Here is a 72,089-nt window from a genome sequence, read left to right as displayed (position 1 = left end):
TTTTTGTACCAATCTGTTAAAATAAAAATCGCAAAATTTGAACAAGTTATCTGCATTAAATCATTACTTTTACTGTATTGCTGTTAAGCTAATGATTAGAATACGTTTGCCAAAAAATAGTTTTCTTTTAAAGTAGTACATGATACGATAAAACGAACTATCATAAAATTATCTAATTACAAAAAAGACATACAACAGCACAAAAATACAAATAAATGTATGTTTTACAATCGATTTCAAAAATATTTATATAAAAAAATGTTCCACTTATTAAAAACCTCATTTTTGATACGTTTTGAAGCTATGAAAAAGCGGTCTGAAGCTCTGGAATTGTTCTGAAGACATTAATTCATACTCCAGTCTCTGTAACCAAAATGCATCAGAATATACTTATAGATAGATTCTTATACAACTTGAAGTAAAATGCCTATATATATATCCAAGTAAAGGAATTTAGTATTTATATTTTGATGAAAAAAGAAATGCTGAAGAAATTTCTCACAATTCATAGCTGGCTCCACTCCACTCCACTAAAAATGAAGATGAATATAGGTGTTTCAGTTGGTATTGATGCTCTTTAAAAAAATAGATTTGTTCCATAGAGCAACGAAATTTGGCACATATATCCTTTTCAAAGTGGGAATGCGCATTTTAAAGCTAGTTTGTTTTTGAAAGTTGGGTTAGAATTTTAATCAATTAAAAGTTAAATAAAATTTTGATGCTGCACCTTTATATTTTACATCATATACAAACATTCTTAGATCATCTTGAAAGTTAATAAATATCTCTTTAAAGATTACGAATTTCTTAGTTTCTATATTACTCGTTTTCAATTTTTAATATTAAAAAATATTTTAAGCGCATTATTTTGCAGTAATATGTTTATTGAAGTGAAATTCAAATTGTTTTTATTGCTGATATTAATATTTTATATGGATTTTCTCCCATTGTTGATGATTAAGATATGAAAAAATGCGGCTTATTTTTCTATTTTGAGTAGGTTTAGTGTAAGGCATACTTTTAACAAAAGTTTTAATTTTTTTGTACTTATAATTAAAATTTAATTTCATGTTTTAGAAATGGGAAAAATTATGTCTTAGAAATGGGAAATTGTACTTTAACATGCTTCTAAAACACTGTAAGTTATATGCTTATCAAAATTCGAAGTTTAAAAATACTTTTCTGATCAAATCACTTAGACTAAATTACAGAAAATATTTAATTGAAAGTTTTAGCAGTCATTCATCCCAACGAATAATTAGGCAGATAATTTTTTAAAAAAAATGCTTCGTGTAAAAAAAATGAAATAATGGTAAATCTGATATCAAAATACAGTACACTCCCGATTATCCGCGGAATTGGGTGGAGCGGCCGCCGCGGATAACAAAAATCGCGGATAATCCGAAAAAAGCTAAAAACGGGTATAACAAAAAAGAAAACAGTCATTCCAACTTTGAAACATCGTTTTATGTACAATAAAACGTAAAATAAACAGCAGGAAGCGTTTAACTAACGCTTAATATTTTAGTATATCACTCAAAACTTACCTAAAATGCATTTTGTTAATGAAAACCGAAAAGTGCTTAGTATTTACGAGAGGCGTCAAGGATACGCAGAAAAATTAATACATATGTACTGTTTTAATACTGTAATGTATTATGTAATTACAAAAGCATCTGTAAAACTGCACCTTTTTGAAAAAAATCAGTCAAAAAAAAAAAAAAAACTCTGTGCGGCAGGCGCGGATAATCCGCACCGCGGATAACCCGCACGCGGATAATCGGGAGTCTACTGTACTCTCTATTTATAGTTAAGAAATCATTTTTTTTCTTTGCCTAAGAAAGTTTTTCAATTTATGAATGTTTTCACACTGAAGATAAATTTATTTAGATATTTACGATGCTGATTTCTATAATCTCTGTATAAGCGTGTTATCACAAAATTTTGAAATGAATAAAAATAATGAAAAGTTTTCAACTCGTTCAATTCACCCTTTATTTAGACTTTAAATTGCACAAGGATAAAAAAATATGCAGTTATTCAATCAGACCATAATTTCAGATATATTGTGCAGAAACTCTTAATATCTTATGATATACATGTATAATTAATAATTGATTTATTAAAATTAATAGATTTATTAACATTGCATTTTATTAACATTACATTTTATTTTTATTTATTTGAAACTTTAAACACCCTTCTTTAAATCTATGGTATGCCTCATATTTAGAGCGATAAGGTATCTATTCTGAAATAGTCCTTTTCTAAGTGGTATCAATACGAGATTTTAATCTAATTCGGGTGAATAAAAGCTCATAAATAAAGTAAAATTCTGCGATTGTTAATACTTATTCTATGCAGACAGAATATTTCAGCTGAAAGTTGAGTATCAAAAGTTACTAGATTCAAAAACTGTTTTTTACAGTGATTTATAAAATTGTATTTAAAAAAATTACAATGTAATATATTTAATCATAATCTGAGTAAATTAATAATTATTTAAAAATATTTATTCATGTAAGAATGCTATGTTTACGGAGGGTATTGAATTTTCATTCAAGAAGAATCTTTAATTTAGAAAAGGTATAGCTTGTAAATAATTTCATGTTAAAATTTTGATAAAATATTCGTGACAAACTTGGTAAAATTCTTTGTTATCAGACGAAATTCATTTCACAAATTTCAAAACCATCATATTTCCAATAACATGTCGCGGATTTCCGAGTTAAAACTTACACGAGAGTTCAAATAGCAATTTTTATTCCGTGGATCTCGAATAAAAGTTTGAATAGAGAATTTCTTTTGTATTAGCCGCTGTGCTGAGGGCTGCGCTTAAGTTTATTTGTTAGATATGCAGGTAAAAAAATAAAATAATTTTTTTATTATATCGTATTCTATTTTGAATTTTTATATTCAGCCTTTAGGGTATTTTAGAAATCTGAACCCTGATAAGAATAGTAGGTTCGATAATATGATACTAATGGATTACAGGAAATAATATTGAATAATACAAAATCAAAATGAGGCCGCAAATCTGTAATTTTGAGAGGTAGTAAAAAGTGTCCATTTACCTATTTTTTTAAAAAAAATGTGACTTTAAAATTGGTGCTGAAAATTTATCAAGTGTAATACAATTTTATTCATTCAACTGAAGTTGAAAAAACAAAATAGACATGAAGAGGCATATCTTAACCCATACGAGTTAATTTGAAAGCACAAAAATATAAACCAAAATTGAACCAAATTGCATTAGTTTTAGAAAGCAGTATTTAGAGTAAGAGAGATTTAATACTGCAATAAGTAAAGAGGTTTAATATTGCAATGAAAAAAAAAAGAATTGTAATGAATTGTGCTTAAAATAATTTTGGAAAAACTAGAAGTAGTTGTTTAAAAATGAAATTTGTATTACTGAAGACTAATTTTTTGTGCTTCACGATGGTGTAAAATCAATTTTTGCATTATATTTATAAGTATATTTTGCATTATATTTATATTATATTAATTTATATTTATAAACATATTTCTATATTAGAATGATTAATTACAAATTCAACAAAAACTTTTAAACATTAAATATGATGTAAAATTAATACGATTCTAAGACGATGATAGTATAAAAAAAGTTGATACTGTTATCGGACTTGTAGAATAAACGATTTTGAATAAACATTAACGTGAATCTGCAAGCGACTGAAATATATAATGTCTAAGTTCAATATAACAGCAATATAAAAATAGTTATATTTGTTTGATTTTGTTATTTAAAAACAGTTTATTGAACTTATGGTAGCGACAAATATGCTTTCTCCTTTTTTTTCATTCTGTGAAATTCTTTGACAGCTGTTATAGACACGCAGCTTACATTCTTCTTTTAATGTCAATAGTGATATATATAGTACCATATCTTTAGAATGAGAAATAAGGAAGTTGCTGACAAGAGGTGGCAGTGAAATAGTTGTTTCTGTCCACTGAATTTATCTTAATATTACACGGTTTTTAGAGTTTTAGTTGTGATTCTTACCAAATTTCTTTACTGGACACTAGGATTCAGGACATTTTGAATTTGATGCAAATTGTTTTGAAAATATTTTTACCTGTAATATCCTGTAAATATTTTTACATGCACAAAACAAATGTTGGAAATAGATATGTAAAGCATATATTTTGATTATTTAAAACTAATATCAGCTAAATATTTTTAAGAAATGGAAGAATAATTGAAAAAGTTAAAAAGAAACAAGAAAAATAATAATAGCTATAAAATAATAAACATAAAAATTCAAATAGCTATTTGAATTTTTATGTTATACTTTTCAACAAATGCATGTTTACTAATAATTACGAAGAATTTGCCTTTGTTGAAGCAGTTTGACCTAAAGCTACCAAGCTTTACAACTACATAATTTGGAGGGTAGAAATGTATAAATCAGAGCAGTTCTGAAAAATTTTAATTAATTTAAAATTAAGCAAAATGTTGGCATTTTTTTCAGTAAAATAATCCAAAAATATTACAGCAAAATTATGAATTCTTCAAACCTTTAAAATTCAAAAGTTATCTTTCTCATAATAACAAATTTTGTCATTATATTTTTCTATATATCAAAAAAAAAAATATTAAAAATATTTTATGCATATTTTACAATAATATATTTTGTTCGCGAAGAGAAATTAAAACTCAATTCCATATTCAGCAAAAATGAAACTGAAATCGCTTTCATTTGCGCTGCTAATATTTCCTATAAATGATAAAAACATTGATATTCGTCTTATTTTTACGTGGTGAATACATTTTTGTATTAGGCACGTTTTTAATAAAATTTTTGAAATTTTCTTTTTTTTTCTTCCTTTAATATTGGTCTTCAGAACCAAACAATGATGAAACTGTTTGAACTGAATGTATTTTTTAGTGTCACATCTCTATCATCTGCTTCAATTGAATGTATAAAATATATGCATAAAATTATCGAAATACACACCACTATGAACAGAGCAGTATAAGGAGTTCCAAATATGTGTCTTGCAAGTTTAAAGAAATTTTATTATTATTACAAAATATTTATTTGAATGTTTTAGCAATTATTAATTATGATGAGCCAACTGATTGCCTAAGAATGTAAGTATAATAATAAGAATAAATATATTATTTAAATAAATCCCCTAAGATTGTATAGAAAGATTTAAATTTGAAAGACTTTTTTCTTATGATTGCAGCTAACCATATTTATAACCATTTGGTTTACTGGATATATAGACAATTTTTTAATCAATTTTATATCTTGCGTATAATCTCTTAATGGTTCTTTCAATAAAAATTCTTTAAGCATAAAACTGCGTAAGACGGTAAAGCTATGTAATTTTAATAATCTTGCATCGCTTCTGTTTGTTGAGTTAATAAGCTTCCAACGGAGTGGAATTAAATGCCATTAAAATGTCAATAGAAACATAACTGAATTATATCCTAATTGCATGCTTTCTTTCACGACTTCTTTCTAATACTTTCCCTCATTTTCTTATTCCTTATTCGAAATATATAGATAATAAAGAATTTTTTTTTCTTGAGTTCCCAATGTGGACAGAAAAAACATATGATGAAATATTCGATGTAAAATTTTTTAATGTTGTAAATTTTATTATAGATGTTGAATAAAATTGAGCAAAAAAAATACTTAAAAAGATTTAACTGAATTAAAAAAAAACTGCACAGCAATTTATTTGAGGTTATTAAAAAGACTTAAAAATTATAAGTTTTAAAAATCAGCTTTGTATATTAATGAGTATTTTTATATATTGTATTTTGAGAAATATAACTGAAAAAACCAGTAATTTCACTTATTTTTTTAAATCAAAATTTTAATAAAAATTTCAAAAAATTATTTTTAGCGAACTTATACTCCTGTCCTTCAAAGTATATGTATATCCGACAAATATTATATTTTAGGTGAAACGATCTGGCATTATGACAAAACATACACGCACACTCAAACATACGCCTTTATTATTTGTATAGATACTATCATAAAATTTAAGGCAAGAAACAGAATACAAAAAAAATATTTAATTATATCCAAGACAGTTTGAGCATAAGACCCTTTTCCAATGTTAAAAATATTTTCCAACATAGAAAATATATATATATATACCTTTACTCTTGACCGTTGGACTTTCAATCAAGTGTTCAGAATATTTTTGAATCTTTTTTAAAAAATATATTTAGAATATTTTTGTAATACTCTTATATAAATAAAACAATTAAAATATGATAATATGTTATAAAATATCGAAGTTTAAAGCTTAATAGATTGGATTTTCTAGAACTGCAAAGTGTAAAGTCTTTCTTAAGAATTGTATTTTATGATTTCCGGAAAATGAGATAATCAGAATTTTCTTTTCTTCTGTATTTTCAATAAAAATGTTCTGTTTGCAAATTATCACTTCACTTTGTCAAAGCTAAAACTTACAAACGACTTAGGATTTCTCTTTATAATTGTTTATCTAAAAATAGCGAAAAGAATTTTGTACTTCAAATAGTCACAGACTTCTCCATCTTTTTCTCTGTCCCTAAAGAAATCGCAAGCATATGTTCCATACGAGTGACCTATATCTCTCTTCTAATGTCAATAGCGATATATATTTTCTGCTCCGTATTTTTCGAATGAGATTAAATTTCTGACAACTGCTGTCAGTGAAATGCTTGTTTCTGTTCATAGCATGCATTTTTCTCTGAATGTGTCTGAAGATTTTTTTAACAATTCCTTGACTGAATTTCTTCCACTGACATCTAGTTTGAAGAATTTTCTGAATTTGATATTTGGCGTTATAAGGCGGTTTTACATTTCTTCAAAAAGGAATCAAAGTAGTTTTTTAAAAAAAATAGAAAATAAAATTAATGAAATGTTAAATATAAATTTATTACATAGGATTTGTTTTGATGTGAATTTCGTTAACAGTGACAAGTGATAATAATTATAAAAAAGTGATGAAGAAGTCCATATCATAATATTAATCATTAAGTTAAAATTTAATATTAAGTACTGAAACTTTAAAAAAATATTTTATGATATTGTGAATAATTATTAATGATAGTTATTATAGTTATTATTAATAAACTTATTTGCAAATTTTATAATTTATAGGTCCCAAATTTGATACTTTGCGGATGTCATTTTTTAACGTTACCGAGATTGAAGGGTTGATAAATTCTTTATTTCAAAACTTTGAATGTATAGTAATGAATAATTGTTAATTTAAATGAATTTATTTGTATATATTGGAATACATCAGTTCGGAGTCAGATGATTTTGATGATATAATATGAATACTAACATCGCGATCATATTAAGCTATATCCATGGTAATGAGTCAGAAAGCAAAGTTAAGTTACAACAAAGCACAAAGTGCAATTTGAAATAGATTACCGAGATAGTTTTTAAAGGCGCTGTTGTGTCATGATTGGGAAGATCCATGCACACGATAAACAGCAAGATGTAAAACTTTTACAAACGTTTTTCTTTTATGCTTTTCCCAATTTGATATTTAGAAATAAAATTGTGGGCATCATAAACGTACAATTATGCATACTATATATTAAATATAAACAATACTCATAACGATGGTCCCCAAATGTGGCTAGAACTCCATACAATGAAAAGCAAAGTGTGGTTACAAAAATATGAATGTTATTTTACTATTATACAAAGAAATTATACATTTCCAATCCATAATACATCAGTTCAGATGGAATGGAAATATAACCATTATGTTTAAAACCAGGATTAGATATAAAACAAATATTACATTTAAAAAAAGAGAGAGAAGAGATTTTCTGAATTATTAAAATTATTTAGACTTATCTCAATCAATACTTGAATCATTGTTATTAGGTTCGATTCTTCGATTATTTAATACTGCCACTACATCAGATTCTACGTAAAATTCTTTTAGTGAGATGAATTATAACTCGTTTGGTTCTTATTATTCTTTCCAAGATTTGCCTGGGAAAAAAAAGACAGAATGACGAATAAAAAGCAATTATATTTAAGGGAAAAAAGAGGAAGAGCATATTTGAGAAATGAGAATAAGTAACGTTCTCTGGTTTCTATTTAAATTATAATTATTAGTCGTTTTCCTTCAATTCCTGATAACAACTAATGACACGTGATTCACATTTTTGCTATGTTCCTCTAGTGAAGCAAGAATTTACTTTCTCGCTCTTATTATTTTTCACATGCTAAATATATTCCTCGAGAAATCCATAAAATACTTGAATAATTATTGTGATAATACATTTTTGTTTATTTTATAGATTTGGTATCCTTTATAAATCTGTACTAGTTAGATTTAGACTAACACGTTGTCTTTTCCAAAAAGTGCATTTAACCATTTCCTTGAAGATCTTAAATATGTAATTACATGTTGGAAATAAATCAAAACAGAATAAGTTTCACAAAATTAATTATTGAGCATTCTTAAAGAAAAGACATTTTAGCATATTACTAGGAAAAAGTATAACGGTTTCTAAGAAAATGGCTTAGAAAAAGATTCTTAGTAAATAATTCTAAGTTACTCGCCCCCTTTTACGTTCCGCTAATGAAGTGAAGCATTATTCAATTTGTTTTCTCATAATTTTTCAAAATCTAGAATAATTCGCCTGGAAATTCCTGAAAATAAAATTATTGTGATAATACTCATTTATCTTTATTTTTATTTAAGTTTTCCGTTCGATTGTTTCATGGAAAATTTGTGTGAACAATTTAGCTTACAGATTCTTTTTCGTATCAAAAAGTCAATGCTGTAACCATATGTGTTAGAGTTCTTAAATAAGTAATTACAACCAGGTATATAATTACAGTAGAATAATTTTAAAGCATCATTTATTGATTGGTAAATCATTTGGAAAATATATTAGCATTTAAGTGTAATTTTCAATAAAAAAAAAGATTATAATAAACTGTATCTCGAAAAAAAAAATTAGGTACTCAAAAACTTAAAAATAAATAGTACTCACAAATTATTAACAAGAAAAATTTAAAACAAAAAGAATCTGCTATATACTATTACTGTCTGCACTAACTATTGAAATTAAGAATCATTTTATCTGATTTGTTAAATCTAACAACTAATTTACTAAATATTTTTTTATAAATGAGTTTAGATCAAATCATATTTCTTCATTTGTATATCATTAAACGCACTGAGATACAAATGAAAATTCGCTATCATTATAAATGATTTAGCTATCTATTTTGAAACATTTATGTAATAATGTCTATTGCGATTGAAATATAGAAAAGAATCGCTTATACATTTTTCATTTATGTGTCGTTTACATTTGTCATTTATACATCTCATTACTAAGTCATTGCTAGCTTTTTTAAAGATAAAGTGCTTCTTTTTTATGGCCTATATGTTGTAAAGCTACAGTTAAAGGTCATTCCTAGAATTTCGTCTAAGGTTATACGTTTTGAGATAATTTCCTGGAGTATGTGAATCATATCAAAAATTTATATTTCAGGAACTGATGAGTTAAGTGAAAACAGACTTTCTGGTGCCAATTTTATCGATAGTAAGAAGATAAAAAGTTTAATCCAATTATTTAAACTAAAACGCAATAACTCAATTGAAAATGTACGAATATATTTTATTTGTAGAAATGCTAGTCTTCAATTTCATAGTTCTTCAAATTTTCAGTTAATTTATGTCGATGCACAATGATATTCTTAATATTCATAGACAAGAGAACATTTAATTAAAATTAATTAAAAAATTAAAACATTTACCTCCATATGTATAAATTGAATAAAATAAGAACGTTTTAATTAATATTCAAGTTATTCAAAGTCAGTTTAATTATTTTTCAATCTATATGATTAATAATTAATTTAAAACATTTATATAATATGTTAGAACTATTTTAAAATGCTTAAATGAATTTGCATTAGTATTATTAAATTAATAATAATTAACTTCGTTTATTAAATCATTGATTATATATTATTTATTTTTTTAATTCATGAAAAGACGTACGAAAGTTAGTTTATTTAGTAAATTCATTGGAAATGTTCGATTCATTCATATCGAGTTTTTTAAATTATTCTCGGTGAAAGATAAATTTAGCTTAAATTAAAAATAAATTTAGTTTAAATCTGTTAGAACCATATTTATATAAATGTAGCCTTATTTTGAAAAACCCAGTCACTGCTGTAAATGATCTAAGATGTATATTTATACATTGTTTTGGTTTTTGAGCTTTTAAATTCTGCTCGCAGTTCTACAAAAGCGAATAACTATTCTCAATATTCAATTGGTTTGAAATTAAATTTTTATTTATGACGTCATCTTAAAAAGGATAATGCGATGAAATAATAACAGAAAATTGAAAAACAAGATGTTGTTTTCTACCTTGCATGTAATATATGTTGAACGGCATTAGTAGCATATCCTTTACTCTACAGCGGATGCAGAAATTGAAATTAAATTAAAAGGGTTTATTTTTATTTACTTATTTCACAATAGCAATTATTATTTTAGCAACTTACATGCTGCATTAGATTTCCTTAGTCTGTTTAATAACTACTAAGTTACTTTGCATAGATTATCACTTCCCTTCCGGCCTTTCCATTAGTAACTTTATAGCAGAAAGCAAATTATTGTGTTAATTCCTTTCTGCCATAGAAACGCCAATAGGCTCGTGTTCTTAATCAGCAGATTCTACCTTAATAGGAGCTTATTTCATTACCCTGTGATCGAAGAACACCCTTGGGAGTAGTAAGCATTCAAAGGAGCATTTTGCTGCCTTCTACATTGCTTCCCTATTGTCAAACATTTATTGTAAGACAATAAAAAAATGAGGAAGGGCTAAGACGCATGATTATTTTTCTAACTATGTACCACATTTAGAAATCCGAAAAATGGTTTTATATTCTCTTATTTATTTTCAGTATTACTATTTTGTACTGTAATTATAAGAAGCAAATAAATGACAGAGTTAAATTTTTATATTATATCGAGAAAGATCTTACCACAGTTTTTAGCTATAATTGAATACCAAAAAGAATATGCATCGCCTATAGGTTGAATATTTCTTTTTGAATTAGATTTTCATTATTCCATGTGAACGTTTCTAATTTTTTTTAACATATTCTTTTTTATTGTAATAATCTTTGAAAAATTGCTTTTATATATTTAGATTCAAAATTCCCATCTTTAAATATTATTATATTTTTGGTGAAATAACAATAAATTAATAGATTATTAACTTATTTTATATCAGTATGTTGTTTTTAAATTCAATCCATTCTACGTCATAGCCAAGTATAAATCGTACGGTCAGCATCATGTTAATAACACTGAATTATGATGTCCCATCATTTTCTTTTGCTCCTGCAATAATGTTTAACATATTTTATAATTATTTCTTTGCTTATTACACAAGTTTGAAAATATGCGATCCATATTTATATATTTTCTTTTAACTGTATGTAAGCCACTTCCCTTTTGCTGCAAGAGCAGTTCTGAAAATTGGATAAGCTTGGATGCAAGAGGAGTTCTGAAAATTTATATAAAAAGTGAAAACATTATTTAACATCTATTAATGATTTTTTACAATAACGTTTAGTTTAAAAAGTTCTAAGCAATTTTTTAAAATTAATATTGCGTCAGGAGTTTATTATTTTTAGCAACTGATTTTTTTATCAAAAGCAAGCAATTATTAAAATTGAAAAATTATTCAATTAATGCAAGAATTATTAAAATTTTGAAGCACTATTATATTTCTTAATTCAAAAGATTTCTATGACTATTTGTTCCTAAACATATTTGAAAATTTGTAACTTTAAAAACCCATAGATTATTATTTGGCACATAATTCGAGAAATTCAAATTTGTAAAAGCGTAGCATGAGTTTTTTAAATTTGGAAACATTTCGCGTTCATTAATTTTATCAGATTGCTTGAATCATTTTATGCATTTAAGAAAAGATGCGCTTTTCTTATCATGATAATAATCAAACATTCGAAAACTACAAATTTGAGCCAACTGTTCTATTTTTTTAAAATTTACAAGGATTTATGCTACTAAAGTAATCGAATAATAAATTAGGCATTTCGGATACATTTGATTTCACTATTGCAATTTTATGTAAATTTTTCTCGTAGATCTGTATCGATCAACTTTGTTAAACGAAAGAATTTTCATGATGGATAAGATTTGGCCTTCAACATCAAAGAGAAAATCTTTATTAGTTTTTCTTCATTGCGATTAAAATTTTTGTTTGTTGAATCGGAATGTTAAAAAAATTTATCACTATATTTTTGATAAATTTATTTATTATATATTCCTCGTTTGATAAAATAATCGATTTATTTATTTAGAAATTATTTTACATTGCTTCAGTTTTGTAAATAAATTCTAACGTATTTTTCTTTCATTTATTAATATATATATATATATACATACCACAGCTAATTATATTCCTTTATTGTCAAGCAAACAATTTCAATTATGTGATAACAAAGGTCTGAATAGCAACCTCTGAGTATTGATTTTAAATTGGAAAAAGTGAAAGTGAAAACATTTTTAAATATTCGAGATGAAACTTACTAGGAAGGAAACTAAGCTAGCCGCTATTTTTAGTTTGTGATTTTTTGACTGATACACCGACAAAGTTTAGATATTTAAATTTACAGTAATTAGTTAAAGTTACTATAATTAGATCCCATGAAGGATGAGAAAAACAGGAAATATCATACTCATATAATTTAAATAAAAGTGAGATTTAAGTTTGAGTTTAAATGTTGTATAAATAATTATTTCTAACTGAATATAATACTTATACCTGTCTCTATTTTCTAATAGATTTCTACCAATTTCACTTAAGAAAGTTCCTAAACTCCACATCTGAAAACCATTTATTTACAGTAAACAATAGCATTTAAGTTTATTGCGGACTCAGAAATTCGTATTATGAGGCTCCACTTTTAATAAATGATCAGTTTAGAAAATGAAAATTTTTGTCACTCCGAAAATATATATTCGTTATTCTTTTTTAAAACTTAAAAAGGACAAATAGCAATAATTTTCGAAATGGCTACAACTATCAAAATTTCAGTTTGAAATTAAAGTATCCATATTATTATCAAGTCCCTTATATAATTATTATTAACAAACTCTTTACATTTTACAGTTTCAGTATTTGACGAATAAATTATTTATTTTATTTTAGGTTTCCTTTTTGAAATTAAAAAGGATATTGAATATATATTTTAAACTACCAAAAATTATATTCGTGACATAAATAAATGGCTCTTAGGCTTTGAAATGTAACAATCTCTGATATTTCTCTATCATTTATCAGATATTTACTGACAATGAAGTAACTTCATTATCTTCCAAATATATCAGAATGATAGATTTCAGAGCACTCTCCATGATTTTGATAGAGAAATGAATTGCTGTTAGATTTAGCGATGCAATTATCTCAGATATGTTTCTGTGCCTTCTCATTTACCTGGTATTAGTTGCAATGAAATAACTTCATTATCTTCCAAATATGTCAGGATGACTAATTTGATAATGCACATTATAATTTGAAACAAAGCACTCACATGAAAGCATAATGGTTAATTACCTTTTGTATATTCTGTAATGTACTTAATTATACTACACAATATATAAAAGGGAAATTATACTGAAATAATCCTGCGTCTTTAAGTTAATTACGATTTATAAGTAGAGATTCTTTGAATTTTAAATAAAGGAACAATTTTATTAGTTTATGAAGGAAAAAAATATACAAATAGGATTTTTAATAAAAAAAATAATTATTTAGTTTTACAAATTACCATATAGTAAATTGACAAATTAGCGATGTCTAATTTTTTATCCTATCTTAATTATTTCCTTCAGCTTAAGTTTTCATTTCGCTTAACATTTCCACATCTTTCTGTTATAGAAAAAAAATTAATCAGCGCTTAATTTATTGAAAGAAGTATTAATTATGTTGTTGAATATATATATATGACCATTAGATATAACTCTAAAATTTTCATCAAAAAATAAGATTAATTCTTTGCAATAGGAGAAGAATAGCAATTCTAGTAGGAAACTTAATACATTTATTTTCTTGGAAATTCTATCCATGTTTATTTTCTTGCAATAATATCTTTTTTTAGCAATTATGACTTTCAAAACATTGACTTTATGATAAATACTTCTGTTTTTAAATTTACATTCTTTCATAAATGCAAAAATCTAATAGCGTCTCGGATTGTACTTTCAAACATCAGAATCATTTCATGTCGAAAAATTTCAAAACAATCGAGAAAATGTATATAAAATTTAAAACCTGCTATTGCTCAGAAACATAAGTGTTCCTGTTTGCATAGCATTGAGGACCGATAAAAAGTATTTGTATATTTAAATTGAAAGATCAGAAGAAAAATCGATTAAATTTAGTTCGATTAAAAAAAAACTTTTAAATCTTGTTTGAAATTTTGTTTTTGCTTTAAATTCTTCAAAGTTTTCTTAAGCTTTTTTAATAACTGCTGGACATGGGAAATTTTAATGAATCATGCTAAAATCATTGTTTTGTTTCTTGCATTGATCATGCTTTAAAAATAATGAATGTAGGTAGAAAACTTTCTCAGTTCCTGGTCTGTTTACTTAAAGTGTGTACGATATAAAGGCAGGCAGCAATTTCACTCTATAATTTCTTGAAAACCTCATGGAAGTATGAACGTTAATAATGATATTTGAAAATGTCACATATTTTGAAAAGAATACTTTACGCAAGGACACATTCTCCTCTTCTTTTACGTGCATCTCAACAAAAGGAATTCAAAATAGAACTTTTCATTTAATATAACAAAAAAGATATTGAATTCAAATTTTAGACATGTTCACCCCAAAGCATTTCATTTTGTATATACTTTGCAATGAATATTAGCAAAAATAATCGCCAATATCTCTATGATATTCGATATTCTGATTGCCACAGTATATTGTTACGGAAAATCTGAATTCACTTGTAAGATGCATTGAGAAATGTCGAACAGGATAGATAACGGATGAAAAGCTTAATTTTAAATGAATGCACTGATGAAACATATAAAATAACATCATTTTCAGTAAATAGCAGTAAATATATTCGCCAGAGTTGAGAGGAACAGTGAAGAGATTCTTTCTCTCGACTCTGCTGATTCCGTTCTAAGATTTCTGTAACATCTCTACCAGGATATCAAATATTCTAGACAACATTCGAACTCTGGCCCTGTCACCAAGATTTTCGAATATTTGGAATCAAGTTACTGAATCGTGATTCGTTCCTCAAGATTTACAAAGACAAGGGTCATCATCTCTGCAAACATTCAGCAACCTTTATTATATCTGTAAATTTATCTATCGTACCAGGTACCTCCTTCTTAGGGGACAGTGTTGCAATTTCGTTAGAATATTGCAATAATATCCTAGCGATATCATAGAGAGTCTTTTAAAGTCGTGTTTTAATTTTTTTAAAAATACCTATGCGATTTAATAATTTAAAAAAATGAAAAGTTCGCCCTATTAGCATCAAAAGCATCATAAGTGACTAAAAGCTTGCGTGTTCAAAAAATTGAAAATTGTTCAAACAGACTATTTTAGTAACTTTTGTATAATACATTATTCAGCTCCATGAAATATCGAAAATCAAGCTTAAAATCAAAAGATTACCTTTGAATCCTTTTTAAGAAATATGATTATAACAATCCTGATATTAATTATATTGTTCATTTACTTGATGTAAAATGCTACTGACGCAATGGCAATAAAATCTCTTCGTTTTGCTTTCTTCAGATATCAGTCCTTATAATTAGCGAAGGAATTTCTAGAAGAATCCGTTTCATACGAAAATAATAATAATACTAATAATAAAAACCAAATTGCCTTCGTCTTTAATTCTCTAATTTAATCAATTATTTGACTCAACGGATTTAATTTCTTCGTCATTGTAATGTTTCGAGACAGCTTCTGTTGGCTAAACGTATCATCATTAGTTCTGGAATGTTTAACAATTAAAGTATTCTTTTAACAATCAATATAGAAAGTGGCAGGCTATAACTTTTATTTATTTGAGGTCTCTTTAAAGCAAATTTTAAATTTGGAACTGTCAAGAAATAGTGCGCAAACTATTCATTAGTTCTTTATAAGTCTAATTAAGCTGAAGAAACGAAGCAGTTTAATACATGATTTCATTAAAACAATTGTAATATCATATTCATTGAAAATGAAGCAATTGACAATAATATAACAATTGATAATAATGACAATTGTGCTGAAAAATCATGAGCAATTTAAAATTTATTCTAGCTACAAAATAGAAAGTCAAATTTCTAACTATGATACTTTATTCTACTCGAATTCTTCGATTGAAATCAAAATGAAATACACGTGTAATATAAGAATATTTATTTTGAATCTTTTATTAAAAATTGACAAATATAAAATTTCACTATGTAATTTATCACTGTCATAATTAAGCACACAAAAATTTATTATGGTAATTTCTGCAATTGTTATATGATATTTCCAATAATTTTTCACAATTTATCTCGTATTTCCATACATTCCTGTTAAGTCCCACACAAATATACGTGTCGGTAAGAATAACTTGAAAAAGTGAAATGCGAACAGAAGACATTTGTTTTCAATATATAAAAGAGAAAAAATTCAAATTAATATGTGATTTTATGATTACAATTACAACCTTGTGTTAAAATTTTATTTCAGCTTATTGAAATAAAACTGCCGAAATTACATTTTCGGTTTTCTTGTGTTTGTGTATTAACTTCATCCCAAAGATTATTCGCCGTAGATTGCAAGCCAATATTCTTTTTCGTAAGTATTGTCAGCAATAGCAAGCAGTTAATAATATACAAGTGTATTTATAAGATCATATGTCAGAAAGTTTCAGGGATACCACTCGCATTGGGTTTTTAAATTATCATTCTCTAAATCAGACTTAAATAGTAGAAAAAAAATAATTATGTTTATGTTTGTTTATCTATAAGCAGAAAAAAGATTTTACACTCTCAGTAGTACTTGGCACTTTATACGTCATTTCACTATCCCTATAGAAATCGTAAGCAGATGTTTCAATGGAACCTCAGTTAAGCTGCGATGTATATATATATATATATATTTATGGTGCCATATTTTATCTGTATCGTATCTTTGGAATGAGATTAAATTTTTGACAACTGCTGTCAGTGAAATACTTGTTCTTGTTCGCTGCATTTATTTTTCCTTCAAACTGTCTGACGGGTTTCAGCAGTTCTATGACTGAAATTCTTTCTCTGATATCCAGTGTGAAGACGCTTTAAATTTAATACATGACGTTATAAATTTTTTGCTGCTTTGACTTCCTTCAATAAGTGGAAGAAATTTTTAAAAAAGATGCTTTAAAATATGAATATTGATTGCGATTTCATTTAAAGTAAGTTTTGTTAAAAATGGTGGCATACATTTATTTAAGAAATAATGTTGATGATGCCCACATCTAAATTTTAATTCTTTAGTTAGGATTTATTATTAGGTTCTGAAGTGAATATTTTATAATATTACTCTGAGAATTATATTTATGCATAATATTATTAAAATAATACTATTTTATATATGTCTCAAATTCGTTATATATATATATATATATATATATATATATATATATATATATATATATATTAATATATATTAATTTATATATATATTAATTTTTCAATTTAACTGATTGTTTTCAAACATGGTTTGAAAAAACAAAATAATATAAAGAAACGTCTATTTGGTAGGTGCAGCTTCAAAACTTGTTCCTTTTAATTTTCATTTTTATCCCTATTTCGCAATACAAATTGGCGGAAACTTTTATAATGCTATTATTTCGATTGAGGAATCAAACAGAAAACGCCTTCTAACCGTTTGGATTAACAATATTGTGACGGTAATGTCCTAGTACATTATATTTCTTAATGGGTACAGTATTATGTCGATATCGGTAGCTAATAACGCTAAAAATATTGTAAGATTATAATCACGTGCAATAATAATTAACCTAGAACATTTAGAATTATTTACTCAAAGGAAACTTATATTTACAGGTCGACCTTTTTAAGTAAACGAAAAAGCAATAATGGATACAACAATTAAAAGTTGAAGTTCTTAATGCATAAAAATATTTATAATGCATATAATGGGGAAAAAAATCTTTTTATAAACAATAGTAATACCGTTTAACATCTATAAAATGAAATGACATTTTTAATCAGTAAATGACATTTATTACATGAAATTGTAAATCATTAAACATAAAGCAGTCGTTCTATTTAATAATAGAGACGAAATATATTTTTTAATAATAAAAGTATATAATATTATCTGGTATTTAACGAAACAAGGTCATAGTAATCCCTAAAAAGAGAAAGTCCTTCGTTCATTTTCCCTATACTATAGGGAATTCAGATAGTTATGGAAATCCATAAATGACCGATTTAAAATAATATGGAACTCTTTTATGTTTACGATGTCTTTATATATTAAATCCGTTCTATTTTATATTGGTAAAATATTGGTGATATTGCTATGAAAGACAGTAAACATCCAGTATTCCATTAGTTGTGAAATTTTAAACTCTTAGTTTTTGCTGGTTTAAAATTTCCTATTTTTTTCTCCATCAGATGACAGCAGAACTGATGATTTCAATATTTTCATTTAATGTACGAGGATGATATGTGCATTTCCTTTCTCATATGCATATTATTAGCATAATCTAATATTCATTACCTAGTGATAGTATTTCTTAGACCCATTGTAAATTTTTTATGAAGATGCGATATTTTGTGTAGTTTACGACGAAATACAGGTTGCAACGATACAATATATAAACTCTTTGCTTACTGCATCAAACAAAACAAGTTTACTTCAAGTATTGTTATTTTCTTGTAAACAAGCAGCAATGGCGGTTTAACTGGGATAACCCGAATGCATAAAATAATACTCGGGAATTTTCTCTAAACAATTTTGTATTCTATGAATCTCTATCTTTTGTCGTTTTCAGATATCAATATTTCAAATCTGCTCTTTATTTTGAATAGCCTTGAACATTTGAGTCAGTAATAACAACACATCTTTTAATCCTCCGTAGGCTCAGAACTTGAAATTAAATTTAAAACATTTGTTTCCATTGCTTATTTCGCTCCAGCAATTGTAATAATAACAATTTATAAACAGTATTTAGATTTCGTCAGTCTATTCAATTCCTTCTGAGGTGCTTTACATAGATAATCAATTCCCCACTGGTATATCCTTTTAGTAACTTCAGAGTAGAAAGCAAATTATTGAGTTAACTTTCTCCTACCAAAACATGTACCAATAGAATCTTGTTCTTAATCAGCAGATTCTATCTTAATAGGAGTTTATTTCATTACCCGGTGATCGAAGAATTCCCCTGGGAGTAGTAAGCATCCAAAGGAATGTTCTGCTGCTTTATAGATTGCTTTCCTATTGCCGTATGTTTATTGTAGGACAATAGAAGGAAGATGGGTTGCAATATATGGCCTTTACCTATGAAAAACAGGTACTACATTTATATTTGTGGATAAGTTTTATAATTTTAATAAATTTCAGTGAGATATCCATAAAAACGAATGAATGGAAATTTTGAATTTTCAGAACTATTGAGAAAAAATTTTCATTGATTTTTGTAATTAAATATTAGCAAGAAAAATATGTGCTGCATATGGTCAGATAAATGTCTTGTTGAATTCAGGTGTTTATTATTCTCTGCCAAACCCCTTTTTACTTTGCTTCTATTTTGGGTTGAACAATTTAAAAAAAAAAACTCTTCACATCTTTATATACTTTTAACGTTTTCGGAATAAAATCAATATGCTAAAGACAATTATCTTTATGCCTATATGATATTACTTCTGTAGAAGAAAGATTTCTTCATCGTCATAATGATGTGAATACTGTACGGCCATTTAACAGCGGCTGTGTATTATTTATATTATTATGATATTACACCACTTTTCCCAGAAACAATTGTTATTGGAATTCTCAATTATTTATTTGTGTACCACATAGGCATGAAATTAGCTGAATAATGAATGATACATTATTCAAAGAACTATATGTAAGGTATTTTCATTTTTGTAACAAAATTAGTTTGCACAATCACGATCATTTTTATTAAAATTAAACATATTATTAAAATTTCATTAATTATTATTTATAATTATATTCAGCTTTACAAATTCTTAGTTAATAATTAAAACTACATACACATTAAATTAGCTGAATAATAATTTATACTTTATTTGAATAAATATATGTAAGCTACATTCATTTTTATCTCAGAATTAGTATGCACAATCATGATAATTTCTATGAAATGTAAATATTTAAATTTCATAAATTATTATTTTCAATTATATTCAGCTTAACAAATTTCAAATGAATGATCAACATTCTTAGTGTAATAACAAACAGTCATTAAAATTTAATGATTTTCGGAACTTCAGCTTATTCAAACATTTTTCAAAATTTAAATTATTTCTATGGCAGCTTATTTTTGATCTTTCACAAATGTTTATATGATTAAAAATCCGTATATTTATAGATAGAACATTGTAGGAAGAATTCAGCTTTTCAAATATATAGCATATATTTATTACTATTTATACTTCAAAATCAATTCGACTTCTATCATTTTCTCAGAGTATTTCTATTTTATATATATATATATATATATATATATATATATATATATATAAGGAAAAAAAATGTGATTTCAATGTCAAAAAAAAATAAATTATCAAAAGCTACAATTTAGACAAAATTATATTTTTTTTTATTCAGGTTCTTGACGATTTTTGTATAATTTGAAATTTTACCACTTCCGTTCGAAATTTAAGTCACAATTTTCAAGACAAAAAGGGAATTGCATAATATAACAGAGCGATTAATATTTCTAAAATGGTACTTTTTACACGACTATAAAAATGTGAAGCTTAGAAATACTTTGCTAAAGTTGCCATAAACACTAAATTGCATAAAATATTTAATTGAAAATTTTAGCGATAACCAATTGCCGCGAACCAGTTGGTCGCTAAAGGCAAATAGTTGAAGAATAAAATTCAATAATTTTATTTCTAATTTAGACATAATGATATAAAACACCTATAATGGTATTTAAAAATTCAAGATTAAAGGAACTGTGGCGGTTATTTCATAAATATTTATTTGAGTCGTTGGTCGTTATTATGTAATTCCCTTTTTAGTATCAATAAATTTGCGGAGTTTGAGAAATGAAACTCTGTTCATGATTATTAACATCTTTTTTTTGCGTCGTTAAATTTTTAATGATTCTAGAATACTGGACTAAATTAGAATTTCACAGGTATAAATAGTATGTTCTAAACAAATGTCAATAAATTTCTCTTAATTAAGAAATTTTTATAAAAAAAATAAACCACTCACATATTAAAGGTATATTAGAAAAGGTATTGTTAGTGCTGCTATAATATATTCTTAGCAGTGTAAACATTAGTTAAAATTTTTACAAAAGAAAAAAAAAAAAAAAAAAAAGGTTTTTCTATCTTAAGAAAGAATGCGAAGAGGATATTATAGCTGAACTATTAGCTATATAGCTATTATAGTTGAACTTAATTTATAACAATTAGTTTATGTGGATGTGGATATCTTTCTTTGCCTGGCTTTCAATGTACAAAATTGAAAATGATGGCCAAAATTGTGGATACTTTTCGGAAATTTTTATGTTTTCATTATGTATGCTTATAGGAAATGCAAAGTTTCACAACATGCAAGTTCTTACATGCCATTTTAAAGAGAATATAATGCTGATTCCAATACAAAGAGCAAAATTCAAATATTTGCAATACAAAAATAGTTGAGTGATAATAATTATCGACATACATTAGATGCTGATGATTGCAATGAGTTATCAGTACTTAGTAGGGTAGCCTTTGTTTTTTTATTACAGCGCCAATTTGATGTTTCATTGAGTTGACTACAGTTTTAAGCTCTTTCTTTGTTATTACAGGATGCTAGGAAACAATTTAAGCCTCAATTAATTCACTTTTATTTGACGAACGCTTCATATGTACAAGAGTTTCCAAATGGTGCCATAAGTTCTCAATAATTTTGAATTCAGGACGTTTCTCTTGGTCATGATAATAATTCGATGCTCTTTGTACTAAATCACTCTTTCGATATTTTTGCTGTTTAGCAAGGAGCTGAATTTTGCTGAAAAATAAATGATGCGTTGTTGGGAAATAGATCACTGATGGGAGGTGTAAATTTTGACTTTAGAATAGTGTCAATGGATTTTCTTGCATTTAATGTTCCATCTAACATGAAGGAGACCAATATCGTCTGATGACATGCATGGTCAAATCATAACACTAACTGAATGCTTTATAGTTGCCTGAATGCAGTCAGGATATAGTTCTTCGCCTATTCTATGTCTTAATTATCATTCTCTTTTATTATACTTATTTTCTTTTTATATAGTTATTTAATTGAGAAAATGCAATGTATTGAATCTAACAAGGTGTTAGATTCAATACATTACATGTAGGGATAGCAATACCGGACCAAAATTTCAATACCGGTATTCGGTATTTTTTAGATGTTAATACCGGGATACCGGTTTTGATACCGGTATTAGGAATTTTAGAAGAAAAAAAAGAAAACACAGGTGATTCTTTGTTTTATTTACCAGTTTTATAAGAGAGTGTAAATATCACAAAAAATAATATGTAACTTATAAATTATAACAGTATATAAAGAATCACAAAAAAGTAAAGGAACAACTTATTTAAATCACAAAAAAAAAGTGTAAATATCACTATTCAGTCAGCGGTACTATTGCAAATTTTTGAAATGTGATCATAAAAAATATAATGCATCCATTGTACTGTCATTAAGTCTGAAAAGTAATTTTGTGTAAAAATGACCAGCTGTCGAAAACGCTCTTTCGGCATCTACGCTAGTTGGTGGTACTATTAGCAATGCGCGATATACTTTTTCCAAGTATTTACCTCTAAATCTCTCATCTTCAAATAAATCGATTTCCCGTCAGATGGTTTTGGATATAGCTGATTTCTGTACTGTATTTTGGTTCGTTGTAATTTTTTTATTCATCACTAATTCTAATTTTTGTTCAAGAGACAATTCCTTTTCACTATCGACATGAGTGTCATCATAATCTTCGATAACTGAACCGAATTCTTCTGTATGTGCATAGGTTTGTGGGTAAAAAATTTTAACAAAATTTACTCTAAACTTAATCAGATTTGAATTGGTTATTTTCTTTTTCATTTTCATTTTTAAAATCATTACAATTATGTAAATACCATAAGGCATTTTCTATTTCGGTATGCCTTTCTTCTGTGCGATTTTTCAATGTAATATATAATTCTTCAGATAGTGATGCTTGTTCTTCTTTCAGTGACTGTAACTGGGAATTTATTGTTGCATTAGTTGTTAATAAATTAGAATCTCTCAAACATAATGCCTCAATAGTCAGTTTTATTGGAAGTAGACTGATATAGTTTTGGATATTAAGTCGATTATTGCTTTTTGCATTGGATTTCTCAGTTTCAAAAATCGTTCCATCATTAGGAGTAAATTGTTCCAACTTGTTTTATAATCTAATATTAACATATTTTCTGTTTTATTTTCAGCTAGTACATATTTTAATAATATATCATTTTTTATAGGGAAACGTTTAAATATCTTAACAATTTTTCGAATATTTAATTATAGGAAGCAATTCTTGATGGTTAATATTTCATCCTCATTAGCAATATCGTCTACAACAATTACATTGTCATTATCTTCATTGTCAATATCACTGTCACTCATACTTTCTTCAAAGTTGGAATCCGGAGTTTCTATATCCACAGTATTTGGATTCTTCTGTTCTTTATTTTTTGGTACAATACATCTATTACTCCTAATTGAATTCCATGTGCATAGTACAATTGCTGATTTGCACCAATCAACTTTCCAACTTTTTCCATAACTGTTGCTCCATTAGTCGTTATGGATACAATATCTTCTTTCAGGGATAATCCATGTTTCGCTAATTTAGATTTAAGTCATTAATTACCTAATTAATTTCGCCCGTTAGGGAGACATAAAAACAAGAACGTATATTATTTTGCTATGTTGGCGATCCCTGAACATATAGTGGATACAATTTAAAAAATTTCTAGTAAATACCGAAAAACCGGTATTTAAACTTGTGAATACCGGTATTACAAAATTGTACAAATGGCTCAAAATACCGGTATTCGGTATCCCGGTATACCGGTATTGCAATCCCTAATTACATGTTATTCACTAATAGATACATTCATGTATAATATATACATTCATGCTATTCACTAATAGATACATTCATGTATAATATATACATTCATGTTATTCACTAATAGATACATTCATGTATAATAGATACATTCATGTATAATATATATATTCATGTTATTCACTAATAGATAAATATTCTGAAATATGTCAGAGGAATTACAAGAGATTCTGTAAATCTAGCTATAAAGAAATAATGCCACTTGATTCTGTGGCACCAACATATTATTATTAATCATGACTTTTTAAGAAACATTATTCAATTCTAGATCTATGCCTTTTTATATGTAGTTTTAAACATGGATATTTAAAATTAACTTGCATAATGAACTTAATTCAAATTAATGTTATTTTTATTAATGTTGCGTCATTTTGTTTATCGAAACAAAATTCCGCAGAAATGGATAGATATATTAAGAAATATAGGAAAAAAATAGCCAGATTGCCTTTTTGATCATATTTCCTTAAAATATCTACACTGGTCATTTCTGTTAATTTTAAATATTCTGCGAAAATTTAAAATTGAAAGCAAAAAGAATAATTCAATTTAAAAACTTAAGATATCAAGTAAAAATAATCATGATTTCTTAAATATTTTTTGTGCAAAATAACTATAATTATTACAATTTCAATTTCAAATAATTGTGAATATCCATATAATTCTCAGATATCTTTTAAAGGATAATATTTAATATTTTCCTTTTTAATTATTGCTTCAAAAATATTCATTTAAATTTAAGCTTAATTTAAAGATGAAAGAGAGAACGAATACATATTTTAAACGTTAAAAAAATGAATATTCGCAACAGAAATGAACTGCTTTGAAACATAGTATTATAATAATCTCAGATGTATTTCCACCTCTTTTCATTTATCAGATATTTGATGACAGTGAAATAACTTGATTGTCTTCCAAATATACGAACATGACAGATTTCAGAGGCTTCTCTGTAATTTTGTTACAGAAATAAATTGCTTTTAGGCTTCAGAGATGCAATTATCTCAGATATATTTCTGTAACTTTTAGTTTATCAGGTATTTGTTGACGAAGAATAACTACATTATCTTTAAAATATGGCAGGATGACTGATCTCGGAATGCTCACAAAAATTTGAAACAAAGCATTCATATTAAAGAATAATCATTATTCCCATTTCCAAATTACGTAAGAAACTTTTTATTCTAAATAACGTAGAAATAATTTAGTTTTTAATTGCAGTCAACATATATTATTGGACATTTTTGGAATTTAAAATATCAAAATGAAAAAAAAATGGAGGGTAAGAATTAGGATGCAAATTTTTATAAGAAATAATTTTTTACAGAGGAATTAATGTTTTAGTAGCTGCAAATAATATAATCTATCGATATTTTAGCAACTAATTTTTATAACTTCACGCAAGGAAATAAATAGTGTGAAGTTTTATAGCAAATTTAATAATTATTATTAACTTCTGGCTTATTTTGTGTGACTATTTCACATTACTTATGCGAGAGAAAGTTAATTAGTCATAACTTCAATATTCATAATAAAATTTTTCAGTTTATTCGTTTAATTGTAAATATTCCCATAGTTATTGAAGTTCCTATATTTATATACAAATCTGAATAAGAATGGGTAAGAAAAATTAAAAAAAATCGTAATAATATAGTTCAGGTTTCCTCACATTCTGACTTTACATTGATTCACTGCGCTCTCAAGAGAAGCTGTAAAATACTGAAAATTAAAAATCCATTCTTAATAAATTTGTTCTTTTCGTTGAAATCGATTGAGAAATCTATGTTTAAGACTAAACATGAGATATTTGTATATTTACTCAAAAAATTAGTAAAAACATAACGTTAATCTTGGTTTCATCGATTTAAAATCCTTTAAATTATTTTTGAAATTGAATTCTTGTTATAAAACATCTGAGATGTAACCTAAACTTGAGATATAATTACTAAACGTTAAAAGTTTCAAAAAAATAACCTTAATTTTCTTTGTTGGTTACTGCAATTTTAATCAAGCTTCGGAGATATTAATTAGGCTCCAAGTAGTTCTTAATTTACCACATAGATACTTAAGGTGTAGGCCAAAATTAGAATTCACAGAAATTTAACACAGTGATTTAGATATTTTAAAAATTAATTAGAATATGATTTCTTGATTGATATTTTAACACATCACAAGTTTTTTGACATAATGTTTTATGCAAATATTCATTTTTATATTCTTTTATTTGCACCATAGTTAAAAGAATTCAAAATATAATTTTGCATTTGAAATAACAAGAACTTTTATGGCGTTCAAACCATTTAAATACTGATTGAATTCATGCAAAAAAATATTGCAAATAGGGGTACTTCGCTATCTCTTTTTTAAACAATATATTTTTAATTCTTGAAATAGAGTTACAGATTAAATAATAAAAAAAGGGAGAAACATTGCAAAAATTTTATTTCTGAAACAAAATCAGAATGAAATAAAAAAAAAGGAGATATGTATTATAATTTCAAATTTGAGCAGAAATAAAGCATATTTCTGCAAGCAAATCTATATTACATGAGTATAGATTTGTTAGCAAAGAGTTCGCTGAAATCGACTTGACCAGAAGGAATTATAAAGTCATTTCTGAATACATCAAATGAAATTCAGCTTGTATTTCTTCCCGTTATCATTTGGAACTTTCCAACAGGCAAAGACAATTCATCTATAAAAATAAATGAAACAGACATTTCTCCTCTTAACTCACCCTTGATAATTCGCTCAACAGTCTGTATTCCTCTTTTGCATTATGAATCGACACATCAGTATAGAATTTACTTAGTTGGGTTCTACTTGATTAATACTCCAAGGGGCAAATAATTCTAAAATTTCAAAACAAATGATTCCTGTTTTATATAGTGATATCGTCTCAACAGAATGTTATGTTTGCAAAAATATAAAATTTAATAAAAGCACTTATTCCTCAAAAAATATTCTTAAAATAGTCAGTACTGCTTTATTGGATATACACAACTTTTAATTCAATTTTTTCTTTGTCTTAAATATTTTATGACATTGAGTGAAGGAAAATATTTTTCTGAGTTTGCTAACAGTAACTTTGTTTTAAAAATACCTTTATTAATTCAAAGGCTTTCACAAGATGTTTTTCGAATCCTTAAGCTTTTATTTAAAATTATTCTAATGTTTTCATGGTAATGAGATCATATTTAAAATATTTAAGAAAATTTTCAATAAATAAATAATTTTGTATAAACGAATTATTGAAATAATTATTGCAATTTTTATTTTATTTCGGGTTTTATTTACTCTGGATTGATACTTATCTTATTTATATTTTTCAATTCATTCATTAGATAATACACTTTGAAATATTTTAGGTAGCACAGAAAAGTAAATATTTTACTATAATTCATCATCTCCAAATGCCATAAAATCTTTTGAATAAAGCATAATAAATTAAAAAGGAACTTTATTTTATTTCTTTAAAGCATTCGGAATTTTGCATTTCAAAAGCTCCTACAATTAATAATATGAGAAATGATATGGAGCATAAAATAGAAAAATAGAGCTACTCCTAACTTACTCCTATTCATTCCTAGTATTCCATTATTCATAAGCTGAATATTCTTTATATCTCTTTACTAAGAATTTATAGACAATTTTATAACTTCTTTGGAGATCAATTTTCCTTAAATGACGAACTAAATCGAAAAAGGGAGGATGAATGAAAAATCTAATTTATCCAATTCTAAGCTGCCAATATCACCTTGAGTTTTCAGAATCTTTTTTTATAGCTTAAAGAAAATACATTTCACGAATATGCCACTATTATTTCCAGTCTTGAGGTGTTAAAAATTTAAAGAGAATTCTATTTCATTTTTCTACCAAAGATGGATAAAAATATTATTACATTTTACTTAAAAAAAAAGCATTTACACACTCATAGTAATAGCTTGAGAAATTTCATAGGAAAGGAAAATTTGAATTTTAATGGTGCAACTAAAGAAATGTATTGTGGAATATTAACATTCACTTTTCATAAAAACACTTTTTTTAATTTATATAACTAACATTATGCTTAGTAACATTAATTGAAAGAATGGCCTTAAATTAATGTTATAATCTTCTTTTAAATGATTTAGCAGCTAATTGCTTTACTTCTTCTTTATCATGATTTTTCCACAATGTTTACAATTAATGTTTTGGAAAAAAGGGTGTTTTCAAATGCTGTTATTTCGCATTAGACCTTGCCACTCTCTCTAAAAGTCTATCATTTTCAATATGTTTCGGTTACTAATCTCAAATCTGATTATTCATCTGATTCACTCTTGATTTTTTTCAATTAATATGCACCTAAAATATATAATTAAAAAAATTACATCCGCAAATGGTTGTAGAAAGTTAAAAAGGAACTTCTACAATTTATTTCATACTTATCTTTCCTCATCCGATATATTGAGTTACTTCAATCTAAATCGTTTATGATAATCAGTTGGCATTAACAATTTGAATTGGTCTATTGAAATATTGCTACATTTTTAGTCAAAAAGAAACTTAGTAAATTACATCTCATAAGTTATTTTATATTAAATAATCGACACGATGGACACTATGTGTTTTTTGTGATCAAAACATCACCGTTGTTTAAATACAAAGGTAAAATATGATGAAAAGTTTCTTTTGTCCTCTTTATTTGAAATCGAATAAAAAAAAAACTCAAATTAATCATTATTTGTGTTAAAAGTAAGGACAAAGTATGAGATATGAATTTATATTAATTGTATGATTGACAGAAATTATTCAAAATGTTTAGCTGAATTCGGAGTTCCTAAAAACTTAAATCTCATTTGACCGTATTTAATATTACATTTATAAATTGACAGTCCTCACATATTGTAAGTATTCTACACCAATAAATACTTTTCTGAATAAGGCATGGTTTAAAAATAGAAATAAAATGAAAATTTTGGAACATGGGGGGAATCATATTAAATTTCTCAAGTTTTCGATCCATAATGCATACAATAGTTGTGAATGTGGAATAACATATTATGATTTATAGAATAATATATTAGCTGGCATCTAATTCTTTAAGAATATATAAAAATGAAATTTTTGAAATGTAGTATAGTATTGTCCTGTACCTTTGAGATTCTTTGAGCGTAAATATCTCGAAACATTTGATTTCAATTTACAATGCAGCAGTTGAAATTTATTGAACTTTTTTTGAAAGCTGAGAATTAGGATTCTTGTAATTATTATATGGAATTTTGTATTTATTTTCACGTGTGTATAAAATGTTTCTCTTATTTATTATTACTGACGCTAGGTTCAGTTTCAAATAATAAACCCATGGTTTAAGTTATTTTGTCCAATAGTAGAAATTTTTGTTTTCAAGCTCTTTTTTTCGTACCTAGACATATTTTATGTTTGTAAATTCGCCATCTTCTGATCCATTTTTCACTCATTTTTTGATGCGTTAGAATTTTGAAACTTTATTTACTTATGTATTATGCTATTATAAACAGTATTTTATTATTTTTAGAATTTAATTTTCAGACAATCAATTTATGTTTAATAAAATCTTGATTCTATAGCACTAGAATAATCTACAATGAATTCTAGAAAATAATTGGTCAAACATTGAAATATTAATTAATGGAATAAACTTCAAATATATATATATATATATATATAATAAGCAGAAATTTCATATTTAAGTTTGCTACTAAAAATGAATAAAAATATTTTCATATTTAAATAAAATGTCTTTACCTAGAATTTTAGACTTAATAATTTTCTTTCATATGATGCAATTTGCATTTACTAATAATATATTAGAAAAATATATATTAAGGGATAATTTTTGTATATAATTGCCAACATTCTATATTTATTTATTGATTTAAGCTATTATGTTCTCTTTAGTTGTACCGCGTACAGTGACGAATAGATTAAGTCAAAATATAGGCATTTGGCAACTTACCAATTTATCTCTGTGTACTTGTTGGAAATGAATTTCCACAAGTATAATTTGCTTGGACAAAAGTACAGATATTTCATATATAAACTAACTTGTTCTGAACTTGGAAAATCTCCTAACTATGTAGTTCATTTTGGTGAATTTGGTGAGAAAAAATTTCTAGAAATTTTGAAAACTTTAATTCTAGAGTCAGTCCACAGTCTATATGAAATATCAGGTGCAACATTATAAATTTAATCTAAAGTTAATGGTTTCTCTGAAAATTAATTATTAATAAGCGTTTCTTTCTTTAGCGTATGAGAATATAAATTATGGTTATACAAAATTATAATTATCAAATTTCTGTTTTTTGAGCATTATAAATAAGCTAATTGTTTTATTATTTCATGCTTTTGAATTTGTGGAATGTCCCTCAAAATTACACTTTTTCACATATTAAAGCTTTTTTTTAATGTATTGAAACATTTTAACGTATTTTCAAAATTCTAGTATTTTTATTTAAATTCAAAATGCTACATAAATTCAGAATTTTATGAAATACCGAATTTTTAATTTTAAAACCCTATTTAAATCAGATTTTTGTAAACTAGAAACAGAAATCTTCCTTTATCGTTTAATAATTTTGTTATAATTTAAAAGTTCAAATTTTAAATATTTTTAAACTGAAACTGCAATGCTTTAAAATGCTTTGTCTTTTCATAGCTCATATGAAGAATACTTTCAGTATAATATATTCTTTTTAATATTTAAAATAGGCCGTTCGAATTTAAGTTTTTTCTTAAGTTTCTGAAAATTTATAAATGATTGATTGTTTGTTTGTTTAGAACAAAAGAATTGAAACTCTTTGAGCATATCATTTTAACAACTTCAGTCTAATATAATATTCTATGCATTGGAAAATGTAAAGGTATTAGCAAAATGTTCAAACTTTGCACTGGGAGCATTTTAATGAAAGTTGTGATAAGAGACTCGTTATTAATTGCGTACATTTTTTTACACGGTGTGAAATACCAGTGTAGCAATGCAAGTAAAACCTCCTGTTTTTACTTTCTTCAGATATCAATCCTGGCAATTACGAACAGAATTTCAAGGGGAATCGTTTCCTTCGAAACCCAAGTAATTAAATAGCCTTCGTCTTTCATTTTCTGATTTAATCTGATTTAATTATTTGACTCAGCTGATTTAATTTCCTTCACCATTGCAGTTCGTCGGGACAGTTTCTGATGGCTAAATGTGCCTTCATTAGCTATAGAATGTTTAACATTTGGAACATTTTAAGTCCGTAAAAAAAAAGAAAGAAAGATGCTAAGTTTTAATTATTTGGGGTATATGTAAAACAGATTTCAAAATGGAATTTTTAAGAGACAGAATTTCAATATACATAGATTGTTTTAGTTTATTAAATAATCCGCTTAATGTAACAACTATTTATTTAAGTCATATTGAACGTGCAATTTTTAAAATATTAATTTAAACCAATGGCAGTGGTCTCGCATACTTTCTCGCATACAACTCGCATACTCTCTAATAAAAGTGCAACACTAAAGAACGCCTTGTATAGCACAGATGTATAATAGTTACGAAATATTAACCTTTAGCTGGAATTTATCATTTTTATTGAATCTACCGTGTCAACTTTGGCGAGTTGTTTGGCGATTAATCCTGGTATGCAGTTAATAGCATCCGAAAATCGAATTTATGATTTAGATGCATTTTTTCCCAACCGATTGCAATTTTTGAAAATTGACCAAATTTTACAAAACAATTGCACTTGTAGTTACAAAATACCATACCAGATTTAATACATATTAACTCATTGAGTTTTTGAGTTATCGCGTTTATTTGTTTCTGGAAGTACGGACTGACATACGGCTAACCCCTTATTGGATTTGGTTCAAAGTTTGATGGATTTCTATACTATAAATATTAAATATATATACCGAATCTTTTCACCCTAGATCTCTTATTTTTGTAGTTTTCTTGTGAAATTACATTCGAACAGCTGGGCAGACATGCTTCCACAAAACGAGTTCTCTCAAAATTTGTTTGTTGTCCACAAATTTGCTGTAAATAATCTAGATCAAAGCATTTTTCAGTTATAATTAATTTCACAGACAGATTTTGGACATTTTCCAAAAATGCATTTTTCGAACTCGGGAGACCTGGAAAGTGAAGTTTCGTCAAAACTTCAAGTTCCAATTTTTTGATGATTACTATTATTTCCTCTATACTGCGAATACAATGAAATAAAAATATACAGAACACAAATAGGAAGAATGTTGACTGCATGTTCACTAATCTTGCTAAAACTTCAGAATTCCAAAGTTATGTTTCAACCTTCGAAAAGAAACAGCTACAGCTATTGGAGAACAGTTAAACTAGAAGTGATTCGCCCCTAATCCTCTGGCTCTAGCCTGAGACTTTTTGAACAAGAGCGCATTAAGTAGTTATACTGTCGCCATCACAAATATAATTATCGAGGAACGTGGATGATATTTGAAAATTGTATTCCATTGGAAGGTAAAAGGGGAAAACGCAGATGATTAGAGAACGAAGGACGATGGTTCATTAAATGGAAAAAGCAAAGTCAAAAACAATTTTGCTTTAAGCGTAATGATGGCAACTTTTCATGGTGTGTTCAGTTTACAAGAAACTTCTCCTCACACTAGGTTAATGCAAAGCAATTTTTGAACCGAAGTATGTTAAATCATCTGAAATCAGATAAAATTGTCACATATGGTTCGATAATAACCTTTTTCCAAATGCTTTTGAAATTTTGCCATTTAGAAATTGTTTTGTCATTTTTTTATTTAAAATATATATTGAAAATTGAACAGTTTTATTTTCAAAGAAAATTACTTTCACAACAATGTCATCTTCAACAATATACTATGATTAAATTTTAGCTTATTAAAAAAAAGAAATATTTATTTTCATTTCTTCTTCTACAATGTACTATATCTTTAATTTTAGCTAATAAAAAAAGAAGTATTTAATTTTATTCATTTATTTTTTATTACTGATTTTTAATTATTATTTATTCATTCCAATTATTTTATTAGATTATTATTTATTCGGGTTTCTTTTTTATTTTCTACCCTTCGGTAGATGGAAAGATATAATATTGTTCAGTTTTTATAATTATGCCTTAAAGATGTCTTAATGTTTTTTTTCATTAAGTTTTTTTCCAATTTTTACGTTTAAATTTCTGATACTTAACCAAATACAAACTGTTGAAAATCATTTTTGAATCCCCAATTTATTTTTAAATTATTCTGATGTAATTTTATTTATAAGATGCATAATATCTGGAAGTATTTGTTCAGATTTGTTCACTTGCTAAAATTCGTAGATTAGTTGTTGATATGACTAAGAATGCGGGGGAAGGTGCATTTCGTAACGATTTAATTCATTAATACGAAATTGGTATATATATATATTCACATGGAAGGAAAAAGAAAATAATGAAAAAAAAAATGTTTTTTTAAACGAAATAGTAGAATGACTTCTGATGGATAACAGGTTTTTTTCCCCCTCGACCATTTTTATAAATTTATTTATTTTGGCTGAATTTAAAATATTTAAAACATTTTGGCTGAATTAGATGAAGAAAATTGCTAAAAGCGATGAAATGTTTGTCAATCTGTAAATATGTAAAAAGTGCAAACGATGTTAAACTGAGTCAACGTATCTTTTTACTGATTCTAAAATTATTTGTTATTGGTCGCAGGCCTCAGTTAGTTTTTTCGCTATGAATAATACAAATTTATTGCTACAAAAGAGGTAAAATTCAAAATATAACGAGTGTGTATTCTAATTTTGGTCCAACAGTTAATTCTTAAACCGTTAAACCTAAGATATTTTGTGGCAGTTGCATAATTCTATCTTCTCTTTTGGATAATAGATGGCGATGCCCGATTAGGTACGTATCCTATGGTGCATTGCGATTGTAAATAATGAGATGTGCTGTTGTTCTCTTAAGGCGCGAAAGTTAATGTCTTGTCTTGTCTTCGTGTTCTGTGTGAAATGTGATCATTAAGGAATTGTTTCCGAAAACATACATCCTGTTGCTTCCACTGCACGGATCATAATGATCTTCATCCCACCACATGGTGCATTTTTCATTAGGAAAAATGCTTAAAATGATTTGAAGTGTATTAAAAAAATTATAAAATCTTAAATTCTGTAGAAATTAACAGTTTTATTAAACATATTTAGAATTTTTTTTTATCATAACGATATTTTAAACAAAAACAAACAAACATTATATTAAAACTAACCAAGCTATAAATTTATTTTGAATATTATAATTTTAGTTCATTTTAAGTCCTTTCTTCCGTTGGCTCAAGAAAGTTAATCCAATCAATGAACTCTGTTTCTTCAAGTTGGACGTTGGTTGGCCTAAAGTAACGAAATCTGATGTTTGTGCTTAGTCGGTTTTGATTGCAATACTTTAATGTTTTTCTTTTTTACAAAATGTTAATTTATTAAAAAAGTTCTAATAAATATAATAAATGCATCATTAAAACGAATAATATAAAAACTAATTCGATATTACTTACGAATATACATGCAAATGTTACTAATGACTATGAATCTGCATAAAATTCAGTTTTACTTTTGAAATGACCTACATGCTGAAAATAATATTTTATTTTGTTTCAGTAAATAAATGTACTTTTGAAAAGAATTATGGCACCTAAATACTATAAAATCTTTTGGTGCTTTGAATGTATTCATTAAAATATTCTTGCCACTCTAATTTTTTTTCATATTTATTTTATTTTATCGAGGTATGTACTGGGAATTATAGTTATCTAGGTTTAGTTCGTAATGAGTGTAATTAATATTTTAATATGAGATTTTTTCATCATAGTTTTTCTCAAACAGGTTAAGTTTAATTTATATTTTATATAAATTATATTGTTAGAAAACGTGCTTTTTTAACATTTTTCTGAAAATTAATCAAAAATAAAAATAAAAAGAATTCAATGGAAAAAATTCATATTTTAAGATAAAATTTTATATCTTAAAATGACGTAAGCTCCAGTTTTATGCTGTAATATAAAGTGATTATAAAAAATCTAATCCGATATATGAGACCGTAACTATTATTTTTGGTTCAAGACATTTTGAGGTTGCCCTCAAGAATCATGAAAAACAATAGTAAAGCTTTAAGTGTTACGGTTACAGTGACAAAATTTTTGTACTACAAGTACTATTCCAACGCTATTTATTGTTTCATTTTTTTATATTTTTGCTATGGAGATCACATTCCAATAAATAATAGTTGGTGATGTTATTTGGGAAATTGGAAATTTTGTAACTGCAACCATAACTATTTGAACTTAACAATTGTTTTTTCATATGATTCTTGAGCGCATACCTCAAAATGTCTTGAACCAAAATTTTATTCTGTTCCTGTGAACGGTATGATAGTTGCGTTATGACTATCCCATATATCGGGATAGTTTAGTTTGTTTTCTATAATCACAATGCATTTTCAATAACTTTTATAGAAGAGCACTAAAAATGTGCTTAATTTTTAAGTAATAAAAGTTTCAATATAAACTTTAAAAAAATCTCTGGATGCATACACTTTTTCGCTCACTGAAGTGTATTTGCATGTTAGTGTTAACATGTACAGCAACAATACACATGGATACATAAAATCATCTCTATAAGTATAGATATATAAGTCCCACGTTTAAAATATGTATCAGTATAGTTTATCGAATCGTTATTGTTTATTGGTTTATCGAATTATTGTATCATTTTGTTACTTCATATTTGTATGCTACATATCCATATAAAAACATGACAGCTGGTTGAAAGATACACATTTATTTTAAAATTCATAAAAATGCAAGTAATAAAAAGTGCTTATCTCTCAGTTATCGAAATTTTAAAACCACATATCTTAAAAAAATGAAAAAATAAAAAATTAAACCTGTTTCAACAGCAACTGGCAAAGCAGAAACTATATATTGGGTTTACATTTCAGAGCCCCTTTCGATTTTAAAATTCAAATGTCTTACTCTTACATTATGAAATTGAATAAAGATGGAAACAGGATCGATTTTTCAAGGATGTTGGCGCCCGATTCCTGTTTGGATCTATTCTGCCTTTGGGGCATGTTGACAAGAAACCTAGATCGAAGAAATTCAATTCGATCTGTCTACTGGCTGGAAGAGATCGCCCATGTTTTCGTCAACAACTATAGATCAGATCTCCAAGGTTAAGTGAATGGTAAACAAAATAGTATGCATAGATAAAATGGGAATAAAATTGACTTAACTTATCTAGGGAAATACTTTAAGAATTTCTATGCATAGAGCATTATAATAACGAGGAAATTATTGAATTCTTTTTTGAAGTATGCTCTTGGCAAAACCACTAAGAAAAATGTTTCTTCAGAGCTTGGATATTATTTTAACAGATTTTTTTTTATTTATTTCTCAATTAATTTTGATATATAAAAATTTTTGTATACAGAAATACTTGAAATGGTATTTGATTCACTTGTCTACGTATCAGCTATTAAACCAGTGAACTAAAAAAGTTAAACTAAAAAAAATAAATAAAAAGAATTAATTATTTATGTACTTCAAAAAATTTTGAAAGGAGAATAAAATGACCAAAAATGATTATTTAGACTAAAATTATTATTATATTTTTTGTACTAAAATTTAATTTTATTCAGAAAAAGCAACAAGAAAATATTAAGGCAAATGCACCGATATGAGTGATCTATAACCTAATATGTTTGTGTATAGTAATTACAATTTTTGTTCTCCGTCATTAAGAATAGTATCCTCTTTTCAAGGAAAATTTGAATCAATCTCTTCATAAAATCTATATCTATACTTATAATAAAGCTCAATGTGTGTGTGTGTGTGTGTTGGCGCTCTACAGGCCAAGTCATTTGACATAAAGCTACCAAATTTGGTACATGTATACCTTAGAGGTCGGGAATGTGCACCTGGGGTCCCTTTTTTTTGAAATTTTAATTAGAATTTTAATTATTAATTAAAAACTAACTTTCCCGCCTAAAAAATCTTCCATTTTCCCCACCGCCAACTTTTCCGCCAAAATAATCTTCCATTTTCCCCACCGCCAAATGAGTAAGGCTTTTTCTTCCAACGGTAATGAGGCTAGGGTTAATATTTTTCAGCGGATTATTTCAAACGATTCTGTTTATTTTCTTAATGTTTGATGCATTTAAAATTAAACATTGTTAATTAATCCATGTTTCAGATTCATTCTGAAGTACTTTTGAATTAAAATAACACAGAATAAAGGAAATTAAAAATGTATAATCTGCATAGCGTTACCCCAACTGGCGTAGAAAAATTCACGCATTTGCGTTACCGTAAAAGGCTAAGAAAATTCACGCATGCGCACTGTGTTCTGATTGTTGGCATGGCAACCATTATCAACGGACGATTTAAATTACTTTTAGGTTAGTTGTATGCTTTTGTAAGTAAATTGTATTTATGTTAGTTATATATTTTTTGTATATGCTTATAGTTTTAAGCACATCGTTATTTAAGTAGTTTTTTTTAACCTGTTTTCAATGATTTAAATTATTTTTAGGTTAGTTGCATGCTTTTGTAATTAAATTGTATTTATGTTAGTTATATATATTTTTTTATATATGCTTATAGTTTTAAGTACATCGTTTTTTAAGTAGTTTTTTTAAACCTGTTTTCGACCGATTATTTTAAACGATTCATTTTATTTTCTTAGTGTTTGATGCATTTAAAATGAAACATTGTAAATGAATCGATCCGTTCATGATGAATCTGAGAAAATTTTGTTGACAAATTCTTGAGATATTATATAAATTAAGAAAGATATTCTTTAGTGCCCATAAAGTTTAAACGCTCAGTGACTCTATTATCAGTAATCATATTATTAAAAAAATGCTTGTTTCAGTAAAAAAATATTATTATATTAATTGCAGATTAATCCTTTACACTTTAATTTAAAGCATAAATTCTACGAAGGGTAACAGAAAATGAGAGAGATACATATCATGTTATGACTGAAGGCCTTTATAATATTATGAGTGAATTATATGACTATCAAAATTTGAAGTTTTAAAATATTTTACTGAAGAATCTATTAAAGTTGGAATTGCATAAAATATTTAATTATTAAAATTTTAACGAACATTAAGATTGGCGAACCGGCTGGTCGCCAAAGGCGGCTAGTATATATATATAGAGAGAGAGAATATTTGTATCAATATGTCAATATCTATATAAGTATATTAATATTGTTTTTATATACATAATAGTTTTATATTACATGGAAATTGGTAAATAAAGAAAATAATTTAAAGCCATTTATGTCCACTCATGAAAAAAAAAGGAATAGCATATTCTCCATTATCCTTGCCATTAAAATGCAAAATAGTTTTTGTTTCATAGAATAAACACAATACAAACATACATTCAATATAGTAATTCTAATGTTAACTTTTCTTCATTTGCACAAAATTATTATTTAAACTATTACTTTTCATAACAAATGAACTTTTATAACTTCAATTTTCGTGTCCAGTTTGCTAAAATATTTGTGAAATCTCTACATGACGGAAATCCTTCCTTAGTCATTTAACCTTTATGCGCTGTTTTCCGATCAATTTAGTCCATAGAAAATGGGTGACTTTCTAATGGATGTCTAAGGAGATTATAGCCTATTTTGAGCTATAGAAAGGCTATTGCAACGTTATAAGATATCCTAAACATTGGCGTAGTAATACGATGTATTATCAAGAAGATATTCTCAATTTACAGGCTTCATGTAAATCGTGTTCACTGTGAAAGATTTAATCGAAGGCATCCCTTGTTGGCAAATGAAAACTCCATTGTCTATGATAACGAGATATATTCTTCCTGTCATTTCTTGAGTTAACAATAAGTTAGCTAAATCGATGCACATTATACACTCTTGCTCTTATATGATTACATTTAAATTTCTCTAAAATTTCATGTATTCTGCAAGGTAGGTAACAATCTTATTTTTGTATTACATGTCTAAGCTGAATTTTATCCTAAGTTAGAATTTTCTAGTGGAGGAACATGTTTATTATATTTCACCAAAATCATCAAACTAATTAATTATATTTATATTGAATAGAATCCTGATAGGTAATGTAATAATCAAAATTCGTTAACTGGCCAATAATGTAAGCAATTTTTAACTTATATTCACAAATTTTGTTGCAATGATTCTAAATAAAATTAACAAAAGAATGGATAAACTTTAATCTAAAAAGAAAATTATGCATTTATAAAAAAGACAAAAGTAAACAAGACAGGAAAAAAAATGAATTCTTTTCCAAATGAAAACTGAAAGAAATTTATGAAATTAAAATAAATATAAGTTTGAACATTTTTTAAAAATATAATAGAATTTTAAAGGCTAATTAAACTTTTACTAGATTTCAAATTTTTAATTTAATGAAATTCTCACTGCATCATTTGGTAATATCTACAAATGTAGTTCTATTGCAAAATTTCCTTTCATAAATACATATCATCCACTGTTTTGAAACTCAATAATGTATTCATAAACCTTTAGAGATAGAATATACTCCTAATAAGAAAAGAGTAATGTTAAAAAGCAGCACAAAATCATGTTTTCAATCAACAATTAAAATGCTGAAACTGAATAAAAATTCCAATTTTTTTATAGGGTTACAAGCTTTTTAAAGTTAAAACAATCTTTATCTGGTTCATTTTCTATTTCCCTAGTTTATCTGTTAATAATTTAAGTATTTTCACTGCTAAGAAACGGTGAGAAGGACGGGTTAACTTGGCTGGTAGGACGTTGGATTCGCCTCTCTTGGGTTGGATGTTCGATCCCCGTCGACCAAAGACTCTCCGTGTGTGGTGGCTGGTTCACGTATAAAAGTCTTCCATGGCGAGAGTAATACCGCTGGGGTGCTGGATCAGAGGTGATCGTTCTCTGATTCAGGTCTAAATTGCGATCCGCGGATGAGTGTATGAAATGCATGAATATATACCACCACGTGAAAAGGGTTGTGACGTGTGTATAGTTAAATCGTACTCTTGTCCCTAGATGGCGCTACTATAAACAAGAGACGCACCCTTGGCTTAAAATCGCTGGATTCTAAAGACAGTGGAAAAGTCTATGACAAGTGCCATTAGAAAAAACAACAGTAATGATGAAGTATTTTAAATATACAGTAACGTGAAGTAGTTGTAGATCTTTGTCTATGTTTTCGAATTCTACAAGAAAAAAATGCAGTTATATTCGAAAAATTAATTGTATTCCTTTATAATAGAAATGTATATATTTTAGAAGCATCATATCTTCGGAATAAGATTATGTCTGACAAAGGATGTGAATAAAATGCTTCTTTGCACTTTCAGAGAGTCATTTTAATTTAATGTGTCTAAAAAATTTTATAATTTTTTGCTGGGATCCAATATATACTGCTTAAAATTGCAACTATTTGCATTCAACCTATCTTATATTCTTTTATTAGATAATTTCTGAAAAATATATATACTAAGAGAGAATAGTAATAGAGAAAATCTCATTATACTTAACGAAAAACAAGTTAGAGTAGTCTCCTCGAAACTTTCTCTCACACTCTAATGAAGGCGTTATCCCTCTTGCATCCCTCGCACAAAATTTTGAACATTGCAATGCGAAGATCTATGCTTATGCGTGCATATTATTAATGCAATTTCATTCACAAGATCACATACCAAAATTCAATTAATTCACTGCGTTTACATACTTGAGGGAATAAAGACTTGCAAACAATCCAATCTTCAACAGATTTAGTTCAAAATTTGATATAAATATATACTTGAGATGCTAAAATAAAATTTGTCAATCAAATTCAATTTACTTGTTATATTTAAAAAAAAAATTAGGGAATTCACATGTATGCAAAAATACAATAATTGAAGGGCAGTTAACTTCTTGATGGGTTCAACCTCTTGATGGGCAGTTAACCTCAATGCAGATCTATCTTGTAGAGACTAAACTTGCTTTCTAAATTTTATTTATACAGCTCTTTATGTTTTGTAGTTATTGTTTTCCTTTCTATTCCTATAGCTCTGCAGATATACGTTCTTTGAATGAATTCCGTTCAAAATTTGACAGAATCGCCCGAAGTTATCCTGAAATGCATATATCAATTTTCATTTGTATGAATAAAAGCATATTTAATTGATTGTGTCCACAGATACAATTTTTCGAACTCAGGAACGCTGAAACGTGAAGGTTTTTCAAAATTTCTGCGAATTTCTTGACGATTTACATATATAATCTTCAAAAATGAGGAAATAAAAGTGAATTTTAGACTTACGGTAAAAAATTAATTATTATAAATAATTAGTTCATAGTTATTCATTTGGATTCTTTAACCACTTCTCAATTTCCACTGTCCGATTCTCAGTTTCTCAATAAATAATGGCTCTTTAATTGAATCTTACGTCTTATAACTTTAACAAAATGAAGGATAACTAATCTACTTTTCCTTATTCTTCAGAGGTAGAAAGGATTTATTTGGAAATCTTTTAAAATAAATGAATAATCTAGAAAATCTATGTATTAAATTCATTTAATTTATAGACAGAAGTCTTGAATAAAAATTATTTCCTTTAGTTTCTTAATTTTATATCACACTAAATCCAGTTAACTTATTTTTCATAAATTTTAAAGACGTAATTATTCTGTTTATATTATGTATAATCAATATATATGGAAACCATATCTGTAACCTCAAATTGTACAAGGAATATAATTAAATCATTTCTAAATTTTAATGTTCTCATAACATTTTAAAGTTAAATACTTTAATTAAAGCAATTACAATTTCCTTATTAATTAAAAGAATATTCTCACAAATCAGTTCAGGGTCTTGAAAATAATTTATGCTAATCTGAAAGCTGTTGTTAACTTTTTATACATACACATTAATATTCAATTCTTTTATTCCTTTCGTCTTAAAGAGGATATCAATTTGTCATCAAAACTGAAATTATATAGAAAAATAAAGCAGCTATATTCTTCTTTAAGACGTTACTTTGGATACATAATTTTTCTAATATATTTAATGTCTGAATTATTCATATAATTCAATTCACTTACCTGGATATTATTTTTTTAATTTCTAAACAACAAAAATATGTTATACGTCTAAACACATCAAAATATAATATATAGTACAATAATATTTTTAAAAAGAATATTTATTGAGTAGTTTTAAGAAAAATAAAAAAAATTAAATTTTCCTGCATTTCAATTATAACAAATACATTGATTTATGGACCTTCTAATTTTATTAAAATTTTTATTGAATTTGATCATATTAAAACCTTAGATTAAACAAATTTATTCCCAGCTTATTTCGAACAAGCTGTTATATAACAATTAGATAAACAATGAGTTAGACAATTCTATTGTTATTAAGATACTCTGCTTAGATTACTAATCTTCCTAAGGAGTAAATTATTCTGTTTATTACATTGGGCCAATTGATACGCCTCCCAAATCGTGTTCTTAATCAGCAGTTTCTGCCTTAATAGTCGCTGATTGCATTACCTATTGTGGGTAAAATCCCTTGGGAGAGGTAAATGACCGAAGGCGTATTTAGATGTCTTTTAGGCTCTTTTCCTATTGTTAAATATCTTATTAGTCACAATAAAATGAAGCTCAGGAACTATTCTTTTGAATTTAAAATAACTTTAGTCCAAAAATTTAGATTCTATAATTTGCTTTAAATTTTCTGTATTTAAAGTTAAAGAGGATATGAATATTAGTTAATCTTTATGGATGCTTTTCATATTCTAATGAATGAAAACTATACCAAAGTTCGCAATAAAAATTGAATATGTATTTGAAACTTGCTTATTATAAAGAAGGCGGATTTTTTCCGAGTGAATCAGTATTTATATTATATTTATATAATATAAATATTTATAAAGGTTTAGTGAGAGACGAAAATTCGTAATTAATGCCTTTTTTAATTTTGTTCTTAATGCTAGTAATATCATTGTAGTATTCAACACTTATATGAAATACTAAATAACTTTTAAGGATTCAACATGTTAGTATAATCCATTATAATATCTACTAAAAACAAAGGACAGTGTGTATCTGTGCATATATTGGCGGTCTTCAAGACATTCAATAAAACCTACAACTACTAATATGGCATATATATTTTGAAAGGTGGTTTATAATTGTTTATAAGAATGTTAATTCATTGAAAAAAAAGAAATTTTGCTCAGCAAAAACGTTTTTCCAACATATGTCCACCATAACATTAAAAAAATATCTCAAAATATGTAGTTTATACACTGTTTTAAAATTTAAAAAATGAATAAAAAGGGCACTTCTCACTCTTCTCGCTTTCGCGCACCAACCCAGATATTGTTCGATATTGAATGCGATATTCGTTAGTTCCAGTGAGTTAACTAATTATTTATTCAATGATGGAAGCTTAATCTTTCTATTATGAGAACATATATTGTCCGATCGGCCTACTTTCGATCTGAAACTCAAATCCCCACAACGAAAACTTTTTTCATTCATATTTTCAATATCTAAATTTTGATTCGACTTTTCATATTTTGCCAATTTAGCGGCCTCACAATTGGCTCTCTGTTTAAATTGGCAAAATTCTCGCTCGGTCTATCTTCGCATTTTTTTCCGTCTGATATCGTTGGATGCTGCATTGCTATTAAAAAAGCAATGCATGTTAAACACATTTATTTATTAATTATTCAGAAGATTGCTAGCCAAGAGATGAAAAATTTTCGTTACTCTTAAAAGGTAAAAAAAAAAATGTTTTTAATTAGTGTTACTACAAACAGTGTGTTTTAAAGTATAATGAACAAATAATATTTTTTTAAACTCATGTACAATTAATTTCATGTTAATTAAAGTTCTTATTTTTTTTGTCACCATTTCAACGTCAATTGCAATTTAAATACTTACTATGACATAATAATAATTATCATTATTTATTTCTGACAATACTGGTAAAACAAACCTCAATTTTTTATGAGTAAAGTCACTCATTATCTACCAATAACAAAGCGAATAAAACATAATTTACATAAGTTCACATATTTTTTTAATAATATATAGATAATTCTAATTTACTTTTAGGAAATTTAATTTTCAATTTTGGCAATTTTTAAAATAATTTTTCTATTCTTTTTAAAATGGATTTGATTATTATAATGTCCTTTTTGTTTTTGAATCCAATATTTAACCGATTTATTCCCAGTGTTAGTTCAGGCGGAAGCATCTTATTTATTATCTGCACAATTTACTTGAGAAATAGCGGTGTTACATGGAAGACAATATGTAATTTAAGGATTGATATCCACGTTCATTTCAGTTTTAATGACTTTATAATGACATGGGAGTGGGATACATTAGCCACGATTCGTTTGCACGATAAGCAGTACAGGTATAAGGCTATTAAAATAAAATGGCTTTAATGTGTTTGAAAATTTGATATTTAAAGGAAGGAATAAATTGTAAATAAAATAAAGGGAATTGAATGAATCGTGGACATCAAATAAGAAATTTAATTTAAATTATTAATATGTGAGCACAGTAATCAATTCCTTCCATTGAGCATTTTCAACATTTACATAAAATAAACAAAATAATAAACAAATTATAATTGCTATTCTATGGAAATTTCATGATCTAAAATTGTCAAACTTTTAGACTTGCTGGAGAAATTCTTTTTTTTTTTTTTTAGATTTTTTTAATAAATAATCTTAGACGTGTGCTCATTAAATAATTTTATATTTAAATTATTTTAAATAATCTTTTTTTCTTTTAATTGGATAATCCTTGATTTATCATAATATTTTTTTACATTTCCAATAATAATTAATTTTTTAATTTTTTTTTCTAGATGGTTCTAATTTTTCTCGGATATTACAATTTATTAATGATACTGTATAAAATTTCCTTTCTCAGTTAATGACTATTGTTCTTTTATTTCATATTCGAGAAAGAATTGAACTCCCTTCATAAAATAGTTTCTAATGATAAAATTTGGTTCATTTATTAAAGCTTATATCTATATCTATATCTATATATAGTATAAAATGAAGTATCCTGAAAGCGCCTATATGTTGAAACCCTGAAAACTCGAGAAATACTTAACTAATTTTTGAGATATTTGAACCATTTTGTAGGGCATTTATTGGGGAAGATTTTAGTATATTGAAGACATATCAAACTAAAAAATGGAGTTTTATAATTGCGCTTTTTAATTATTTTCCTACTACGATTCCCCTATGCGTAAAGCAGCAGTATTCGTGCTTTGCACTTATCCGCACTTGAGCGGAAATCTCAAACTTCGCATGTGCAAATAGCAAGAGCTGTGGTATTCATACACGATACATTTCTTTGTTTATGTCTGATTTAAAACAGCGATTCAAATCTCATTATCCCCAAAAGAAGAAAATCCAACCTTGGCCGGATCATATTAAATACCATAACGCTTCGTTTGTTGCGCGATAATTAAAATGTAGAGGAAAGAAACGTTAGGTTAGCGAATATCAGAGAAAGAATGTCCACACTTTCTTCAAAGGGGAGTCTTCGGTTGAGCGAAGTAACCGTCTCTCTTTAAATCGCACTGCAATTGAATTACATAGACATAATAAATCTCGCCTGTCTGCTGACAGAGAAAGACATTTAAATTTGAGACACAGGAGAAGAAGGGAAAGAACAAACGTTCTTGATATTTGGTCAGAAAAGGAGTACACCGTTCTGAATTTCGATCTCTGTATGGATTACAGAAATGATGCCTCGGTTTCAATTGGAACAATGTCTATAGTCTGTCCATATTGTTCAGCTTTAGGAACAGCTTTAATATACAGTCATAATTTATCACCAAACTTTAGCAAAATGGCCGAATATAGCGAGAACAGCAGCAAATGGTAACAGTAACAAAAGTGACACTGAAAAATTTCCAACCTCTCAAGGCGCAAAATGACTATATATCAAAGCTTAAGGGAACTGGGACGTTTTTACCTTCAAAAAATCGATTTTTCAATTTTAGCCCTAAAAAATAGAGTAAATTGTGCTGATTCCGGCAATGTGAAGTTATGAAATATAGAAAGCTCATAAATTAAATTTAAAAAAATGTAAACAAAGGTGCCACGCCCCTTTTTAAAGGGACTACATTTGATAACAACGCAGAAAATGCCATTATTTTGGGTTTTTTTTAAACATTTTTTTAAAATTTTAACATTTCCATGAAGGATACGAATTACTCAACAAAGTAACTTCGAAGTTTACAAGCTGCGTGAACTATTTTGTTTACATCGTGCTTGTTCTTTTGCTTTGGCTTTCGTTTGTTTTTGATATTCTTAAGTTGCTTCGCCTTTATTGTTTTCATCAAATTACATTCATATTTCTAGTTGTTTTTCAAATAACATAAGTAATAAGGATGCCTAGACGTAAGCAGTTTGGAAAGCGGAAATTACACCCTAATCAGTTTTCTGAAAATAAATAGAATGTGATACCTACTGATTGCGAGTTGTTGAATGCAAGTGCGTCGAAAAGAAAATTGTATTGCAGTGAAAATTTGTTTTCGGAAGATGTGGAGAATAGCGGTAGTAGACATAAATATTTTGAGAACGCTTTTGAATGCAATTTCAAAATGTAAGCAGTGTAATAGTTCAAATTGCTTTGATGTTCTTGAGGAAGTAAACAGTCGCAAAGGACTTGTTACTTCTTTACATTATATTTGCAAATCATGTGGTTATTCCACTAGTGCAATGACTTCCAATAAATCTAAGACTGGGTATGATATAAATGCTCGTTTAGTATATGCATTTAGATGTATTGGAAAGGGTAAAACTGCTGCTCGTGCATTTTGTGCAGTAATGAATCTGCTTCCACCACCTGCAAAATTTGAACTCTTCAACAATTCCTTGTCTACTGCACTTGAAAAGGTTTGTTCCAAATCAATGATGAAAGCTGTTGAAGGTGCTGTGTCATTAAATGATAATGTTTGAGATATAACGGTGACATTAGATGGTACTTGGCAAAAAAGAGGTCATTCATCTATGAATGGTGTCATCACAGCTACATCATTGGATACAGGGAAAGTGATTAACTTTGAATGTTTATCAAAGTATTGCTTCACATGCAAAAACAAATCAAGTAATTGGGAAAACTGCCAAAAAAATTATGAAGGTTTCAGTGGTGGAATGGAAAGCAAAGGTGCTATGAAAATATTTCAGCCTTCTGTTTCTACGAGAAATGTTAGCTATGTGAAATATCTAGGGGATGGCTATTCTAAAGGATACCAAAAAATTAGTGATTCTAAAGTGTATGGGGAGGAAATAATGGTCGAGAAGTTGGAGTGTATTGGTCATGTCCAGAAAAGAATGGGAGCAAGGTTAAAAACCTTAAAAAATAAGCTCAAATCAACTAAGTTAGCTGATGGAAAGGAAATTGCAGGACGTGGTCGACTTACAGATGCAGAAATTCTGCTAATTCAGAAATATTATGGACTGGCAATAAGAAGGAATGCTTCCAAGTCAGTGACTGAAATGTGCAAATCAATTTGGGCAATATATTTCCACAAGATTTCAACCAATGCCAAGCCCCAACACGGTTTGTGTCCTTTGGGCTCTGATAGTTGGTGCGGATATAACAGAAGTTTAATAACTGGTGATAAGTATGTTCATAAGCATTCTCTTCCAGAATCTGTTTTGTTGGCTATTAAGAAGGTTTTCAGGGAGTTAACGGACAAAAATCTTCTGTCTAAATGTCTCCATGGGCGAACTCAAAATCCCAATGAGAGTTTCAACAATTGTATATGGGAACGAATTCCCAAAAACACATTTGTAGTGATTAATACTTTGAAGATAGGAGTTATGGATGCTGTGCTGTGTTTTAATGATGGTGTTTCTAGTCGAATTGAAGTCCTTAAACACTTGGGTATTGCACCTGGAAGAAATACATGTGAGGCCTTGAAAAAAATCGACATTTTACGCATTAAAGAAGCTGAAATTATGCACCAAAAAGTTAGTAAAGAAGCTAGAACACTTAAAAGACATAAAAAAGGGTGTCTGAAGCTCAAGAAATGCTACAGCAAGACGAGTATGGGATAGGAAAGTTTTAAAAATGAAAATATTTTAATTTACATGTAAATATAAGGTTTTTTGCTGATTTCTCAAAACATCTTTTTTCCAAATTGAGGTACGCTTAGAAAAAATTTCTTATATTATACATACATCAAATTTTCTAATATGATATATATAACCATTAGGCATATGTTAAACCTTGTTTTATAAATTTTTGAGCAGTAATATTAATTTTAGGTGATATTTCTATAAAAAATTATCATGTATTTTTGAGATTTTCCTGATATGTGATAGTAAATATTTTTTTAAAATAATTTTTTGAATATATTAAAATGAAAATGAGTTCACTGCAATCATAGAACTTGATTGCATATTATTACAATTTTGGAATGATTTTAGACAGAAATGTGTTATACGAGCGTACCAATGTGTATATATGTATGTAAACATTTCCGTATCACAACTCATTTTCGATATGTTATGAAAATAAAAATACTTTAAGAAATAATTATTTTTGAGTTATTTTATAATTACATCATTATACTCTTTCAATATGTACAATATATTAATTTAGTTTAAATTTTTATTTGGAAAAAATCTCCTTTGTTTAATACTGAAATATTGCCAGTTTTCGTTGTCGAGAACGTCCCAGCTTTAAAATTGAAAGATAAATCAAAAGGCATGTGTTGTTTACAAGGGAAAATTGAAACCATTTTAACAGTCTAAATATAGAACAGCATTGATATACAATCATTTTCACCCAAAAAGTTTATCGCCAAATTTTAGTGAAATGGCTGAATGGGGCGCGAACGGCAGAAATAGCGTTTCCAATCTGAATGTTCCGAGGAACGCTGCAGCAAATTAACGGAAATATAGAAAAAAACAGTCAAAAATGCAGTAAAGTGAAATGCATGCAAAAAAAATAATCGAAAATAATGAAAGTAAGCAGAAGAAGTATGTACAGCAGGAAAAAATCAAAGAAAATGAACAGGAAAGATAGAATTACAGTAACATAAAAGAAATGGCGGCCATGTAACCACAAGAAAGGCGCCACCAAAAAATTGCCTACCTCGCAAGGCGCCAAATGACTGTATATCAAAGCTTAACCCTAAATATTTCTGAATATGTGCTATAAAAAATTGTTTTGTAGTTATTTTTGATAATTTCTAAATATCTTTTTGATCCCACATGACATTTCCATGTCATATCGGGTGAAGGTTAGATTTAAGTCTAAAGCTAATTTTTCCTGTTAGATGTTATGCCACGGGCGATTATTATAAATATTATGAAATCCTAAAATCAATATCCTTCCCTAGTTTTCCTGGATATGCCCTGTCATCAAAACGCAATTTAATTAATTAATTAATAAGGAAGTCTAACATTTTTAAAATAATGCATTGATATCAAGAACAAAAATGTAACATAATTGCAAAATTCCTATTCCTCAAGCAGGTGAAGAATTGGTTACTGAATTCGAATTTCACAAACATGAAACCATTTTCACAAACTAAAATTAAAATATTGAAAATAAATTGTCTTATTTGTTGGGTTTTTTTATATATATTTTATAGCTACAAGTTGAAAATAAGTTAATTCCTAAGTTAGTGTTTAGAAATAAAGTGTTTAAAAAAGTTTTTAACATATTATCTGTAAAAATTGTGTAAAACCACTCTTGCAACCACAATGTGTAAATAATTTTTATGGACATTGAATAATAATCCAATCAGAAAAAATATTAAAAAGAAATTTAAAAGATCAGCAAAAGAATATCATATAAATGATAATCTTTTAGATAGCGTATTAAGAATATCAATAATCATTATACAGAAAGTCTATTATTAATAATTTATAAAATGCAGAAGAATCTTTCCTTGGTCTGAATAATTAAATGCATCTTTAATTATTAATTATATTTATTTCGTTTTGTAAAGATTTTATATCATATCTTCATAAATTACTATTTACTGCATCGTAGTTTTGTAATCCTATTTCCCATTGTCTCTTGTCCTAAATTAAGTAATATCGATATGAATTTTTTTCTTGGAAATTTGTGCTTGAGTTTCAAAACATCAGAGTTTATTAAAATTAAATTCATAGATATAAGGAAACATGAGAAGAGTATGTAAAGTTAAGTAAATAAATTTCAGAATTCAGAATTTTTTTATTGAATTAGTCTAATATACACATATATAAATTGTTACGGATTTTCCTCACTGCCGGGTTCACTTGATAGTGTAATGTATGGTGTGAAAACACAATCAGCAGGCATCAGTAGAAAACAACGACGACGTTTATTTACACGAAGACACTAATACAAAGACGACGAGTACACAGAAGACAAATAGTTACAGCAGAGACGAACACAGGACAGCACACAGAAGCACACTACAGCAGACAGGTAGCCCACAAGTAGTAATCGTCCACAGCACACAAGGCAGTCATGCAGAATCCAGCAGAAGAAGGGTTCATCGGAACTTCGCTCTAGGGTCTGTCCAACAGCTGAACTTCTTGCTGTTTTCTCTTGCTTTAGTTGCCAACTCACTACTTTTCACAACTAGCTACTACACACAATATACGATGCTGCCTCCACAGTTGACAACAGTATTCGGCACACAGCAGTTCAGTACTCGCTCCACACAACGCTGGTAATTCGCCGCTGCTTTGCTATCCTCTCGAAGACTCGTAACTTGTCGGCGACTCCGACTACAAGTTACGACGACAACTCCACAGCTTGAGAGTGCCGGGAGGCGGGCCTAAAATCTTCTAGACCAATCAGGTGCAACTCGTTCCTAATGGACGGATCGACAAAATTCTCGAAGTTTCGAGCATTATCCAATTTGTCACCAAAGTCGCCAAACTCTGGGATCACTGGCTCGGTATCCGATAGCATCCAATACAAATGACTGTAAAACGGTCTTTCTTATGATGGCACTATTCTTGCTGGGAAGCAAAATTATAGGTTTGTAACAATATATATGGAAAATTGTGAATTTAATATCACTGTAATGTATTGTGGAAAGGAGTTCACTAAATCGTCCAAAAATTCATTTTTGTCACATGGCGCAAATAGTAATGATTATTTCCATCTATTTTAACTTTTTCTACCATTTATTATTAATATGACAAAAATACTTTTTAGCTAAATTAAATACAGCTAACGTGGCAAAAACTGGTACTTATAAATACATTTATTTGAGAAATGGTAAAGTAAAATTAAATCTGACATTATAAGTAGATATTTTCAATTAAGTGACGCGATTGTTGAAAGTACAAAAGTGAAATCAACAAGAATGCTATTGTTTCGATTTTAATTGAATATTAAGACAATCTTGCATCTTGGTTTCCAATTCATTTCCTGGCAGTAAATTTGGACGAAATAGTATAAGCATAATTGATCCATCTTGACATACATGAAGCCATATGGTTAAAATAGATGACCAGGACATCGCGCTGGCAGAAGGCGGGAGTTATGCTTGAATTCAAAGGGCCATCACTGAATATGGCAGAACTCCTTGCGTCATTGGCAGGAGGTAACTCTATTTCACACGATTGTTATCCCCCCCCCAGAATAGCGAGAATCTATTATCATACAGGAAGTTCCTTAGCCCAGTATCTATGATGCCTCCAGTGGAACTTAGGGTGATGAAAGAAGAGGACAAATTCTCGAAGGTCAAGAGCTTCCTCAAGTATGAGTGAAACACTTTTCCTATTTACTGTGTGCTATGACACAATATAGCGCTCCATACTCATTCATCTAATTGAAAAACAATTTTGTAAGAATTTGGGACGCTTTCATTTCCAACGATTGTATCTAATTTGATAGAGACTAAGATTTTGACCACAAGACCGAGAATGAAATTTTACTTATTCAAACATCAACTGACTAATTTAAGATGAAGAGAATTTTATACATAACTTTACTTCCGAAAACAATAAATATATGAATAAATAAAACTAAAAGCAGTTAGTAATGCTTTTTGCATTTTTTTTTTTACTTTTAACCATAATAATAATAAATATATGAAAAACAAAATAATTATGATGTCAGACACTGTTTCTTTTCCTATTTTAACTTTTCCATTCTATTTTTTTCCTTCCTTTATATCATACTCCTGTATTAAAAGACGAATAAATAACTTTCGCTATTATAATGCAATTTTAAATTAATTGGATACTTTAACGAATAAAATGCTGACTAAACAGTTTAATATGTTTGAAAAATTTGTATCATATTCAATTCCAATTTTCATATCTGCTATTCCATTATTCAGATATGAATATTTCATATATTTCCCCTTCAATTTCAGATTTCATTCACTGTTTCATATCTTGTTTAAGATCCATTTTCTAAAACTGACGCTCCTAAATAGAAATGGAGAAAATGAAAATTTTGATTTATCCAATTCTAAGCTCATTTCCAGCTTGTCAATTTTGATTCAATTCCTGTCTTTTCATAACTTTAAGAAGATGCATTTCATGAATCTGCCATATTTTATTCCGAGAAACTGTAATATATTGAATTGATAAAAATAAAAGTTGTTTTTTTATATCGAAATTGAAATAAGACGTTTCTATATTTTCATTTGAAAAAGAAAAAATGCATACATACTTATTTATAAATATTGAAAGGGTTTTTTTTTCTTTTGTAACTGTATTGCCACTTAATAAAAGTTTGGAGTTAAGAGGAAAGATTTTATATACAGTAGAAAACGCACCCATTAGATTCCTGAGATCTTTAACATTGGAATAGCGATAACTACAAGCATAAAATGAATGTATGTTTAGTTATAATAAACTGGCAATGCAAGATATGACAATGTCACTTTCAGAGAAACTTAACAGCAAGATCCAAGATCTAAGCTTGCTGATCTGCAAAATAAGATATAAAGAAAATTACAAACTTGTACCTCATCGTCAATTTAGTATGAAAAAATTCAATGCACGTCACATTTTTAGCATTAGGGATTGCACAATTCCTAATGCTAAAAATGGGAGGAGAGAATGCACTTTATTTAGTCGCGATTTCTGTGACTGTATGGTTACGACAAGATTGTATGCTTTTTGAAATGTCACATTTGAAAATTTCGAGACTACGAGACTATACTAGGAGCTTATTTATACATAACCAACATCTTTTCAAACACTACTGGCAAGAGATAGAACAGTGGGTAATTGCCAATAATTTTTTAGATGACCTTCGATAACTTTGATTACAGATATGATGGGAAAGATGAAGCATATCTTTTGCGTAATGGTTTGTCTAATAGCAACAATACCAGTAATGAGCACATTGACTTTATACTTTATAATCAATGAAAGTTATTTTAAGGAAACTGCTTTCAACTGTATGCATCCTCGACATAAAATTTCACTCTTAACTTTGCTAAAATTTGGGTTAGTTTACTCAGAGGAATAATATTTTTATATTTGCTTTGCAAATTTAAAGAAATATATAAAATAATTTCAAAATAGCAAAACTAATTTGAAAAATAATAAAGGTAATTATTCTTATGAAGCAGTTACTGGATATCTTGTGCAGGTGAGTCTGGATTAAAAAAAAATAGAATTATGTGGAAACAAAAGGCAAGGAAATTAAATAAGACAGGTGAAGATTGCCTAGGAATAATGTTATTTTGTATTCGAATTTTTATATAGCATTTTATTTTGCTTTCATATGTGCCAAATGTTTGACAACCGCGTAATTCTACATTCAACAGTTTTTTGTAAGTTAATATAGTTTACTCTGAACCATATATCAAAAGCTTAAATGAAAACAAAACGAAAGATAATATTTAATTTTGTTGTTTAGTCATGTCAGTTAAAATATACTGTAAAAATTACATAATCAGAATAATTTCAATATAATAATAATAAGTTCAAAAATTGTTTAATCAGTCTGTAATTATTAATTCTAGAAACAATGATCGTAAGTTATAGAACCCTTCATTTGTGCTTATATTTCTTGAGATAAAAAAACAAAGCTTGTCATTTTTAAACAAGGATTTTAAAAAAAAATGAAACAAAGATATAAAAATACATATGAAAATCTAATAAAATATTTGTAAGTGATTAAATTCATGTGAATTTCCCTAATTTAATTCTTAGAATAAATTTTGATGGGGAATATTTAATCAGCTTGTTAGCAAAATTTACAATAATGTTATTTAAGGCACTATTACTGGCATAAATAAAAATTTCAATTTCTTAATAGATTAATCTCAAGCAAAAATATTTTTCAAAACTTTTTCAAATGAATTTTGAGATTTTTACTACTGAACATGACATATGCAAAATATTCAAAATGAAAAATATAAAGTTCCTTTAAAAGTAAGAAACAAAATTGATCTAATGATTCGAAAAATATTAATATCTTTAAAAGATCTGACTGAGTTGTTTATCGTTTGCACTTATTTTATGTTTCCAGAATAAAATTTCAGTTTTATATCATTTGCCTTTTTTTTTTAGTTATTGCCAGAATAGCATTTCTAAGTGAGGAATAAATTCCTTTATACCATTTTCCATATTTCTTCTGCCTTTTAATAAATGGAGATGATTTATGAAAACGCTCACGAGAAAAAAGAATAATTCATTCTCCATCGCAAGCCATTTTACATTTTTGTTTGAATATTTTTTTAATGATTTCCGTTTCTTTTAAGTGAGAAAGCTAACTTTTGAAAATAACTCTTCACGGCAAAGAAAAGCGGTCTAAAATCGAGAAAAATAGAGTGAAAATCTAGACGACTTGCCACGGAGGAAATATTCTATACTTTAATTACAACTGTATCTGTCACTGGAAAAAAAGGCTTGGAACGAAATGTTAAAATTTCGTTTCTGAAACTAGTAAATTCTTCATTCTTTAATTCACTCTGTTTGGAAAATTTACTTGATTTATTGGGAGAATAAATAAATTTGAATGGTATTTTATTCTCAGAAGATCGTTTTTGACTGTAAGAAAATAGTAAAATCATCTATCTCACTGAATAGCGGATTTATTTACTGAATAGGAACTTAAATTTAGAATTCAGCATGATTTCTAATATCGTATTCAGTTGCAAATACGATTAGGTTATAAGAATCATGAATCAATATCGTTCTCAGTTCACCATCTTAGTGTAGCAGCAATAAAAAGTTATATTCTATCAATTTATCACCGTATTTAATATATTTCATGCGAAATATAGATATCTATAAATATTTGCCCATAGAAGATTGACAAGAAAATTATTGTTTTGACGTTTTATATATGAACACAAATCAAATGCATCCGTTAAGTTAGAATAAATTAATACGATACAATTTTATTTATTTATTTATTTTTGAAAAATTATAAACTCAAATTTGCTTTCAAACATATTTCACAGAAAATTGGATTTTCAGATTGGAAACTCCAGCTTTAAGGTCATTTGGAAGACGACATAGGCATTTTTAGAGTTTTTTTCTATTTTCTTATCTCTTAAAACAGAATATTCAGGGCATAGAAGCTCAGTGCGCATGCTTGCATTTTAATATTAAATTACTTCTCAATTACTTCCAATTTAAAATTATAAATTTATTTCATCAATAAATCAAAATTTCATTTTACGTCCTCAGTTTTTGAAGATAATTATCCCTAAAATGCTTCATACTTTGTAGTAAAGTGATAAAGGCTAATAACGGGAGTATTGGAGCTTTAGTCATTCCGCTTTAATTTAGTTTCAGTAATTTTACTTGATTTTCATGGCAACAGGTTTTGTAACTTTGCGTTTCGATAGAATATATCTACTGAAAAGCCTTTAACTTGTCATTTTTTTAATTTAGTTGGGAAAATTCTTCGTAATAATTGAATTGAATATTTCAATTCAATCATTACGAAGTTAAATTACTTTAACTAAAAGTGGGTAAATTTCCAGATAAAAATAGAACTTAAACTTTTTTTGATGAAGAATATTAAATGCGATATTTATGTGAAAAGTATTCGCTTCCATTTTATAAATTGTGCTTTCATACAACGAGCCTGTTCAATAGCATTATATATATATATATATATATATATATATATATATATATATATATATATATATATATATATATATATATTTATATATATATTTCTGTTTTTTTAATTAACAACTTTAATGCCTTTTACTTTTCATTCATTACAAATCCAAATGCAGACGCCTTTTTATTTTTTATTGGCATTAGTCACGAGAAAATTCTAAATTTTAAAACACCTTATGTTAATTTATACAAGTTTACCAATCAAAGATTACTCATACTGTAAGAATAGAGAATGAGAATAAATTTTAAAATAATATGCAGATCGAAGGACATTTAATTACTTTGCCTTTGATGTTCCAAATATTCATAGGTTAACTTCAGTGTGAGATCTGATTATAGGAAAAGTAAGATTTCGGTGACAATGTTTCATGAGCAGTTCATTTTATGTTGATGAATAAACAAATTATTTCTCTACTTATAATTAAAACGAATGAGCGTGCGTGTGTTGGGGCTCTGCATGCCGGACTGTTTGACCAGTTACCAAATTTGATCTAGATTTTGGTCACTTCACTATAAAAAGTGAGAATGAGTGATTTAAAAAAATAACTGGAATTTTAATTAAAAAAATAAGCTAAATTTTTATTTTTTCCTTGTTTGTTTATCTTAGAAAAATAATTCTTACGTCCTTTTAAAACACAGAACAGTATCTTTTAAAGGATGCTAATCTAATTATTGAAATATTCTGTGGTATAGATTTAATTATATTTTAAGCATAAATTAAAGAAAATTTCACAAGAATACTTTCATTATTCTGAATGGAGCCAAAAGCGTTTTCATGGTTTCGTCAAATACTTTATCGTGTGATTTTCTTCCATTATTCAGAGCTAAAGAAATTTTGTACTTTTGTAAAGAAACAAAGGAAAATGAAGAAATGATATTATGCATAGAATCTCTTACTCCGATTAAAACATTGTGCAAAGGTATGAATTTAGAAGTCGGAGAATAACAAAATGCTTTTGTTTGAATTTTATTTAAAGACTGTTGGCCTAGAGAATGAAACCAATGGTTCAATCCGGAATTGGAGTGATGGGACATATTTTTATATTATGTTTCCTGCATGAAAGTATATTTCTTAAAATGTTAATTGCATTACTCTAAATATAAAGTAACAAAAATTCCTAATGTTTTATACTATCGTCTATTTCTTATATATACACATTAAAATAAATTAATAGAATGGATTTTATATCGATGAATTCGGGAATAAAGCGTGGCGTCAAAATAAAGCAATTTTATTAAAAAAATATTGGCATGAATATAAAATACATATTTTGTTATTCAAATTCGAAAATCCATGCATCGATTGAAAAAAATCGCAACCTCTTTCTACATTGACTGTCAAAACAGAAACAATCTATTAGATTTACATCTTAGAATTCGTTTCAATCATTCAATTTCAAGTACTTTACTTTTATATCGTGAAATTGAAGGAAAATCGAGACTTCATCGATTTTTCAAGAAATCGTTTAGTCTCAGATAAAGTTTGGCTCTATTCAGGCCTTGGGGGCACATTGACAAGAAGTCTGGATCGAAGAAACTAAACTTGATATGTCTCCTGGCTGGTAGAGATCGATCATGTTTTCGTCAACAATTGCAGGTCAGATTTCCAAGGTTAACTGAATGAAAAACAACACATCATATATAAATAAAATCTGAATAAAATTGACTCACAAAACCCAACATGGCGAAAGATATTTCAAAAATTCTTTCTTATGCAAAACTTTTTGAAAACTATAACAGAGTTTTATTTGAAATATGTTGTTAAAATAAACATGCAGAAAAAAAATAACTTGTTATTATTGTATTAATTTAAGTTTCAAAAGTGTCTGAATCTTGTTTTCGGATATTGTCTTTTATTTGAAATTAATTTGTGTCTAAAAATTTTTTCTTTTCAGTCTTTTAACACATGGTAGTTAAAATTAAACTGATGATCTTTAAAGGATAACTCTGGTTTTATCGAATGGATCCAAATGAAATTGCGAATATGTGTTATATAAACCGTGCGACCGATATTTACATCAGGAAGAAACAGTTTGAAATTTTGCAAAGCCAGCGAGAATGGTCACTTCAAGACATGGCTGCGGTAGCTTAGTGGTAAGGACTTGGCCTCAATACGAGAGGGTTTTAGATTCAAGACCCAATTCCACTGAAAGACCATCATGCTAGTGGAAGTTTGCAGAGAAGGATGCCAGCTCAGGTATTATCCTCGTCTCCTGAACCGCAGTTCAAAATTACGAGATCCGTCCTAAAATAACCCCAGTGTTGCTTTAAAACGGATGTTAACCCTCCAGTTGCACATCCCGCGATTTCCGCAGATTAGCAATCAGTCCATTTGCTGTTGCATCCCTCGTATTTCGCAGTTTAGCTTGTTTATTTTTACGATTAGACTTTTATTATATCATATTATTATCGTGTAACACATAGTATCAGTTCACTTTCTTGGAAAAATAAGTGAACTTATTAGCAAGCAACGCATTTAAATAATAGTAATTTTAATTAATTAAGCACCAGAGGGTAAATATAATTAAATTCTCCAAAACATACTCTCTAATAAAAGTGTTAAGAAAGTAAGCATGGTTGTTTTTCCGGGGGCCGCGGTGGTCTGGTGGAAAGTTGATATCGAAACCGGAAGATTCCAAGTTCAAAACTCGATTCCATCGCAGAATTGCCGTATGTGTATGTGGGGTTGGTGAGCATTAATTTCTTTGGGGACAATATTTCGCTGGTGTGGTACGAAATTTTGAAAAAGAAAGTGCCAGCTCAGGTATCCTTGTTATCTAAGCACAGTTCAAGATTATGAGATCCGTCCCAAAATAGCCCAAGTGTTGCTTCGAACTGGACGTTAATGAGGCGAAACGAATGATCAGAACAAATATGTTCATCATCCAAATGGGAAAAGAAGCAATTATGTTATTATTTTATTGTTTTTGCTATTGCGTCATCCTTTAAACTAGTGCTCCAACTTTGTGTGTATAATATGACGAAATCTCAGGTGCTGCATTTTCATTCGTCACTAATGAATTCACATTCGTATATACCGCTTCTATATCACCAATATTATCTTTCAGAAATGAGATATAAAAAATTCGTTCCTTTAAATTTCAACTACACTAACAATTTACTTAATACTTATAATTCAAAACTACATGGTATTGTGAATTTACATAATCAGATAATAAAATCTTACACAATCTAAAATCACCAGATTTTTAAAAAATTCTTCTATTTATTCTAATTTATAGAATATTGGAATTCGAGTCGACATCATGATAGATGTATTTAATATTGAATCTAAATAGTTTTAGATTACTAATCTGTGATATCTTACTTTCTCTTACATTTTTAACTAATAAATTATGTTCGATAAAACTTATCTGACATCTCTTATAACATTTAAACATTCCCCTCCCGGGAGGGTACCTCGGTATGAAGATGAGAGGCTTCCTGCATGGTAGTTGGTTCTCTTCCCTGGAGGGTACACGAAAAAGGGGACGGGGGGTCTGGCTCCTCCCATCGATGATGGGACGTAAATTCTTAGGAAAGTGTTGTACTGCGGTCAGTGATGGCCCTTAGGATTCTACCACAGTTCTCGCCAGTGTTGCTGTCGCGGTGGTCCGGTCATTCAAGTGTTTCCGTGTACCTTCCGGAGGTGGGAGTTGTCAGTTTGTGATTTTCATTAAAAATCAAACAAATTTTATCCGTATGGCTCTCAGCTGTATGAATTATTCTATCTACTATCTATGCTGGTACACGATCAGAATTTCTTTTTTATTTGTGTATTTAGATAGACTTCCAGCTTTGAAATTCATCGAAATTTGCAGCTCAACAACCGGCGGTCCGGTTATTCAGTTTTTTATCCGTGTGCCTTTGGGCGGGTTGAAGATTCAGTGTTATAACTTAATTTCAATACATTTGAAACATCAAGGCTCAAGGCATCAGGTATCAAATAACAAGTATGTTTACAAGTGAGTATTTCTTCGAGTATGAAGTAGATCAATAATTTAAAAAATCTACATTCTTTCTAATGACCGAAACCTCTAATTTTCCGCTAAAGTTTCAAAAATTATAGTAGTTTTGTGTTTGTTTCAGCTATTTCATTAAAACAATTACTTAAGGTATTTCTAATCCTTACTTATTATATAAATGGAAAAATAGTACAATGTGCAGATTTCCTTTTTTCCTTTCAAAAATATTTAAAATTTTGTAATGAAAGCAAAGCGTAAAAAACATACAATGCATCACTTTGATAAAAAGTAAAAATAAATAAACAAATAATTTAATATTAACAATATTTTTATTGTTAATATTAAATAATTATTATGCTTGATATATATCTACAGTTCCTTAATATTTCTTCAAATGTATATTTCACTATTTTCTTTTGTTTATATATTTTAATTCTTAGAGAAAATAAAATAATATTTTTATTTTTATGCATAATAGTCATGGATTTTTTTACTTTAAATTTTAACATTGTCAAAATATAATTACTAGATACGCTAAAATATGCTACGAACTATGCCTGTGAGATTTTGAAACAAATACTTATGTATAGTTGATGAGACACTTTTGAAAAAAAAAAAGTGGAATTCATATGAAATAAATTGCTTTTTATGTTGAATTTTTTTCTATAAGTAAGATGAAACCTCACAATTGGAATTTCATGTGATGTGTAGGTACCATTTCCATTTGAATTTTATATTTAAAACTCTGAATCAATTTATATTGAAACTTTTTATGTAATATTTTGCCAATAAATTTTCCCTTTCCTTTTTAACTTTAAAACTTTAAACTTTTTCCTTTAAAAAATTAATAAAAATTACTGCTTCCAAGAGTAAATTTGAATTAGTATAATCGAAATGATAGAATGTATCAAAAGTTTCAAACTTGGGAAAACGTAGTTTTGGTATTTATGCCTTTTTAACTTGCAAGTTTAACAAGGTTAGAGTACAATACTTAGTCGTATAACAATAACTAATTCTTGCAGTGTCTTGTTAAACTGAAGATTTTGAAAATCGGCAGTAATCATTTTAACATAATGGAAAATTATAATTAAATTATAACGCAATTATAAAATATTATGTTTCTAAAACTACACGCAATCTTATTTTCAACTTTTTTACTACAAAAATAAAATAATTTTCTTATATTTTATTCATTTGTGAGATAAAAACAATCAAAGATAAATAATTCGTAACCTTAGTATATCGTTTTTCGAACTCCTTTTCCGTACACTGTGAGCGGTAATCCTTTCTCTTATAGCAGATGATTATTAATAATGTTCGAGTAACAGGAGTTGCCAAAGGTGCTTTTCCTGAGTAAATCGCTGATTCCGTGCTTGTTAGGAAATGTAATTGATTGTGCGTCATCGGTATTCTGTGTAATTGTACGGGTGCTTGTTAGAAGGTGGATTTCAGAATGTAAGTTTCTACATTAAAATTGAAACGACAAAGAATTTGTGACTTTTTTTAGCGACGACTCAAACCTCTGAAGAAAATAAAGATAATTTATTTACATTCTTGGATATCACTAAATATGTACCTTACTTCAATTGACTTTTACTGGAGATCGAAAAGATGGAGATTATTCAAATTTTCGAGTTTGAATTTTTTGACGATTGAAATACTTTCTCTATACTTTGCATGCCAGAAAGTAAAACGCAATACAACAAAATTAATAAAAGTAGTTGTAGCTAACATATGGAAACAAATATTCACAAAAAATAGAAAAATGTAGCAAAATAATGCTATACAATAAAAATGTAAAAAATCAGAAAATATATAATGAGCATCAATAATTATGAAAGATCATCAAAATTATTATAGAAAGTAGATAATATAAAATTTGATAAATAATTCTGATCCATGAACGCTGGAATGCCTATTCATTATATCATTCCAAAGTAGAATATAGAAGAACATCAAAATTATTAAAGGAAGTGAGGAATATAAAATTTGGTAAATAATTCTTCTACCCCAAAGTAGAGAGAAATAAGTTTTGTTCAATCTTAATATGAAATAGCAAATACAAAGCGTATTCAAGTTACCAAATGTTTTAAAACATTTGTAACATGGGGAAAATTACATCAAAATTTAAATTTAAAGAAATGAGAATGAATTTTTGTTCCTGTAATGCAGCTAAATCCTAGTAATTAAGTAATTAATTAGTAATTTTCACTGATTTTCTTTCATGACTCTTTATTCGCTTGAAATATTTTGCTTCTCTTACGAAATGAAAGATTAGTATTCGTTGAGTCATCATTCTCCCAAAACCTAACGTATTCTTCTGAAAATCTTTTCAAATGCATGGACAACTGGGCCTCGTCAATTTGTGTAATATACAGACTTGGAATTCATTGAGCAATATAATTAATCTTTTTATTTCTAATTTTCAAATGTTTGTACATAAAATGTAGGAATGTAAAAGCTCACAATTATCATATATAAATAAAGTTGCTTCTACGTTTAGTATCGCAGATTATATATATTCTCATGATATATAAATTCACGATATTATGTATAAAATTTATTTATTACATCGATAATTATCAACGTTATTATTGTATTCAAACTAAAAGCAACATAATAAAAAAACCTAAATTGCAGAAAATTACATACAATACATTATACAAATTAGTATTTAAGGTTTTCCTAAATCGTCTATATCAAATATTAAAGTATCCTCATGAAGATGCATATTTAAGTGAATATGTGTTTTAAGCTTTTAGAAAATTAATATTTCTGTTTCGAAACGAATTGCTTTGAAGTTATTCGAATGCAACCATCTCGAATTTAGTTCTGTCTCTGTCCATTCATCAGAAATTTGCTGACAATGAAATGATTTAGCTATCAGACAGGATGACTGGTTCCAGAAATGCTTACTGAAATATGAAACAAAGCTCTCATGGAATGCACTGATGATTAATAACCGACTTCTATTCGTGAAATAACTTTTGTCATCAATCATGCTAAAATGATGCTGCATCATAGATTTTCCATTGAGATTAATTATACGACATTATCTAAAGATAAAATTACATATATATCTGCAATAAAATCAAAATCTCGAATATAGCATCTAATTAATAAGATCGTTTTAATACCATTTCTTTTATAAAATATTTAATATATATATATTGCTATCTAGCTTTGTGTGTACACAGCTGGGTAAAAAAATGCATCTTTGATGAATTTCAAATTTTATTTATACTTTTAAATATTTTAGGTATTGCTTAGACAAGATGATATTAAATTTTAAGGTTTTCGGTTTCTTTTAAAATGGATTTACAACAGATGTTTCAGATATGCAAATAAAAAAAAACAACAAAAATTATAAATTAATATGAACTGCAGTAATATCCATAGCAATTTCATATGACAATAGTTTCATTTCTAAGAAAACATTCTTGGAAGAATGAGGATACAAAATAAATGTTTCGTCTTATTAGTAACATCTTATTAGTTTCGTCTTATTAGTTATACATATAATTAGTCAAATACTTTAAATAACATACATTAATATATTAATTGAATAACATACATATATGAAATAAATTAGTTATATTTAAATCCCTTTCAAATTTCAATATAATCGGTTTTGATTTCCTTAAATATTTTTTGATTAGAAATACTGCACTATGTCGGACTTTATAACAACCTTCTGAAATAGATGAATTAACTAAGTGCAGTGCAATCATCTAAAAATATTAGAATTGTATTCTCATTTTCCTTTTGCGTACATTTGCTTCATTCAAAGTTTCTATCATTACTTCATTACTATGAATACAGATCTCTATCTATCTATCTATCTATCTATCTATCTATCTATCTCTCTCTCTCTCTCTCTCTCTCTATATATATATATATATATAAGCTATTATTATTATTTGAGATCAAATTACACTTCATCCATCCTACTAAAAATGAAATTATTACAAAATTAATTTTGCTCCATCATTAATTGATTGATAAAATTAATTAATTTTGTTCAATCATTAATTGATTGAGAAAAAAACCTTAAGAACATAAGTTTCCAACTATATCTCCACTTAAACATTTTCTCCAATGGGAATTTGTTCGAAAGTTTATTGATTAAAAAGAATATACTTCTATAAAATATCTTCACAGGATATCATAAAATTAAATTCCGACAGTCACGGAATCAATAAATGTTTTTATAAAAGAAGTGTACAAAAAGCAACAGATCAATTAACTAGAAGATTTTAACCGTGTTTTTCCATTACTATAATATTTCTAATGAATGTCTTTAGAAAATTATAGGTTCAATGAATTCGATTTTTTTATGGTATAACATTGAATTTTGAAGTGATAAGGAAAATTTCGTAATTAATTGGTAATTATTCATGTAAAAACACCCACCTGAAACGGAATCTCTCTATAAATAAGCATCTTAACTAGCTAAAAAAAGCACATTTAAAAAAAAATATGTAAAGTGCACCAGTACCATGATTGACATTGAATCTCGGTATAATTGGGGGTTCATTTGATGATCTTTTGCTTCCAAAACCAATTATCAGATCATTTGGGATTGATTACAAGAAGTCCGCAGTGCTGCGTTGAGCTCTAAATATTATTCTAAAACTTGGAATGATGGGATTACATTCAGATTAATTAGATCAAACTGTTAACATTCATTCAATATTAACAGTCTGTAATACAAGCAAAGTCAAAGGCAAAATGAATATGAAAAGAAAAATGCCATCAAAAACATAACTTGTAAAAAAAACCAAGTCTCGCAACTCAGTTCTTCTATCGTAAAAAGTTGTGAGATCCATGTAATACCAAGTCAGTCAATTTATTCAGTCCCTACTTAAGGGTCGTTCTGTCTTAAGTTATTACGTAATTAGCTAACCTAACAACATCTTATAGTGACCATATCAATATTAAAAATCTTTTATGGTTTAAATAAATAGAGTGACTTGGCCATCGCATGAAAACCCAATGCATCTTTACATTAAATTAGATTACATTAACATATTATATTAAATTAGATTGTTTAGTGCGATTGCCAAGTCAATCTATTTATTTAAACCATAAAAGATATTTAATATTGATATGGTCACTATAAGATGTTGTTAGGTTAGCTAATTACGTAATAACTTAAGACAGAACGACCCTTAAGTAGGGACTGAATAAATTGACTGACTTGGTATTACATGGATCTCACAACTTTTTACGATAGAAGAACTGAGTTGCGAGACTTGGTTTTTTTTACAAGTTATGTTTTTGATGGCATCTCATTTCTTTTTGTAGATAGTCCTTTTCTTATTTTTGTATGTAGTCTTTCCTCTTTTTCTTTTCCGGTACTACTTCTTGAGCTTCAGCTACAGTTTTTCTCAATATAATAGCGTCATCATAAGAAAACCCGTTTTACAGTAATCTATATTGGATGCTGTCGGATGCCGAGCCAGTGATTCCAAACTTGGCGACCATTTGGCGATTTGGAGACGAATTTGCCTACAAAATGGATAATGCTCGAAACTTCGAGAAATTTATCGCTCCGTCCATTATTAAACGCATATTTTAGTTTTTCCTTGATTTATACACTAAACACTAATTGTATTCTAAATTTGAAGCTTCTATGTCTGCTAGAAGTGCCTTAGAGTTTTGATGATCGGTCAGTCAGTCAGTCAGTCAATCAGTGACAAAATTCACAAACTTTGACTAGTTATAATTCTTAAACTACTGGTTCAAATTTAATGAAATTTGAAATATGCCGTGTTTATATAATGCCTGCTTGGTTACTGAAAATTCAGGCTTCTAGTTTTATCCACAACGAAGTTATAGAAGATCGAAAATAGCCTGAACTGCTTCGAGAAAAGGATGGTACGGCCGTGCCGCTTGTTTTTGCTCGACTTGGCGGGGGCACTGCCGTGCCCCCATATATAAAGGTTATTACATACAGGATAATGTTATTTGCCTTGTGTTTTATGCATCACTTTTCACTTTTGAAATGCAGCTTCTAACTTTAATAACTGTATATTCTTATGATTTTCTCCAAGAAAAGCAATATTTGAAGTGTAAGAACCTTTGAATTCAAAGCATGTCAGCTCACTTCATATCGTCATTTTTCTGTTTTAAAAAGTGAAAAAAAATAAAGGGGAGTTATAAATCCCAAAGTAATTTAAAGAATTAAGAACATTCCAGTTTACATATATTCGAAAAACTATTGCCGATTAATAATTCCGTTACCGACTCAAACACCAATCTTAATTCCGATTATTGTATTTTATTTTAAACTGAAATCCCTTAATTTTTATTAACGTATAAATATAACTTTCACAATGCCAGTACACTCTAAAATTCTGAAGCTCGGAATAATTTTAATACAATAGTATATAACTATATTTCACAGTAGAGTACTGCTGTAAAATATAATAAAGTAACAGAACATTACTTATAATAATAACAATGTTCACTTATTCTCTCAACTTTCTATTACGAAACTTTGAGTAAAGAGAACGTAAATTACATTTATAATTTACATTCTCATCACAACTTCCATAAAGAGTAAATCTAAAATTTATGAGAGGTGTACAGCTGGGTATTTATTTCCTTTATAAAAATGTTGGAGTCATTTTTATAGTTTTATTAATGGAATTTTCTGTACAGAATCAGAGATATAAGCATTTTTTCTAAATTAATGAACATTGAATTACCTTTTATCTTGAAATGAGAAATTTGTGTCTCTCGCAAATTTCTCATTTCAAGAAAGAAACGAAAAAAAAAAAATGTTAGATAGTTTTAAAATTAAACGAGTAAATATTTGCACAAATAAATTTCCAAAACATAAAAGAAATTGATTTCCTAAAATAAAGTCATCATCTTAGGAATTATGTTTCTTCTAAATTTGTAATTTTCAGAAGGAAACAGAAAACTGTTGGATGATTTCAAAATTGAACGATTACATATTTGCATAAATAAATTTCCAAAACATCAAAAATAATTGGCTGTCAAATTATAAAGCAACGAACTTTTTAGAGATATGCGATAAATTATAATTTTTTAAATAATTCTAATTTCAATAGTTTTTCACTAAATAAACTATAAACGCTTTTTTAAAATAAAGGATATCATCTGCAATGCAAATTTTCTTCGGAAAGAAATAAAATATGGCAATTAGAACGTTTTATTTTTTATTCCCTAAATATGTATTTCTGAGTTCATGTTCATTTTATTAAAATAAAAATGTCTGAATCTTTTTTTTTACAAATATTCTTTTTTTCTTTCGTAATGTGCTGAAATTGAAAGGATATGAAAAATATGAATATTTGAGACACAAAAAAGAAAAAAAGCAAGCTTAAACGACTTAAGGAAGGAAAAACATAAGTTGAAAAATCTTTCAACCATATCAACAAAATAAAAAAAAATTAATACGTCAAAAAATTCTAATTTTCATAATAAATGAATGTTAAATCATTAAATATGTTTTATATGATAATCTTATATCTTTATCATAAGTTTTATAACTCTAAAAGACCTGTGCAAATAAACTTCTCTTCTCTTTATGTTGTTTTTAATATGCAAACAAAAAAATTATTCTTCACCTAATCATAGAAAAGGGCTGAAAAAATAAATTGTATGATCCAAGAAAAACACAATGTTACAACTATAAAGATAAATAAATATTTGAAGCAGAAGATGTTTGAAATATCAAGAGATTTGTTTAACATTTCCTTAGAGATTTTTTTACTATAAATAAAATGGAGAAAAGTGAACATAGAAGAATACAGCAGACAATTTTCTTAATATTTTCTCCTAGATTCTTGCTCATGAGCATGAAAAATGTATACCTAAAGCCAGGAGAAATTTAAGACAGAGGGCAAGGGAGTTTATTTGATAGTCATCATGTTTCAAAACCACAAATATGCTCCATCGAGGCATTACTTCAATTTATTTGGAGGGTAAATTTTTCTTTAAACATCAGAAGCGAAGAGCATAAAAAAATCTTATTTTGATATTTTATTCGCAACGTTTTCTTTCTTAAGTTTTTTATATAGTCTAGCAGGAAAGAATAAGAGGAGTTTTTATCGCAGCTTTCATCAGAATGTTATGGAGGCGACTTCGAGTGCAGCTCAAAGAACTTGAAGCCAGGCTAAGGCTTGAAAAATAATGGCAGAAAATCTCTGGTGAGAAGCATAGAGGAGAAGTAAGAGTTACATAAGATCTCAAGTAAAAATCTCGAACGAATTTATCAAATGGCCCGCCTAGCTCAAAGTGGATGGAATTGGCGGGGAGTTGAAATTTTCATTTCGCTGTAATTTTCTTAATAATGAAGATGGAAAAATAAATCTTATTAGCCAAATCATCACCTTGTTAAGACAAACAACGTTTGCATTTAACGTTTTACTATAACTGCAATATTTTAGAAGGGTTAAAAAGTGATTTCGAAGCTCTAATATTGATTGTTTCTAACATCAACAATTTATGTTGTCATATTTTAACTTAGATGTTAAGGATTCTACATCTGCATTCCAACTTGCAGAGAAGAATTTTTTCCAAGTTTATGTCTTTCAAGTAATTCATAATTAAATCAGCTCCAACTGGGAAATTAAATGAAAGTTTTATAATTTTCTTTCTCGTGCTTTTGGTTAATGTTTGTTATGTCCAAGCATTCAATACGAACGGGATTTCACAGGTTAAATAACATTTTGTTGTTTCTAAAATTATATATATATTAAATAATGCAAATACTGTAATGAATAGATATAAGGTATTGACTCCATAATTGTTTTGTAATGTGTTTGAATTGAAGAATTCGACTGTAGGATAGAAGATCTTTTATATCCTGATCAGACATAAGTCATCTTAATATTGGTTAGAATGATGATTTAAAGATACACTCGTTTTCAATGAGTTGCCTTAATACTAAAAAATGCAATAAAATTGTTTTTAATTTCAAGATTATATATAATGTGGGATGAAAGAACTTGAAATTAATTAACAAACCAGAGGAAATTGTGCGGATTGAAAATGTATATTTCCAACTGCATATTTTATATCAAATATTATTACAATAGCGACTTATCACGTAACAATTTGTGCAAAATTAAAGTTTTTAAGATAACTGCAAACCTTATTTCATCACCTCGGGCATATGCTTATTTTTAACAAGAGAAGAGAATTATTGAATTTGTCCCCTTCAGCCAAAGAATGCAAACCCAAAATTGCGTTTTTAATCAGCAAATTCTGCCTTAATCTCTGTCGATTTTATTACATTTCGTAGGAAGAATCCCATGGGAGTTGTGAGCGTTCAAAATAGTAGTGTGCTTCATTTGTGCGTTTAACATATTGTAAAATATTTTATGGATTTTAATAAAACGGTTAGTAATTTATGGATAATTATTAACCCTATCTTCCCTAAAATCATTTTAGCTCTGGTATCTCAAATTTCTGCAAAGCAATGATTCTTTATAAAAAAAAAAATTCTCTACACCGCCCTCAAAAAAATAATGTCAGTCCATATTCTTAAGGGATTGTTATACTTAACAGGTTTCCGCTTAGATGATATCTAATAAGCAAATATATGTTTGGACATTTTTTTAAGTGTTCTTAGAAAAATTTCCTGTCTGTCAAATCCATCTGAGGGAGCATCTCTAACGAACAAAGTACGCACCACTGGTATTCAATTAGTAACACCTAAAGAAAGAGTGAGGAATTTGGCAGTGATATCCAGGTTACTCGAGATTGCTTCGTAACTTCGTTGAACGTGCATTTGAGGTCTTTGATAGAGTTAAAACAATGTAAATAGAAGCTCAGAATTTGATTCAACATTTAAATGCAATTCATTTTAAGAAACATGGGATTTGTTTAAGTAATGAATGAATAGCGAATGTATACTGAGAAGTTGCAGTCAAAAATATTTAAAAGTTTTCTATTTTGCTTATTGATTGTCAAGAAGAAAACACTTAGAAGAAGTGGAATATTTTAAAGCGAATTATATCGCTGAGACACATTCCTGAACTCCTAGATCAATAATAGTATAACATATCAATACTCTAGACCCTTAGATTATTTTATATTCCAGTTTTGGAATTACAGTTGATTCTTATCTGAAGCAATTTCCAACTTCGAGAATTTCTTAAATAAGCGAAAGATATTGCGATTACCGCTTTAATTAATTACCTTTTTTCTTATGACAACCTGAGTAATATAACATTGGGATCACTAATTCCAACGAAATTTTGATATAGGAATGTAATTACAGAAAATATAAGAATGACTCATCAAAATTGTAAAATCATTTAAATTTTACATTAATTTTAAAATTAACTAAAAAAATTATCATCTTTTATTTTAATTAAAAAAATACAAAAAAGCCTAAAAATTATGTGATTTTTGAAATCATAATCACAATACAACATAATGAGTGTTTAGATTTTTTAAAAAAATCAAATTTCAGTAAAACATTTCTGAGTGGAACAAGAGCAGAAATGTACTGAATATTTCATTAAATTAATAATTTTTGCACTACTGATAAACTTAAAAATAGTATAATTTTATTTTGCATAGCTTATCTTTGGAATTCTAATATAAGAGCTTAAAAAAAATTCTTAAACATAAGAATTTTTTTTTAAAAATTCAAAATAGATTTGATTGCATGTCGTGTTAAAGTCTAATAAACCTACACTTTAATTTGCATTCGTATAACATTTTAAATATTTGTTAAAAATTTGTTATATGCATTAAGCATATGAAATATGCATTAAGAGTTTTTAATACATAACTTTGGTAAATGTTCGTTATGCAGACATATTATGGTATAATTTATAACAATTACAATGCACAATACATGAAAGCGTATTTTATTTACTGCACTCTGCTAATATTGCCGCATTGAAGAAATACAGTCGAATCACCATGGTTGAATGGTCATGGCACTGATCTCATAATCAAGAGACCGTGGGTTCTAATCCCGTTAGAGACAATGCGATTCTTAGTATATGTAACTATTTAGTTCCTTGATTTTACGTTTTCCTTTATTTCATGTTCCAGAAGATACTGGACATTTCTTTCGTTTACCAGACAAGTGTTCTGGACTTTTCTTACTGTCTCCAGAAAAGTATTCTGGAATTTTCCCTGCTTGTATAAAAGCAGAAGATTTGTCAGTCACTGCATTCTCAGTTCTGAGTTCAATTAATAAATTGGTTTAGCTCTACCCCTTGTGAGTTCTATATCATAATATCTACGTGATAATATAATGCACGTTTTTTAAGAAATTAATTAAGTAGTATATTCTACAAACATTAATCATTTTTCGAGTTATATGAAATTCACATTTTTTTTATTCAAGTAAATATTATTAAAACTAAAACACATCTGCCTTGTAAAATATATGCGTAAATATCAAATTTTTGATTTGAAGGAAATAATAGTGTAAACAAACTGAAATTAGGAAAGCAACCATTTATGCTTTTGTAGTAGCCTAACCAAGAAAAAAAAATAACGTTTTGACATGGGAAGTACAAAAATGTATAAATGACCATTTCATATCGATTTTTATTACTAGAATTATA

The sequence above is a fragment of the Argiope bruennichi genome, chromosome 3 (assembly GCF_947563725.1).
Source record: "Argiope bruennichi chromosome 3, qqArgBrue1.1, whole genome shotgun sequence".
Taxonomy (NCBI): domain Eukaryota; kingdom Metazoa; phylum Arthropoda; class Arachnida; order Araneae; family Araneidae; genus Argiope; species Argiope bruennichi.
This window is presented reverse-complemented; position numbering follows the sequence as displayed.